This window comes from Setaria italica, chromosome I, assembly GCF_000263155.2.
Source record: "Setaria italica strain Yugu1 chromosome I, Setaria_italica_v2.0, whole genome shotgun sequence".
Taxonomy (NCBI): Eukaryota; Viridiplantae; Streptophyta; class Magnoliopsida; order Poales; family Poaceae; genus Setaria; species Setaria italica.
Window position 1 is genome coordinate 1348275 of NC_028450.1, and position 58308 is coordinate 1406582.

At 46.5% G+C, this 58308-nt stretch overlaps 4 protein-coding genes, 1 long non-coding RNA gene, 6 other non-coding genes and 1 pseudogene across 13 annotated transcripts; 8 read left to right on the top strand and 4 right to left on the bottom strand.

Moving 5' to 3' along the window:
• Positions 1 to 1821: 1821 nt before the first annotated feature.
• On the bottom strand, positions 1822 to 4446 carry LOC101775970 (probable inactive dual specificity protein phosphatase-like At4g18593). Of its 2 annotated transcripts, XM_004951249.3 has the most exons (5): positions 4214 to 4446; positions 3233 to 3334; positions 2960 to 3027; positions 2396 to 2876; positions 1822 to 2307 (listed from the first exon to the last, which is right to left on the bottom strand). In XM_004951249.3, exons 2-5 carry the CDS (start codon positions 3321 to 3323, stop codon positions 2153 to 2155), a joined length of 795 nt encoding a protein of 264 aa, XP_004951306.1. In that variant the 5' UTR covers positions 3324 to 3334; positions 4214 to 4446; the 3' UTR covers positions 1822 to 2152. The 2 variants fall into 2 exon arrangements, with proteins under 2 accessions (XP_004951306.1, XP_004951307.1); XM_004951250.3 differs by lacking the exon at positions 3233 to 3334 and having other exon boundaries at positions 4214 to 4441.
• A 382-nt stretch (positions 4447 to 4828) lies between these two features.
• Positions 4829 to 12759, bottom strand: LOC111255662. The gene is made up of 3 exons (XR_001163114.2): positions 12316 to 12759; positions 12110 to 12212; positions 4829 to 5280 (listed from the first exon to the last, which is right to left on the bottom strand). It is a non-coding gene; the product is annotated as an uncharacterized LOC111255662 (long non-coding RNA).
• Positions 6030 to 6101, top strand: TRNAQ-UUG. Its single transcript has one exon. It is a non-coding gene; the product is annotated as a tRNA-Gln (tRNA).
• On the top strand, positions 6955 to 7026 carry TRNAQ-UUG. The gene has a single exon. It is a non-coding gene; the product is annotated as a tRNA-Gln (tRNA).
• TRNAQ-UUG lies at positions 8046 to 8117 on the top strand. Its single transcript has one exon. It is a non-coding gene; the product is annotated as a tRNA-Gln (tRNA).
• Positions 9003 to 9074, top strand: TRNAQ-UUG. Its single transcript has one exon. It is a non-coding gene; the product is annotated as a tRNA-Gln (tRNA).
• On the top strand, positions 9985 to 10056 carry TRNAQ-UUG. Its single transcript has one exon. It is a non-coding gene; the product is annotated as a tRNA-Gln (tRNA).
• TRNAQ-UUG lies at positions 10965 to 11036 on the top strand. The gene has a single exon. It is a non-coding gene; the product is annotated as a tRNA-Gln (tRNA).
• Positions 12760 to 13149: 390 nt separating the features above from the next.
• On the top strand, positions 13150 to 15306 carry LOC101755053 (seed biotin-containing protein SBP65). Its single transcript, XM_004954524.3, has 2 exons — positions 13150 to 14777; positions 14867 to 15306. The coding sequence occupies exons 1-2, from the start codon at positions 13257 to 13259 to the stop codon at positions 15050 to 15052; spliced, it is 1707 nt and encodes a 568-aa protein (XP_004954581.1). The 5' UTR covers positions 13150 to 13256; the 3' UTR covers positions 15053 to 15306.
• A 6095-nt stretch (positions 15307 to 21401) lies between these two features.
• LOC101755460 (receptor-like protein kinase 5) lies at positions 21402 to 24629 on the top strand. Its single transcript, XM_004954525.2, has 2 exons — positions 21402 to 24047; positions 24158 to 24629. The coding sequence occupies exons 1-2, from the start codon at positions 21422 to 21424 to the stop codon at positions 24547 to 24549; spliced, it is 3018 nt and encodes a 1005-aa protein (XP_004954582.1). The 5' UTR covers positions 21402 to 21421; the 3' UTR covers positions 24550 to 24629.
• Positions 24630 to 34289: 9660 nt separating this feature from the next.
• LOC101776922 lies at positions 34290 to 37701 on the bottom strand (annotated as a pseudogene). The gene is made up of 5 exons (XR_214420.4): positions 37079 to 37701; positions 36772 to 36986; positions 36504 to 36652; positions 36142 to 36415; positions 34290 to 34840 (listed from the first exon to the last, which is right to left on the bottom strand). The product of XR_214420.4 is annotated as a GDSL esterase/lipase At5g45910-like (transcript).
• Positions 37702 to 41908: 4207 nt separating this feature from the next.
• LOC101777325 (transcription factor GTE4) lies at positions 41909 to 48828 on the bottom strand. The gene is made up of 5 exons (XM_004951251.4): positions 46872 to 48828; positions 46720 to 46777; positions 46520 to 46642; positions 46369 to 46431; positions 41909 to 42296 (listed from the first exon to the last, which is right to left on the bottom strand). The coding sequence occupies exons 1-4, from the start codon at positions 48666 to 48668 to the stop codon at positions 46376 to 46378; spliced, it is 2034 nt and encodes a 677-aa protein (XP_004951308.1). The 5' UTR covers positions 48669 to 48828; the 3' UTR covers positions 41909 to 42296; positions 46369 to 46375.
• Between the last annotated feature and the right edge of the window lie 9480 nt (positions 48829 to 58308).

A 58308-nucleotide genomic window follows, 5' to 3' on the forward strand; every position in this document is an offset into this window, starting at 1 on the left:
AGCTCGTGGCCGCCGCCAAGGTCCAGCGCGCGCAGGAGGCCGTCGTCTCCTCCCGCCCCTTCTCGGAGGCGCTCATGGAGGTCCTCTAAAACATGAACCAGGAGATCCAGACGAAGGACATCGACCTGCCGCTCACCTGCACCCGCCCCGTCAAGAAAGTGGCCCTCGTGGTCCTCACCCGCGAGCGCGGCCTCTATGGCAGCTTCAACAACAACGTGCTCAAAAGGCGGACACCCGCATCGATGAGCTCAAGCAGCTGGGCCTCGCGCGGCGGCGGTCCGACGGCGGAGTTCCGAGCGGAGGCGCAAGGGGGAAGTCGTTGGGGCAGCAGCCTCGGGAGGCGCGTAGCGGGCGTCTTGGGCTTCCACTAGGAGTAGCGGACGGGGTGGCCGTCCGCTTGGGAGAGGAAGCCTCGCAGTACCGCGGTGCGGGATTTTTTCCGCTATCGCTGTACCGGAGGACGGTTTGCAGTGTCCCGGTGCGGACAACCTTATCCCGCCCACCTCCCGTGCTCCTATGAGCCTGGCCCGGAAGAAACGAGCAATTCTCCGTATCTTTGGAGCTTGGCTGACGAGGGAATCTCGCGTCGTGCGGGACAGGCTTGAACACTGCTGTACCCATCCAATCACATGTTGCCTGCATGCCGAGAGCCTGGCTCAGCTGAAACCAGCCAACCAATCAGGCCCCAGGCGGTCTGACCAGTCCGGACCTGACAACCTGCAATCGGTCTGACGGGGTACGGACGGTCTGATCGGTCCAACCTACTTTTGAGTAGATTTGAGAAAGATTTGAGAAACCTACGCCATGTTTAGTTACTCCCAACTCCCAACTTTGACACTATGCAAAAAGAAGATTCCCCATCACATCAAACTTGCGGTACATGCATGGAGTACTAAATGTAGATGAAATTAAAAACTAATTGCACAGTTTTGTTGTACTTTGCGAGACGAATCTTTTGAGCCTAATTAGTCAATATTTGGACAATAATTCACAAATACAAACGAAACGCTACAGTGTGCTACAGTGCTGTAACAGTAATTTGGCACCTCCCAAATTCCCTAACTAAACAAGGCCCTACTTTGAGTAGATTTGAGAAAGATTTGAGAAATCTTTTGATGTATGTAGATTAATATTTGTAAAACGATTTCCTTGTGAGGTAAGATCTTCCCACCCTAGAAATATAAAGGGTCGCGGCTGATTGAGCCTAACACCCAATCGAACAAAATATTTAATTTACTTTTATCTCCAAACCCTAATTTTTTCTAACTTCTTGCTTTTCTCTTTCGTCTTGACAGCGGCTGAGGAAGTTCCGAGTGGCCTACTGATATCAGAGCAACCCTAAGCGCATCATCCCTGATGCCTGATGGGTCCCTCCCGGAAAGCGTCAACAGGGGGCATTGTGGATGTTACAGTGATTATTTTCCCTATTGATCTACATTTTGGCTTCTTATTGTTAGAAATATGTCTGTACAAAATCATTTCTACGTGCAGCCATTGTTTTTTCAGTATAGTCCATAGCAGCCATTTCTACTTTCTGTAGTGCAAGTTTTGAACGAAACGAAGGTGAATTTTGGCATCGCAAGACTATGGGAATGAACTGGCTCCAGTTTCATTCAAACATATAACTGCCTCGCATAAAAAAACAAACAGCCTTTGCTTTAAAGATATCCGTCATCCATATTATCATTCCTTTCAAGTCAGAGACGATATATTTATGCCGACAAACTGACAGCAGCATAACACGCATATGCTGCTAATTCGCTACAAAGTTGGAGCATTATAGAAAACTTCTATCAAGTTACCAGCAGATCAGAACCGTAGTTTTCATCTGAAGAAATTAGATCCACTCATGAAATCATGAGCCATAACTCATGAGATCTGATCATACCATACCCAAAAGACGGGGAAGTTCAAGAAAGTACTCTAGCAGTGCAGCTAAACCAATCCGTAAACTGAGGGTCCACCAAACATTTCCCAGTTTGTTTAGCTGTCGCAGCTTGGTGAAACGTAAGAGCTGATGCTCTAGATGAGATCAGCATTCTTTACAGCTGATAACTACTTAACCAGAGTGCCTAGCCGATACTATTTCCTAGCTACATATATATGTTGTAACATCACTGCTAAGGGATCAAAACTTTGCTTGATTGCGTGGTTACATTGAGCATTCGTCGATCTTGCTTTTGGTCAGCTGAAATGCTGGAATCACCCAGGCTCCGCAGCAGCACTGCATACCGGCCCAGTTGAATTGTCCAAGACGAGCTTTGCATCCCATGCAAAAGAGCTTATTCGCAACATATCCTTCTTCCACTGCAAATAGTATATACAGAAATATCAGAGGTTTATGACTAATGCTCTAAAAAGAAAGAGGTAAAACCATCATGTAAAAGAAACTGACCAGTTTGCATCCACTTCATCGGCTCCACATAGATGCAGGGACATTCAGGTTTTTTGTCATCATCATCCACAGACCGTTTGCCTCGGTTGAAGCACTTTCCACCCGCACCTACTTCATGGGTAACAACAAATTCTTGAGTTGCAAGCATTCTCCGACATTTTTTGCAGCGGTAGATAACACCTGGATCAGAAGTTCGTTTTTCTGGGTTGACATCAGATTCTGCAGATGTCTCCTGACATGTTTCTGTAGGCTTTTGATTAACCTCCAATCCTGCTTCCCGATCAGCTTTCTTGTCTGGGATGATATCAGTTTCCACCACTGTGTCCAGACATGTTTCCATTGGCTCTTCATTGACCTTGGATCCTGAAAGCTCATCAGTTTCCTTTTCTGGGTTAATATCGGTTTCCACAGGATTTTGATCCACCTTTGGTCCTGGCTTCTGTTGAATTACCGGTTCTGGTGCCTGACTGGTTTCCACCTCCTTCAAACCACATAATATCAGTTGTACGAAATTTACATGCTGACATGATACAACCATACGGTACATTATATAAATTAACTTACCATTTTGTTTAAACTTGAAATTAAAGCCTCCATAACCGTACTGAAAATCGATTGGATGTTGCTCACACCTGCAGTGTTCACAGACAGAAATAAGAGACCATGAATAGCACAGGTAACATTTAAAGCAAAAAAAGTTCCTTGCATACTGCAATTAGACAAAAAATTTAAGATGTAAGTATGTAACTGCTCACATATAATTCATGTATCCTCATATAGTTATGGAACCCTAATATTCAGCTACCCTTAGCACCATTTATTTGTTAAGGACATGACCTGTAGAAAATACATTCCATAACTTGCAGAAGCACAGTCCCTCTGTGACGTATGTGCACCATTGTTTTGTGATTGGACTGAAACTCGTCATGACATTGTGTGCTGCGACAACCCCATGAATGTTATATATCCTCTGAATAGTTTCTCTGAAGCAGTATTAAACACAATCCTAAGTTCCTAACAATTGAAGTCATGCAGCAATGCCAAGTACAGTACGTATTTTGACTAAAACCATGTACAAGAAACTTAGCAGTACCAAGGATTTTATCAGACTTTACGCCTCCGAGTAGACTGTAAATTATCTAGCAATAATGTCCATTTGGTTCAAAAGGTGTTTTTTTAAAAAAAAATGAACACACTGTATAATTCACAGCTACAGTCATCAGGCCTATGCAGCACAGATCATCTAAGACCAAAATGTCCAGTTGAATCATAGCGCAAATTATATCCTACATTTCCTTTGTACCACTAATTTCTGATAAACCAAAGAGCTTGTATACAAACCAACAAGCCATACCAACGATTCCTTCCAGTGGATTCAGAATGTCCCAATCAAGCAATCATGGAGCCTCCAACAGACTGAAGCACTGCAAGGTTCTAGGTCGGTTGTTCAGGATCTCCAAAGCTATCGAACCCCAAAACCTCACCTAAACCCAACCACAAGACGCAGGGCTGGGCATAGCGCGCGTCATGCCGGTATAAATTGAGCCCCAGAAAATATTCCACGAAATAATTTAGACCCGCACCCTGGATCCCAGTCCTTAGGGCATCAGCTGAGACCCACCGATTTCGCGCGCCCTAAATAAGATGATGAAGAAGCCTAATCGAACAGCCATGGATGGACGGAAACAAATTACGCTGCTAAATGATGCGCGCGCGGAAACCGGGTTGGACCGATTACTCTCACGGCAATTGAAACACCTCCCAGAAAAAACGCAATTAGACGGGGGGAAATCCGTCGAGCGAGTTAGGGTTCCTTACCAACGGTCCAAATCGATCGCAGGCGTGGATGGATTCGTCCACTCCGCGCCAACCCGAAACCGGTGGGGGCGGAGGAGGAGCACGGCGAGTCGACGACGACGACAGGAGTGCGACGGCTTCCTGGGACTTGGGAGTGGAGTGGATTGGAGGCTAGTTTATTAGGCGGCGCGGCGCGGGGAAGAGGACTTGAGGACGGCACGGACAGGAAACGTACGTGTACATGGCCGTATCCGACCTTTCTTCCATTTTGACAGACGCGAATTAGACGGAGATTAGATATTGTGTTTCCCAAAATAAAAGTTGTATCAATAATAATGGCATTTCACATATATTTTGATACAAATGTTATTTGATAACATATTCTAAGAGCATTGTCAAAGCTAATTCAAACACGTCCATAATATGCTACGTATAAAGAAAATAAGGTACTACGAATTCGCAAAAAGAAAAGCATTCTGGCGTGTAAAAATAATTGTATTACCTCAAATGCTACTGCAGTTTTGTAAATTTTTAGGACGTTTGACACTGATAACATGAATCCACAAGCCCAACAAGTGTTCTGGTGTGCACATTGCCGATCCATCAAGCGGGCGCAAAATACGTAACACTCGTATCTAGGAAAGTTTCTAGTTCTAGTTGATAAAAGGAGGTGATACAGTAAAATACAATGCCAAAACATAATTCGAACGTTCGGCACGGTATATACCATTTTCAGAATCTTTTAGACACATGGATATAAAGTCTAAAGAGTGAGGTAACAACTGTCCAGATACAAAATCAGCATCCTGTTCAAAGAGTTCGGATATAGCTGCTCAAAATGGGGGAGAAGATCAAGCTCCTCGTCTCGTGATACAGCTCGCTCTTTTCCTTGTCCTAAACACTTCTAGTCAGTACTCAGTAGTCACCAAAAGGGTCTCAATAACCGTTTTCAGATTGAATTCATTGTCCAATGACAAAACGAACTCGGGCACATGGTTCAGCTTATCGCACGTTACAATGCCAACACCAAAAGATGGAGTAGCCTGAGAGAGCATCAAGATGATTTTCGCCACTTGCCAAACCATATCCTTCAAAGATGAGAGAAAAACTTAGCATGTATCAAGATCACTGACAGACTGCTAGCAAAACTGAGGAAATTAACTAATGTTTCCAGGATGATCACAGTGGATGTTGTCTACAATCCATCAAGCGACGTTGAATGGTGCTATTTTCATGTCACCAATCAAACTAGTTTTCTATATATTACTGAATTGTAAACGAAGTTTGACACACCATGCATTTCTGAATGGAGGGAGTCTTTTGCAAATATGACTAACTCAACCCTAAGATATTGTATCACTTAATCAGTCCATCTAATTGACAAAGTTGCACATCATTAACAGTCCCGTAATCTTGAAAGACTCAAAAGTGGGATAAGAATCATGCATAGTAAAAACCAGTAGCATATTCTTGAAAGACTCAAGCCTAACATATAGCATAAGTTTTGATCTATCTTCTACAAAAGGTGAAAATGAACACAAAGCCCAACACGTTCATGCCAAAACATAACTGGCTTAATGCAAGACATGGCAAGGAATGATTTCAAGAATAAAACATTAAATTGGAGGGAAATTGCCCCTTCCATCAAATTCATTTCCTAAACATTGCTCGATAAAGCAGTAAAGTGCATCAGTTAAAATATAGAGTAGGTACTCCTTACACGGTTTTATTGGCAACTGATAGCTAAAGCAAAAAAAAAAGAAAAAAGAAAACAGAGAGAGGTGCTATGGAGATGTGCAGTGATAAATATATTATCTAGGGATAAAGCACACAAAATGGTTCCATGGTGTAGTGGTTATCACTCCAGACTTTGAATCTGGCAACCTGGGTTCGAATCCCGGTGGGACCTACCCTCTTTACATAAAAAGAGAATTTGTGACATGCCATTCAAAAGATTCAAACTTTTGGAAAAACCAAATTAGCTTTTCCTGGTTCACTTTAATACCATCCAAAAACTTTTCATCGTTTGCTCCAGAATTTAGTCCATTGCATGCTTAACATACCAGGGATAGAAAACGTAGTAGGAAACAGTGAGATGTAGATCGGCTAGCATTTGTGACTTTCCATCCTACAGGCGGGATTAAGACGGAGGCAACAGGAGTTCGCAAAAAATGGAACATGAGTAGGTTAGCTCGTTTGAAGAGAAACAACATAATCTGAGAGTGAGACAGAAGATAAGCGAGTTGGGTAACTCTGACAACAATGAATGGTGCTGTAATGCAAGTTCGACACACCACACATTTCTGAATGAATTGCAAATATGTCTCACTCAAGCCAAGATATTGCATTTCTTAATCAGTCCATTGACACAGTAGAACAAATTAACAAAATTGTGTCATTAACAGCCCCATAATGTTGACAGACTCAAAAGTAGGAAAGAATCTATAATAAATCCCAGTAGCATGACAAAAAAAAGGTGAAAACAGATGCAAGCACAAGTTCATGCCAAAACTCAACAGTCTGACTGCAGATATGGTATTGAATATATTAAAAAATAAATGTTGAATTGGAGAGGAATTAACCCTTCAGTCAAATTCACTTACTAAAAAGTGCTCAATAAAGCAGCGAGGTGCATTAGTTAAAATACAGATATTAGCTTATTGCTTCCATTTTATTGGGAAAGGCTAGCAGAAGAAAACAAAAATGGTTCTAGGGGGATGTCTTATGATAAATATATTACCTAGGGAGAAAACACACAAAATGGTTCCATGGTGTAGTGGTTATCACTCCAGACTTTGAATCTGGCAACCTGGGTTCGAATCCCGGTGGGACCTGCCCTTTTTAACATAAAGAGAATTTGTGAGGTGCCATTCAAAAGATCCAAACTTTTGAAAAAACTCAATTAGCTTTTCCAGGTTCATTTTAAAACCATTATCATACTTTTCATCATTTGCTCCAGTATTTAGTCCATTGCATGCTTAATGTACTTGGGATAGAGAATGTAGTAGGAAACAGCGAGATGTAGATTGGGCAAGGATTCATGGCCTTCCATCCTACAGGTGGGATTAAGATGAAGGTGACAGGAACTGCGCACAAAATAGAACATGAGTAGGACAGCTTGGCTGGAGACAAACAACATACTTGAGAGTGAAACACGAGATAAGCAAGTTGGGTACTCATGACAATGAATGGTGCTATTTTCATGTGACAAAAAAGATAATTTTCTACTCCCTCCGTTTCAAAATGTAGGTCGTTTTGGCTTTTCTAGATACATAGATTTTGCTATGTATCTAGACATAACCCTATATTTAGATGCATAGCAAAACCTATGTATCTAGAAAACCCAAAACGACCTAGATTTTGGAACAGAGGTAGTATATATTACTGATCTGTAATAGAAATTTGACACACCATGCCTTTCTGAATGAATTGCAAATATGTCTCCCTCAAGCCAAGATATTGCATTTCTTAATCAGTCCACTGACACAGTACAACTAATTAACAACATCATGTGTCATTAACAGCCCCCTAATCTTTATAGACTCAAATGTAGGAAAGGATCTATAATAAAACCCAGTAGCTGGCATAACCAAAATAAAGGTGAAAAAACATTCGGAATGCAGATATGGCATTGGATATTTTAAAAAAAATAAAATGTTGAATTGGAGAGTTATCCCTTCAGTCAAATTCACTTCCTAAAAAGTGCTCAAAAAACAGCAAGGTGCATTACTTAAAATACAGATATTAGCTTATTACTTTTTTTTGTGAAAGGCTAGCAGAAGAAAACAAAAATGGTTCTAGGAGGATGTGCTATGATAAATATATTACCTAGGGAAACAAAAAAACATAAAATGGTTCCATGGTGTAGTGGTTATCACTCCAGACTTTGAATCTGGCAACCTGGGTTCGAATCCCGGTGGGACCTGCCCTTTTTACATAAAAAGAGAATTTGTGACATGCCATTCAAAAGATCCAAACTTTTGGGAAAACTCAATTAGCTTTACCAGGATACTTTTCATCATTTGCTCCAGTATTTAGTCCATTGCATGCTTAACATACATGGGATACATAATGTAGTAGGAAACAGCAAGATGTAGATTGGCAAGGATTCATGGCCTTCCATCCTACAGGAGGGATTAAGATGGAGGTGACAAGAGTTGCACACAAAATGGAACACGAGCAGGACAGCTTGGCTGGAGACAAACAACATACTTGTGACTTGAGAGTGAAACACGGGATAAGCAAGTTGGGTAACTCTTATGACAATGAATGGTGCTATTTCCATATGACCAAAAAAATATATATATTACTGATCTGTAATGAAAATTTGACACACCATGCCTTTCTGAATGAATTGCAAATATGTCTCCCTCAAGCCAAGATATTGCAATTCTTAATCAGTTCATTGTCATGGTACAACCAAATGACAACGGCATGTGTCATTAACAGCCCCATAGTCTTGATAGACTCAAAAACAGGAAAGAATTATGGTAAAACCCAGTAGCTGGCATAGCACGAAAAAGGTGAAAATGGATGCAAGCAAAAGTTCATGCCAAAACTCAAGAGTCTGACTGCAGATCTGGCAATGAATGTTTTTTAAAGAAAAACATGTTGAATTGGAGAGGAAGTATCCATTCAGTCAAATTCACTTCCTAAACAGTGCTCAATAAAGCAGCAAGGTGCATCACTTAAAATACAGATATTAGCCTATTCCTTGCAATCTATTGGGAAAGGCTAGCAGAAGAAAACAAAAACGGTTCTAAGGGGTGTGCTATGATAAATATATTACTTAGGGAGAAAGAAATAAAATGGTTCCATGGTGTAGTGGTTATCACTCCAGACTTTGAATCTGGCAACCTGGGTTCGAATCCCGGTGGGACCTTCCCCTTTTTTACATAAAAAGAGAATTTGTGGTATGTCATTCAAAAGATCCAAACGTTTTGAAAACCCCAATTAGCTTTTCCAGGTTCACTTTAAAACCATTCAGAAACTTTTTATCATCTGCTCCAGTAATTAGTCCATTGCATGCTTAATGTATTTGGGATAGAGAACGTCATAGGAAACAGCTGAGACATAGATCAGCAAGGACTTGTGGCCTTCCATCCTACAGGCGGGATTAAGATGGGAGGTGACAGGAGTTGCGCACAAAATGGAACATGAGTAGGATAGCTTGGCAGGAGACAAACAACATACTTGAGAGTGAGACAGTAGATAAGCAGGTTGGATAACTCTCATGACAATGAATGGTGCTATTTCCATGTGACCGGGAAAGAATAATTTTCCATATATTACTGATCTGTAATGGAAGTTTGACACACCATGCCTTTCTGAATGAATTGCAAATATTTCTCACTAAAGCCAAGATATTGCATTTCTTAATCAGTTCGTTGGCATGGGACAGCTAGTTGATAAATTTGTGCATCATTAACAGCCCATAATCTTGATAGACTCAAAAGCAGGAAAGAATCAGGTATAGCAAACACAGTAGCCGGCATAACACGAAAAAGGTGAAAATGAATGCAAGCGGAAGTTCGAGCCAAAACCCAACAGTCTGACTGCAGATATGGCAATGAATGATTTTAAGAAACATGTTGAATTGGAGAGGAAGTATCCATTCAGTCAAATTTACTTCCTAAATAGTGCGCAATAAAGTAGTAAGGTGCATCAGTTAACATACAGATATTAGACTATTCCTTGCAATTTATTAGGAAAGGCTAGCAGAAGAAAACAAAAATGGTTCAAGTGGGACGTGCTATGATAAATATATTACCTAAGGAGAAAACGCATCAAATGGTTCCATGGTGTAGTGGTTATCACTCCAGACTTTGAATCTGGCAACCTGGGTTCGAATCCCGGTGGGACCTACCCTTTTTTTAACATAAAAAGAGAATTTGTGATATGCCATTCCAAAGATCCAAACTTTTGGAAAAATTAAATTAGCTTTTCCTGGTTCACTTTAATACCATTCAGAAACTTTCCATCGTTTGCTCCACTATTTCGTCCATTGCATGCTTAATGCGCTTGGGATAGATGACATAGTAGGAAACAGCAAGATCTAGATTGGCAAGGATTAGTGGCCTTCCATCCTACAGGCAGGATTAAGATGGAGGCGACAGGAGTTGCACACAAAATGAAACATGAGTAGGACAGCTTGGCTGGAGACAAACAACATACTTGAGAGTGAGGAAGGAGATAAGCAAGTTGGATAATTCTCACGACAATGAATGGTGCTATTTCCATGTGACCAATAAAAGTAGTTTACTATATATGACTGATATGTAATAGAAGTTTGCACCACCATGCATTTCTGAATGAATTGCAATTATGTCTCACCCATGCAAAGATATTGCATTTCTTAATCAGTTCATTGACATGGTACAAGTAATTGACAAAGTCGTGCGTCATTAACAACCCCATAATATTGATAAACTCAAAGCAGGAAAGAATCAGGTGTAGTAAAGCACAGTAGATGGCACGCATAATAAAATAATGGTGAAAATGGATGCAAGCACAAGTTCATGCCAAAACTCAACACTCTAACTGCAGATATGGCAATGAATGATTTAAAAAGGACAAAATGATGAATGGGAGAGAACCCTTCAGTAAAATTCACTTCCTAAATGGTACTCAACAAAGCAGCAAGGTGTTTCAGTTAAAATACAGAAATTAGCCTATTCTGTGAGATTTATTGGAAATGGCTAGCAGAATAAATAAAATGGCGCAAGAGATTTGTTATGATAAATATATTATCTTGGGAGAAAACACATAAAATGGTTCCATGGTGTAGTGGTTATCACTCCAGACTTTGAATCTGGTAACCTGGGTTCAAATCCCGGTGGGACCTACTTTCTTTTGACAAAAAGGGAATAGAGATATTTACTCAAAAAGTCCAACCTTTTGAAAAATACAATTATATTTATCTGGTTTGCTCCATTCCTTTAATCTATTGCATGTTTTATGAGCCCGGGGTAGGGAACGCACTAGGAAGGTGAGATGTAGATAAGCATGGTTTAATAGCCATGCCCCTTTCACCCTGCAACTGGGTTGGCATGGAGGGGATAGGATTGCGCACAATAAGGAACTGTAATAGGACAGCTTAGATGCAGAGAAATGGCATACATGTGACACACAGAGGGAGATAAAAAAGTTGGTTGATTCCTTTTGTTTTCTTCCTCTGCGAAAATCTCATCCCACTAATTACATATGGATCTAGCAAACTTAGCCAGGGAAAATACAAAGTAACAATATGATTGGTTCAAACTAAGCTGAATGAAAATATATAAAATGTCAATCCTACGCACCTAGATGTTGCTTCACACCCTGATAGAAAAAATCAATGCAGCAATGGGTACATCCAAAAGAGACAAGGTGCAGGACAGTGTCAAGGAACGCTGTTGTACAACACATCGTCACCAGCCTAAAGCCATAGGCTAGTCATTTGTGTTAGTGATTGTGGCCTCTGTTTTACAGATCATGTTGCATAGAACAATTATAATATTGTTACCAAGTTAGGCAGTTTTGAATAAATTGTTTTGAATAAATTCCTGGGAATTTACAAAGACAAAATTCCAAATTTTCAAGACTCTTAATCTGGTACCATGGCAAAGATTAGTTACTGGCAGTCAATTGAAAGAGAAAAGTTAGTTCCCTACAGATATGTTGAAGCATCTGCAAAAGATTGTCCCGGTAGATATTATACAGAGGTTTGTTTCATATATTCTGTTTTAGTATATGAGCAAGGTTTAAACAAAATAAAGGTCCCTACTGAGAGATCTAGGAGTCAATGAAGCAAACAGAGCATCTACACGAAATATATTGGCATGTGACACAAAAAAGAAGCTGCTGTAACAGGCATACAGGACATGCTAGAGCACAACAGCTATACTATCCAACAAGGCAACAAGCATCAGAAATTACCTAGCACATTGAATTTTGAGCAGGGCCCGAAGAACTAATAAGCTTGGCAGGCACACAGCAGAAAGCTAGAAACAGAGCATGGCACCGTCCATAATCCCGCAACCTGTGAACACGACAAATCCTATCAATGAGCCAACCCAGGTAGCACAACTTTATCGATCCTGAACGCTCAACTGCATATATCGTTAATAAAGCGAAACCCTCACAGGCAATCGGTTGGCAGATCAAACTGGACGCGGCAAGGGCCAACGGCCACCGGCTTGAGATGCGGCCGTAATGGGCGCCCGACCGGAGAGGTCATGGATGACCGCGTCGGCGGGGAGATCCACGCCGCAGGCTAGACGTCGTGGACGGCGGACAGCGGCCTCGGCGCAGAGGAGGACGCCGTGGGCAGGCACCGATCGGTTGTCCCCCTAAAGCGGCGGCGCCATTGGAAGCCGCAGACAGCGAGGCCGTGGAAGCCACGGCGCGCCTTCGTAAGAGAGGAGGCGGAGGCGGAGGCGGAGGCGGCATGGGGGGTGGTGAAGGGTGAGGGGAGGAGGACGCCGTCGCCCGGCGTAGGGTTTGGACTTTGAAGGAAGCGGCGACGATAGATACGGAGGAGGAGAACGAATGGCGGAGAAGAGCGGCCGCCGCCGGCGACGAGAGAGCTTCGTGGCCGTTTCGATCCGTCTTCCTGTCGGCCCAACAGGCCAACAGGCTCAACTACTGGGCCGGCCTCGGTTTGAGCCCACGGCATCTCCGCGCGGGCGAATCTGGAAGAGAGTCCACGCGTGCGATGGGATGGGGCTCGCACGGACTCTCATGTGTCGCGTCGTGTTCGTGTCCCGTCGCCGCCGCAAACGCTGCGTCGGCCGTGGTGAGCCGATGACGCAGCACGAGCTTCCTCGATCCCATCCACTCCGGTCGCACGTGTCAGCTCCTCCCGACACGCGTCCCGCTCCGGCGCCGCCACGGCAACGTCAACGTCAAACCCCGGCCGCCCACCGCCAATTTATAAGCCTCCCGCCGATCACGCTACAGCCCATCACCAAGCCAAAACCGCAAGCCACTACCAGCGATCAGGTCACACTACTACTATTACGCCCAATCCAACACAGCAACCACGCTCTGCTCTTAGCTCTCGCCGGCAAGCTCGCTCGCCGCAATGGCGTCGCAGCAACAGCCCAGGAAGCAGGCCACCAACCGGGCCCAGGAGGAGGTAGGAGGAGGCCAACAAGGCCAGGCGATGAACCTGGAGGAGATCGGCAAGTACCGCTCCGAGGCGCAGCAGCGGTCGGCCGACGCCATCCGCGCCGCCGAGGAGCGCTTCAACAAGGCCAACAACAATCAGGCGCCCAGCGCCGCCACCGTGGTCTCGTATCAGGAGACCACGAGGCAGCCCGCGGCGAAGCAGCAGGGTGAGAGCCACGGCCACGGCGTGGGACACGGCTCCGAGCCGCAGCAGTGGCTGGCGGAAACCGCCGCCGATGCCAGGGAGAGGTGCAACAAGGCAATGGGGACGAGCCCCGCCGCCGCGCACGGCGGCAAGGCGTCGCCGGCCGGCCACGCGCCGGCGGGCGCGGCGCCTCCGCACCAACAGGGAAGGAGGGAGCAGGAGGGCGGCGGTCAAGCCCGCGCCCACCTGACGCGGCAGGAGGAGATGCCTGACAGGAGGTCGGCCGCGGAAGCCGCGAGCGCCGCGGTGGAGAGGCACGACAGGGGCGGCGGGGAGGCCTCCGCGGGGCAGGGCGTTAAGGAGAAGGCCGCGCGCGCGGCCGGCGCCAAGGCGAAGGGCGCCGAGGCCAAGGACGCCGGCGCCCGGGGCGCGCAGGCCGCGGCGGGGAAGGCCCAGGAGGCCTCGGGGGCGGCGGCCGACCGCACCAAGCAGGCGGCCGCGACGGCGAAGGACGCCACGGCCGGCGCGGCCGGGACGACCGCCGAGTACGCGAGGCAGGCGGCGGCGAAGGCCAAGGACGTGACGCTGGGCACCAGGGAGACGGCGGCCGAGTACGCGAAGCAGGCCGCGGCAAAGGGCAAGGACGTGTCGGTGACCGCCGCCGGGACGGCGGCGGAGTACGCGAAGCAGGCGGCGGTGAAGGGCAAGGACGTGACGGTGAGCGCCGGCGGGACGGCGGCGGAGTACGCCAGGGCCGCGGCGGAGAAGGCGAAGGAGGCGGCGGTGGCTACCGCGAGGACGACGGCCGGGTACACGCAGCAGGCGGCGGCCAAGGCGACGGAGATGACGGCGGACACCGCGCGCAAGGTGGCGGAGTACGCCAGGGAGAAGGCGGAGCAGGGCAAGGAGCGCCAGGCGGAGGAGCCCCGCGAGGACGTGGCGTGGGAGGCGGCGGGCAAGGCCCGCCACATGACCGGGCAGCACGAGGACACGACCGGCGCCATGGCGCGCAGGGTGGGGGACACCGCTGGGCAAGCCAAGGACATGGTGAAGGACGTGACGGGATCCATGGCGCAGAAGGCGAGCGACACGGCGGGGCGCGCCAAGGACACGGCGATGGACGCGGCCGGCAGCGTGGCGCAGAGGTCGAGGGACACCGCTGCCGAGGCCGGGGACAAGACGAAGGACGCCACCTCACACGCGGAGCACAAGGCAGGGGAGGTTAAGGACAAAGCATCGGGGACCGGCAAGGCCGACGGCTGTGGCGGCGGTGTCACGACGAAGGCGAAGGTATGTGCGCGCCTGGCGTCCGGTCATGTGTGTTGGGGTGCCGTGTCTTTTGAAGTGTGTGCGTAGCTGACGGCTCAGTTGTGATGCAGGGCGGCGGCGGCGAGGACACGACGGTAGTGGGCGACGTCCTGGAAACGGTGGGCGCGATGGTGGTCGGGCTGGCGCAGCACACCAAGGGGCTCATCGCCGGCGAGGAGGAGCTCGTCCCCGTCGAAGGTGGCGAGGAGGGAAAGGTCACCGAGGCAAGGAAGGAGGAGAAGCGCAAGACCGCTTGATGATGCGATCGTTGCTCTGCTTCTAGGCTTTGCCGGCAAAGTTTGGGTTCGCCGTGTACTGGTTCCGCCTTCCGCGACACGTCCAGCTGCGTATAGTAGAATAACGTTGCCGGTGTACGTGCGTCGCCATCTCCTTTTAAACAAGGAGAGCTGCCAGAGAGCGGCCAATTATATTTGAAAAAGAATAAGGCAAACTCCGGTCGGTTGCCATGTCACAGTGTGATCCTGTGCATGCACGACGCTGTGATCGTGTCAACCTGCTATGTGCTCTTATGTACTCGTATAGTCCTATGTATTTGTACATGTTTGGATGCCGTCTCCGTTTTCTGCCTATGTGCTTTGGAGCCAGGTAGGAAAGCATAATAAGTTTTATTTCTTTCTTTTAAAATAAAAGTATAGATGCGTACACAGTTTCCTGCACATGCGTTTTAGGATAAGGCAGGAAGCCAGTATAAATTTTATTTTATTCTCAAAAAACATGGAATGTCTATTTATGTACAGTTTCCTGAACGTACGCTTTAGGATAAGGCAGGAAACCAGTATAATTTTTATTTTATTCTCAATGTCCAACTGTCGACAGAGAGGTAAAATTAGACTTTTAGAGGTAAAATTAGAAAATTTTTGTAGTATTATGAGGTTGTTCTGCAATGTTGTAGGTACTACCTTTGAAATATCGTAAAATAGCCTATACAACGGCAGAATTTTTTATTATTCCTTTCCTAAAAATCATGAAATATTTTGGAACACATAATAATGTTTGTAACGTCAGATGATATCATTTGGAATATAGAAAAATTTTGATTGATTTTTCTAAAAATATGTTCCTTTCCTAAAAATCATGAAATATTTTAAAACATCACATAATAACATCAGAGGACATCATTTGGAACATAGAAAAAATTTGATTGATTTTTTCTAAAAATATGTTAACAGATAGATGGTATTTCTCAACAAACATATATAGTTTTCTGGGTAGGAAACTATAACAACCTTTGCAAAACAGAATGGTATATGGATGCATATGTACAGTTTTCTACCTATGCGTTTTGGAACTAAGCTGGAGTTCAATGAGCAGGTCAGCTCATAATGGGCTAATGGGTTTTGGTTCCGGCTAATGGGCTTCAACGTGTTGAGTCATAATTGTAAGCAGGCTTTGTACAGTTGGTGAGCCCGCTACTCTTTCCAGCCAAGCTGGTCCAACATGCGAAGATAAGATCGTCTTCTACCTTGAGATCCATTCTTCATTTATACTGTCCAAAACTAGTGGGGCGAGGGGAGAGGTGGTTCGCAGGCAAGCCCCCTAATCCAACATTGCCCGCGTGGCTTGGTGACTACAGTTAGCGCGTCCGTTTGTGAACCGTAAGTGTACGGATCATCGTACCTTTTCTATTAGCATGTTCCATCTAAGATTTATCAATTCATGGATCGGCAACAAACTAGCTAAGGTTTCTATCTAGTCTAACGGATCAATCCTTACATGAAACGTTGATTGCATATGAGGGATAAACCTGATGTAAAGATGAATGATAAGAACACAGGTTGATCATATCCACAAATACATATAAGATAACACCACCAAGGGTAACAAGAGCCTATCGCCTTCTAGTTACAAATCTAGCCAATAAGCAAGCATATCATGCATCTTATCCAAAATAATCTCTAAACTACTACCTCCGGTTAACCTCTCGAAAACTCCCATCTTACACGAAAGCAGACACTGTCACGATCCCTCTATCAGCACATGCAGTTTAAGGGCACAACCACAAGTGAACGTGTCTAAGCATCATGAAAATGTCAACATATCAGATCTAATCTCCATGATTACATAAGGCATGCTATGTAGTTTAATTTAGAATTAGACTAAGGAACAAGCATATTCACGATAGATGAAAAGTATAAAAGGAGGCATTGAGTCGCTAACAGATCAGATGACATAAATAGCATTGCTCACATAATAGATGTATTAGATCATAACCTCCGAGTACATACCAGCTCCTGAACTCCACCATAGTACAACTGCCTGCGTAGGGAGGTCATGGCGGCTAGGGTTTGGCCTAAGTCATTTCCTAGATAACTTTGAAGACTTGCAGCGGCCATAAGCTCCCTTTGGTGAATGCCCTAGGTTTCACCAACTTCTGGTGGATGGATGCGCATGTCGATGGAGAATGGGCATATTTGGGGGCGAAGGGCACGTCGATCGGAGTCAAAAATGGGCCAGGCTCATCGGCCCAGGACCTAGGAGATTTCACCACCTTGCTGACCTCAAATGCCAAAACTTTATATGCGAAAGTTGTAGATCATTTTGAGCTATGCAGTTTAGATACCAAATTTGCTCCAATCGGAGTTCGGATGAGGGAGATATGCCTTGTGTAAGATCTGCTGCTTCCGCGACCCTTCTGACTTTCCAATCTTGAGGATCTTTCAGCTTGACCACGAGATTGACATGTCAAATCACCACATACTTCACCTCTAAGTCATCCGGAATGATGGTTCGTCGAATGTGGATGCATTAGGAGGATGAATTGGGCCAGCCCGATAGGCCTATGGGTCCTAGACCGATTGGCCTACCCTCTTTTAGGCTCCTCCGGTCCTCATCTTTCTCGTGTAGACTCCTTGTGTTGTCCAAAGTCCAGGTCCAAATCAAACCCGTACAAAAGCGCCACTTTATGTCGTATTTCTTGCCATTTTGCAATGTAGTGCAAAATATAACATATATACGAATATGGAGTTATTTCAGGTGCCAAGTGGCGGGTTAGTATAAGATTTAGTCCAAAAACACTAGTTAAATAGCACTAAAAACGTGGCAATAATGAGCGCCAACGGACCCTATTATTGTTAATTAAAGAGCATGAACCATGAGGAAACTTGTGTCTCTCCATTAAATAGTGGATGAACAAATTTATACAGCAGCCAAGTAGGTGATCATGGGAAAAAACATTAGTCCCTACAAGTTTTGGAAAAACAAATGAGAATCTCTTTTATCATAACTTGTGTACGTAGCAAGCCTATTTAGCATGAATTAGCCGTTGTCATGAGTTCAATGAACCAGTTTACTGATATTAATGCCATGAAAAGTATATATATTTGATAACAAAAGGGCCTCAAGTTCTTCATTAATCTCTATCTCTACCTAATATTAAAGTTTGGAACAAATCCTTCATGAGTTCTGCCACCTTAGTTTTGAAACCGTACAGAACCAGCACTTGCCGTGCAAAACCGAAACCAACCTGAACACTTCTGCCTCCGAGGAACTCTTGACGCGCAAAAAGACCAGCTGCGGCGGCTTCCTGTGCGCGAGGCAAGCGCTCCCAGCTCGTGGGCCTGCTGGGCCGCCTGGCTGCTGCTCGAGGCTTGTGCCGCGAGCTGATTTTCTCATCTAGTCTCCAAAAATATACGACATATCGAAAAAATAATCTCCAATATTATCTACTTGGGTCCTACTTTATATAATTTCAACATAATCACATATGCACCATTTATATGATTTCCCCTATATTTATTTTCAGCATACTTCAAAACAAACAAGCTCCTTTAGGGATCGAGGAAGAAGAACGAGAAGAAAATCAACAAGTTCTGCAGGATCAAAGAAATATAAAAAAAATCCAATGCATGATGCACATAAAGAGCTCGATGAAAGTCCAGCCTTTAGCACGAAGAAGACGACATCTCCGCCTATACACTGTCTCACCTCAAGGCCACCACGACGCTTGCTGTTTCCCACTCATATCCATTGCCATTTAAGGACATGCATGGGCTCGTCCACGTTGGAGGCCCCAAACAACCGAACACAACCCATGCGTAGTTCAGAGGACATGCACGAGGCTTGTGCCGCGAGCTGCCCTGTGTCCAACACATGCCACGCTCTAGCCTGCTAGTAACTATCATAAGCCAAGTCGATCCAAAAGGTTAGTACTTCACGTTCTCCTTGATTTCTTAGTTTTCCACATAGGATTTTATAATTATTTATATTTCGTACATATATTAGCCAAGGAAGTCACCCGTTAATAAGTACCATGTCAATGTCCAATATATGTTTCAGCCTTGGAGGAATTTCTGCTCAGTGGTAGCTGCGTGACATAATATTTTGTTTTGTAATCTATGACTCAGCATGTATAGTTTCAATTTGCAAGTTTCTATTGTGCAATAGCAGAACTTAATTAGTTGCATGAGTGCTTATGAGTTTCACGTAATTTGTGCTAATTTGGGCACGTACATTGCTCCATGTTGACCACCTCTATGTCACCTCATGATGCATTGCACGTAGAATTTTAGATGATGTAGCGAGGGAGAAGGAGGTGAGAGCAATATATAGATCATCTACATTAATTAAAATTTAGCACTATTAGATGGTGGATGTGCTATTGTACCTTATTAAATTTTTATGAGGGATGATGCAGGAGTATCTTCTTTCCTTCCATGGACTCACCATTTAAGGGATGTGGAACTATAAAGAGACAGCTAAAAGATAAAACATCGTAGCATTTGTCTGTTTAAGTCATCCATACATTGTGTGGAGGCTATAGGACAGCACCGTTAGAATTGCTCTTAGTCGTCAGATCCATTGGTAATTATAACAAGGAACGTGTCTGGGGCAAACCATCTATCCTATGCAACTTTGGAAACTATGAATTAAGGCAATAATCCAATGGATAGGGTTAGTGAGGGGATTTGTGGCCGGCGGGTGGGGGGACTTAAGTGCAAAATAATCATATCCATTGGATTAGCATCCAAGGTTGCACGGGGTAGATGGTTTGTACCAGATACGTTTCCTTATAACAAAATATTAAAGACAGCACATATTTATCAACCTATATATATAAACAAGCCCATGTGAATACACGGGTTGTCGGTTAGTACTAATAAATTAAAACTTGAAAACGGGACTAACAGTAATTTGGAACTTGAAAATGGGAATTACCAATGGAAGAACAATATGGCCAGTTTTCAGAACGGTGAAGATGCTTCCACTTTGCCAAAACCAAAAGAATCTGGTCCCAGGGCCGTTGTCCACGGCCAGTGGGCATCGGCCGTGTGCTGCACTGCACTCTCTGGCTCGTCAGGAAGTGATCTGGCATTAAGGGATCAAGCTGCTGGGGCTTTACAGGATGATGGCGTTTGTGAATCGACGAAATCACTGGGCAGAGCTAGCTGAACTGCTGAAGACTGGGCGAAGGTGGAGACGAAGACAGTGGAGCTTTCAAGCATCGTTTTACTTGACAATTCGCCGCTGCTTTACCTGCTGCTCTGCTATCATGGGATGCATCTTGCAGAAAAAAAAGATCAAGGATCAATGAATCTAGCAGGATAGGTTATCTTCTGGTATTACTGATCGTCTTTCCTCATTTGTAGTTTTCTGCCAAGAGGTAGTAGTGCTAAGTGTTCTGTGACCACAGGACACTCAGTGCAGACCCCTCTTGATCATGTACAGGACACTCTGCATGACGACTTCTCTATTTGCAGTCATCTTATCCTTCTTGTGCATAGCAGAGTTTCCCCTGTCATCATCGTCTCTCAGATCAACCGGGGAGACGGGAGACTTGGATCAAATGGCATCGTTTTGAGGGGACAGCTAGCTCCTTTGTCTAGAGGAGTTTACACGGTAAAACCAGCCACCTAGAGGATTTTCATGGTTGAAAACAACATGAAAAATCAGGGAACTTATCCTTACCTCCTCTCCTCACCAAAACAAAAGTTTTATACCTCTTACTACATTATTATTTATCTTGCAGTAACTCTATCAAAACTGTTAAAAAACTTATTGTAGAAATATCAAACACAATTACATAGGCCATACAACCTTTTCTTTTAATGTAGACTCTGGAACATAGAGACAAAACCAGTTACCCTCTTAAAACTAGCACAGCCTTTAGACTCTAGACGTCGGAAAAGTGCAAAGTTATCCTCGGTGAGTTGAGAAGGTCAGAAGGAATGCGGGGCCGGAGAATGGGGCAGGGAAAGTGAGGCTGGCACCAAGAAGTTGAGTAACAAAGGTGAGTTGGCAACGGTTCATTTCGATCAATCCTAGGCTTTTTGAATTTCTGGCAGTTGATATTTAGCATCCAGCAAGAACAATAATGCGAGGGCGAGTATCCTTAGTTATTTCGTAGAAATTTGTTCTTGATGTAACATGTAGATTCTCCTTCGCTTGTCCTTGTCAACTACTTAACTACAGAAAAAATGCACAGTAAAATTCTTGACCAATGACCCGTTTGAAAGGGTTGCCTCATTTGTCCAGCCGGAGCTAACACGGTAAGACAAGATAACAGCTACCACCCAGGTCCATGGTGTACTGCTCGTCACTACATTCGTCTATGAGCATCTAAGTCTTAAGTCCAAATGAAACACTGCTACAAGCTTCTCCAGTTCACAATGGCCAAGCTCAACCTTCTGCTTCTCACGCTACTCCTCACTCCCCTCTTCCTCACTTCCAGTTCTGATTCGGTGCGGCCCACCGACGCCGAGCTCCGACCTCTCTTGATCATCAAGAGGGATTGGGGCAACCCTACTGCACTCAGCTCATGGAAGAACACCAGTAGCAACACCACTGCCTCTAGTCCTTTCACTCACTGCGAATGGGCTGGGGTTACTTGCAACGACAACGGCCAAGTGACCGCCCTCTCCTTCCAAAATTTCAACATATCCAATCCAATCCCTGCCTCCATTTGCAGCCTCAAAAAACTAGCGTATCTAGACCTCTCCTACAACAACCTTGCCGGCGAGTTCCCGGCGGCAGCGCTCTACGGTTGCTCGGCACTTCACTACCTCGACCTGTCCAACAATCTCTTCTCCGGCGTCCTCCCAACTGACATCAACGGCAAACTGTCGATGCAGATGGAGCACCTCAACCTGTCAACCAATGGTTTCAGCGGTAGTGTGCCGTCGGCAATTGCCGGGTTCCCAAAGCTCAAGTCGTTGATTCTCGACACTAATAGCTTCAACGGGACCTATCCGGGCTCGGCCATCGGCAGCCTCACCGAGCTCGAGACGCTGACGCTAGCAAGCAACCCATTTTCACCAGGGCGTATCCCTCATGATTTCAGCAAGCTGAAGAATCTAAAGATGCTGTGGATGTCAGGGATGAACCTGACTGGTGTTATACCCTACGCTCTCTCAGCGCTCACTGAGCTTACTGTGTTGGCTTTGTATGAGAATAATCTTGAGGGCGCAATTCCGGCGTTTGTTTGGAAGCTTCAGAAGCTGGAGTTCGTGTACCTTTACGCCAACAGCTTCATGGGTGCAATTGGGCCAGAGTTCACTGCTGTCAACATGCAACAGCTTGACCTATCGGGGAACAGCCTCTCCGGAGTGATACCGGAGACCATCGGTAACATGAAGAACTTGACACTGCTCTGCTTATACAACAACTACTTCACCGGGTGGATTCCGTCGAACATCGGGCTGCTCCCCAACCTCGTAGACATCCGGCTATTCAACAACATGCTCTTGGGCACCCTCCCGCCAGAGCTCGGAAAGCACTCGCCACTCGGCAACCTTGAAGTGAGCAACAACTACCTCACCGGCGTGCTCGGGGAAACCCTGTGCTTCAACAAGAAGCTCTACAACATCGTGGCGTTCAACAACAACTTCTCCGGCGTGTTCCCGGCGATCCTGGGGGCGTGCGACACACTGGACAATATCATGCTGCAGAACAACAACTTCGTCGGTGAGTTCCCGGAGAAGATATGGTCGGCGTTGCCCAAGCTGACCAGCGTTATGATACAGAACAATAACTTGACGGGCTTTCTACCTAGTGCCCTGTCCCCTAAAATCACACGGATTGAAATGGGGAACAACAGATTCTTTGGCAACATACCAGAATCTGCAACCGGCCTGCGTTCGTTCGAAGCAGAGAAGAATTTGTTCTCCGGTGGGCTACCTGCGGACATGACAATGCTTGCCAACCTTACTGTTTTGAACCTTGCCGGGAACCAGATTAGTGGATCCATACCAACATCCATCGGAGCCCTTGAGAGGCTTAATTCCCTCAACCTCAGCAGCAACCAGATAACTGGAGAGATCCCGGCAGGAATCGGATTGCTCCCGGTGCTCATCGTCCTCGATCTCTACAACAACAAACTCAGTGGTAGCATCCCGGAGGACTTCAACAACAACCATTTCTCCTTCCTGAATCTCTCGTCTAATCAGCTCACCGGAGAGGTGCCAACCGCACTACAGAGCCCAAAGTACAACAACGTCTTCCTGGACAACCCTAGCTTGTGTGCGGAATCAAACTCTGGCCTACCCCTGCCCCCGTGCTCCCGTAATTCTTGGAGAAAGATCATCTTGTCAGTTGCAGCTCTCTTCAGCTTCATTGCAGTTTGTGTTGGGTGGAGCATCTACAGGCGCAAGAAAGACCGTAAGGATGTTACATCGTGGAAGATGACACCATTTCATGCTCTGGATTTCACCGACCACGACATACTCAGCAACATCAGGGAAGAGAACTTGATCGGCAGAGGTGGGTCAGGAAAAGTCTACCGCATCCATCTCGGCAGCCAGAAGGCAGCAGGGAAAAGCGCTGATGCGGCCGGTGGCCACTCAACAGTGGCCGTGAAGAAGATTGGGAACGCTGGCAAGCCGGACGGTGATATCGACAAGGAGTTCGAAGCGGAGGTGGCATCACTAGGTGGTCTCCGTCATGGCAACATCATCAACCTCCTCTGCTGCATCTCCGGCGACGACACGAAGCTGCTCATTTACGAGTACATGGAGAACGGGAGCCTGGACAGGTGGCTGCACCGGCGCCGCCGCAAGATTGGGCCGCCGCTGGGCTGGCCCACCAGGCTGAGCATCGCCATGGACGTCGCCAGGGGCCTCAGCTACCATGGCTTCACGAGGCCGGTCATCCACCGTGACGTCAAGTGCAGCAACATCTTGCTGGATCGCGAGTTTAGAGCCAAGATCGCCGATTTCGGGCTCGCCAGGATCCTTGCCAGGGCCGGCGAGTCGGAGCCGACGTCGAGCGTCTGCGGGACATTCGGTTACATTGCTCCAGGTCGTAGCATCTTTAGTTCCACACGACCAGAACGTTGATGAGAAGTTTTCCATGTTGTGAACACACAACCATGAGCTTATAACACGCCTGGACTTTGTGTTTGGGTGCAGAGTACGTGAGCAGGGCGAAGGTAAGCGAGAAGGTGGACGTGTACAGCTTCGGCGTGGTGCTGCTGGAGCTCGCCACCGGGCGGGGGCCACAGGACGGCGGCACGGAGTCCGGCAGCTGCCTGGCAAAATGGGCGTCGAAGAGGTGCGGGAACAGCAACCCATGCGTGGACCTGATCGACGGCGAGATCCGGGACCCGGCCTACCTGGACGACATGGTGGCCGTGTTCGAGCTCGGGGTCGTCTGCACCGGCGAGGACCCGTCGTCGAGGCCGCCGATGAACGAGGTCCTCAACCGGCTCATCCAGTGTGGCCGGAGTCAGATGACCCTTGACGATGACGACCACTATGCCAAAGACTTGTGTGGCGACGATTCTTTTGAGTTTATGGTATGACGTGGCCTTGTGATCTGGTACAGTAGCAATCAGAGGCACCTCAGGCCTTGCAAATTGCAATCGCTATCCAGCTTATTCGTTACGTACCATGAATTCTCAGGTCATCAGTCTAAGACGTCAAACCTTTGTTCCGGACCTCTCGGGTCCAGTGAGTGGAAGCACTAGGGGAAAGCTAAGAATTGCCGAGCGTTTTTTCTTTGCCGAGTATTTTTTTCGAACACTCGGCAAACAATCTCTTTGTCAAGTGCCAAGTTAAAAACACTCGACAAATAGGGGCTTTGCCGAGTGTTCGAAAAAAACACTCGGCAAACCCGGGGCTGCGGAGTGTCTAAGCTTACATTCGGTGAAGAGGGGGGTTGGCCGAGTGTCAAAAAAAACACTCGGCAAAAATATTTTTTTCCTCTTTTCACCTTAAAATTTTTTCTACTCCCCACATATAACATGTGGTACTCCATGTTAAAATTTGGTATATTTTTAGATTTATTTGCTATATTTATTTAATTAATTGCATTTCAAGAAAATTTTTGGTATAAGTCAAATTTGAACTGCAAGTGATTCAAATTATGGAACAAAATGAGTATAAAAATGATATTCATGTTATTTGGCCCAATTTGAGACCTGATCCATGAAATGAAAAGAAATTTCGAACATCTTGTTCAGGAAACACGACCATGAACGTGTGGCAGTAGTATTTTTAAATTGTAAAAAAAACAAGCAAAGTCTGAAAATCATGAGATTTGTCATGATGTGATGATATAATACGTGGAGGCTGTGGAAAAAAATTGAGAAGGTTTTGCACATTTCATCATGTACGATGATTACAAACCGAAGCATCTTAGAAGAAGAATAGTAACTTTGAGAAAGATTCGATAAGATTTAGAGTTGAAGTGATGTCGAGTTTGGTTTAACTACAAAACTTTTTGTATAGTCAATAGAGAACATATATATTTCACGTGAAAATTTGGTATTTTTTTGAAACTATTGGATATTTTTTAATTTTTTTAAAAAAAACTTTGCCGAGTGTCCTAGGTAATCCTTTACCGAGTGTCCACATAGGACACTCGGCGACTTTTTTTTTCCACGTACCGGGCCCGCCTCCCCTCACGCCGCCCCCCTCAAGGCACCCCCGCCCCCCCTGTGGCGGAACCACCTCGGATTACCTTGATTAAAGCACGGTTAAGTCGCCTGACACACGACACTCATGCCTTAGTCAAGTTAACTCGAAGTGCCGTCGGATTTCATCCGATTTAACCACTTAACAGGACCGAGTTTAGCAAAACTCACACGAAGGTGAGTGGTTCCAGAGAATACAACAGATCCACTGAGTTAAACAAGTTTGACAATTTAGTTCAACATCAAAACGAAAGTCAGAGTTTTACAGGATTCAAGAGCAGCGGAAAGGTAAAATAGCGGAAGCTAGCGCCGGGGTCGGATGTCCCTGATGAGGCCGATCAGGACATCAGTGATCCCTTTCCTCGACCGTCCAACCCAGAGGGAGCTAGGGCGGCCAAGTGCCAACAGGAGCAAACTCAGGAGCTGCGACTTCACCTGAAAAGAGAGCCACAAACAAGGCTGAGCTGCTAAGCTCAACAAGACTTAACCAACCGGTGGTAAAACTACTCCACCACGTCTAGACATGCAAGGCTCTTTGGCTGAGGGGTTTGTTTGCCAAAAGCGACTATGTTAGGTCCTTGCTTTCAAGTTTTAGCTCAAATTCTAAGTTCATTAACCAGTCTATGTTGGCATCTTACTCTAAGCAAACATAGATCCAACTTTATGTATATAAGCTCATCAACAAGACCATGTCATCATCAGACTCTTTCATTACTCAGTGTAGCATAGCGATCAAGCAGTCTCAAACTGTGAGAGGCAGACGAATCGATTCGAGTTTCTTAACAATGCATGGCGAACCTAATCTCACGACATCCGCGCACCACAAGGATCGCTTCCTGTGTCGGCCATCCCCATCAATTCCCAAGCACGTGTCAGGTCCAAACTTCCCTTGGCATGCAATGCTCCACAGTCCCAGCCTCTACCGTACTGTGACCGCACTTGCACCCACATGATGCACCATGGGAACCTCGTTCCAGGGACAGCAGGGGTATAAGCCACGCCCTAGTTCAATCAGGTACTAGGCTTCCCCATCCCATACTAGGTATGAGATTAGTACTTTCAAACACTTGATCACGAACACCACCACTGTCAGGCCTTAACAGATTCCATAGACAGACGGGGCGATCAACCGACCACCAAAAGAGTTAACCCAAACCCTGCCCCGTCCATCGTCCTTATAGTTGTAACAGAAGGAGAAACAACCAACTCCTATAACTCGCGAGTGACAGGGAATCACTCGACTTTTACCGATACCTATTTAAGCAGTGCAACTACTCGACCCAACAACTAGTGTTCAGATCAAAAGAACTATGTCATGCATCTAAGGTTGCAAACAACTCCTATACGTAAATGCACAAACATGAGAAAGAAGGCATGCGCAAGTTTGGGAAACTTTGGGGTTCATGCTCCGGGGCTTGCCTTCAAGCGGAGGGGAGGGGAACTGGTCTTCAGCTGGGGCGACTTCGGCTTCTGGAACTGGTAGCTCGGCTACAGCTCCGTCTTCTGGAACTGGGTGTAGCTCGTAGACACCATCAGCGAGGTGCAACTCTACACGAATGCAATGCAGGAGTTAGTGTTTAGACGGTTATTTCAACAACACTTGCAGCGAGGCTACAGAAAAGGTGGGGAAGTTTACTTTAGTTGGTGGAGAGCAAGATAAAAGGGTCGGATTGGAAGAAACTTATGATCGGACCCTTACTAGAGGAATAGCTGTGCTGGGGGTCCTCAGACTTAATGTAGAGAAGTCCCCGAAATCTTACACAGATACCTTCGGGTCAAGGAAAAAGATACAGCCGAGTCCTCGGGCGAGGCAGATAAGGGTCGGCTAACAGACAGGGTCGGGCGAGACGGAAAAGGGGTCGGGCGAACAGATAGGGTCGGGCGAACCGGTGAGGGGTCGGCAGCTTACCTTCGGTTTATAGGTGGAGCTTTGGGGTCGGGAAGGAGTAGACTTGGGCGGAAGATCTTAAGCACTAAGGCTTGGGTGGCGGCGATGTCCGGCGGTGCTCCGGCGGCGGCGGAGCTCCTTGCGAGCAACAAGGAAGCTCTAGCACAGCGCGGAGGAGCAGGTGGCTGGGTGGATTGCGAGGGGCGGGTGTTGAGCGGAGATGAGAGTTCCTCAAGAACTTAGGTGGCGGCGCTCGAGCACGAAATAGAGGAACAAGGCGGCGAGGCAACGATGGCGAAGGGAACTCCAGTAGGACTCTGGCATTCCCTTTTATAGCTGCGCGGAAGAGAGAGAGTTGGAGTAGCACGAAGACCGGAAGAAAAGGATGGAGTGCGCTGCCATGGTGGCGATTGAGCGGCGATGGACGGTGGAACAGGACTTCGGAGATAGCGTCCTCGGCTATTGGGCACGGGAGACAAGGCGGCGCAGGCGCGGTTTTGCCGGGGCTGAGATTTTGGCGGAGGCGGGCGTCTTCGAGCGGCGAATTTGATTGGTGTGACCGGGAGAACGGCACTACAAGCGAGGTTGCAATAGGTGAAAAGACAGGCGGGCTGCGGCTGCGCGGGCGAGCGCGAAACAGCGGTTTGCCGAGCACAGTTCTGGCAAGGCGGACAAGGAACTGTCGCGGCCGGAGTCGGGGTTGGCGATGGAGGAATCGTCGCGTAGCGCGTGGGCGGCGCGATTGTGGAGAGGCGGCGGAAAGGCCGGAAGGCATCGGGCCTTGCAGCCGGGGATCCGGTGAGATGATGATGGGCGCGAGCCGCGAGGCGGTTTGACGCAGCAGGCGGTAAAGCTCTGCCACAGCGGCGACGGAGCACCAAGGCGCGGCCGGCGAGGGCGCGAGCGAGATGAGGCGCTGCAGAAAGGGTTGCAGAGGGGCTTCCGCTGCGATTGGGGAGGAGGGCGCGGGAATCCATCCTGTCGCGGCCGGCGACTGGGCGAAGCGGCGGGCGGCGGAGAAGTTGAGCCACGCGGCGGGGGAGCTCTGAAGCGGTGCAGGCCGCTCGAGTGCGTCTGCCTCGGGAGATCCGGGGAAAAGATTGCGGGTCCACCCGTCAGTCTCGGTTTCTCCTCTTCTTAAGATTGAAAGGGACACTGTTGTTGAGACTTCAAAGGAACCGACGGGGTGGGTTGGGGTCTTCAGGGGTCGGGACCGGGAACTGGAGTGGAGCACTCCTGCTCGGGAAAAGCTGAGACAGAGGAATTTTGGACTCGGATTAAGATTAACTCGAATGATTTGACCAGGGTCGTTACACCCCCCCCTCCTCCTCCCCTCACGCCGCCCCTTCCCCCTCCCCCCGTCGGATGCCGCCTCCCTCCCGCCGGATGCCGCCTCCCTTCTCCCCTTCTCCCCCGGCGGAGGCCAGATCCGGGCGAGGATGGGAGGGCGGCCCTCCCTCCCCCGCCGGACGGGCCAGATCCGGGTGAGGATGGGAGGCGGCCCTCCCTCCCCCGGCAGCCGCCCCCTCCCCTTCTCTCCGGCGCCTCTCCCCTCCAGGTCGGATGCGGTGGCGGCTCCTCCCCTCAGCCGGATCCGGCGGCGGCTCCTTCCCTCCCGGCCGGATCCCCTCCCCTCGCGGCCGGATCCGGCGGCGACCGGTCGCCCCCTCCCCTTCAACTTGGCGACAGGTGGCGTGGTAGCAGGTGGCGGCGGGTGACCCCCTCCCCTTCTCCTCGGTGGGTGGCGGTGGGTGGCCGGGCGCCCCCTCCCCTTCTCCCCGGCGACGCGCGGCCCGCCCCTCCCCTTCTACCCGGCGGATGTGGCGGCGTGGTGGGCGGCGGCCGTGGCGAGGCGGTGTGGTGGGCGGCGGCCGTGGCGGCGGTGGTGGAGGCCGATGGGCGGTGGCCGTGGCGAGGTGGCGTGGTGGGCGGCGGCTGTGGCGAGGCGGCGGCGGTGGAGGCCGGTGGTGGTGGCCGGCAGTGGTGGCGGCCGGCGTTTTTGGTTTTTTTTATTTGTTTTCAAAAAATATGTTTGCCGAGTGTTTTTTGGGCACTCGGCGAAAACTTCACCGAGTGCCCGACATAAAACACTCGGCAAAGTTAACTTTGCCGACTTAAAATTTGCCGTGTGCCGTTTGCCGAGTGTTACACTCGGCAAATGTTTCGCCAAGTGCCCCCGGCACTCGGCAATTTTCCTGTGCCCCGTAATGAAGCCTGAAAAGCGATGATGTTGCCTCCAAATCTCCAATCAAACTACAAATGCGATCTCCCTCAGTCTACCCATGTAATAAGTATGTTTTGAGGGTAAATATTCACAAATCCACCCTTTAGTGCAATCGAAAGCTGAATTTCATCCATTAGATGCGAAACATGCAATCCAGATAAGATCCTAAAAACACAATATACTTTTACAATCAACCCCCCGCGATCCATATGTGACATTTAGTAGTGACACCCTGTTTGATATTACATTTGCACAAAAATCCCTCCTTTGTCTTCTCCTCCACACCTCCTTTGCCTTCTGCTCCACTCCTCCCAGTTCGTAGTAGGTGGCATACAATATTTGCAACTTGAAGTGTAGACGGATTGCAACTCAAACGATTGGTTGGATGCAACTCCAGTTACAAACTGTGGGGGTGGTATTTATTGAACTGAGCTAGGAATGTCCCAATTTAATGCGAGGCGGGTAATATATGTCCTACAGTATTTGCAACTTGGAGTGTAGACCGATTGCAACTTGAACCATTGGCTGGATACGACTCTAGTTACAACTACGAGTGTGGAATTTATTGCACTGAGTTAGGAATGTCCCAATTTAACGCGATGAGGAGTAGTAGGTGGCATGCAGTATTTGCAACTCGGTGTATAGACCGGTTGCAACTTGAACAATTATTTGGATACAACTTCAGTTGCAACTGCGGGTGGTATTTATTGCATCGAGTTAGAAATGTCCCTTTTCACACTAGAACGGCTTGGGTGTTAAATGCGAAATGTTCCATGTGGTGGCGGGGGGGTTAGATGCAAATTTTGCTGCAGGTCTCGGGAGGCTCATCCGGATCGCACATTTTAGAACTGACGGTCTGCAACTGGGTTTCCATGGAGGGTAGGTTTGCATTGAATATTTACCCATATTTTGATAGGAGAAGAATTTTTCAAATTAAGTTTTGACCATTAATTTCTTTTATTGAAGTATATTATCACTTACTAAAAAACACAAGTCTGTCTCAGAATTACTATGAGTAAAAACTTGTTGGTCCAATTTTTAGATAGACATGCATATAATCTGATTAACTGTCGGTCCAAACTTATGATTTGAATTTCATTATTTTTTTCAGAGTCAAGACACGTCTTGCATTGACAAAAGGAACTCCTACATGTGACGTTGAATTGTCAAGAACTCGACGTAATAATAGTATTATCGTTGCAAGAAATGAGTATCTGTTACAAATCTCACTCACTAGTCACTACTGCACAAAATTCTAATCCCGCCACTGCTTTGGTCTCTTCTTCGTTCTTCTCCCCGTCGTGGCCCGTGTTCTCACGATCCACAACACAAACTGCCCGGCCCAGCCCGTTTACAGACCCGTGGTTGAACACTTGAACTTCACTGAACCCAATGGAAGCCGGAAGTAAAAACTGAGCCAGGTAAGTTGAGCAACCTTAAAGAAAAAAGATGCATCGATCCAAGCCAAAAAAAAAAAAGCACTGCTTCGGAGGTGTGCCTGCGCGCGCGCGCGTGCGCCGGCCCGAAGCAGGCGTTTTGAATTTGACTGAAAGCGGCAGAGTACGTACGCAAGTTGCAGCCGGAAAAAATTGCCAAGTGGTGTAGCGCTTTCTTCCCGTTTTGGAAGTTGTGGAGTGTTGTTGCCGGAATGTGGGCTACTGCTCCATCGTCTCTACTTGCTCGCGATGTTTCTCGATCGTGTAACAAGTTTTGTAAACTATCCATGTGTGCTCACCCTTATAGCACGCATTATATACGCACTACGTAAAACACAACAAGAGGCTGAGTTGTACTCCCTCCGTTTTAAATTATAAGTCATTCCAACCTTCTTGGAGAGTCAAAGCATCTCAAGTTTGACCAAATTTATATAATAAAGTGCTAAAATTCATGATATCAAATATGTACCATTAGTTTCTTCATTAAATATAAAATGGTTTGACTCTCCAAGAAAGTTAGAATGACTTATAATTTGGAATGGAGGGAGTACTGTATATGAAAACGGCAAGCACATAGCACATGCTTGGTTGCTGGCCTTCAGTAGCCACGCGTCACAGATGTGGCGTCAAATACAACTGCGAAATGCTGTGGCAGCAAAGGTAAGTAAACAACCAAGTAGGGGCTTCGATTAGCGTGGCTGCCCATCAAACACTCAAGCCCATGACGCCATGCTAACTCAGAGATTTGACTTTGTTAGATCAATTGAACTCGGATGGCACACAAGTTACAATTTATAATGAATCTTCCTTCATTATTACTTCCGATTTTTCACTATATTAACTCAATGTAATCTTTGAGTTCGAGCCCTATAAAGTATTGATGCTCCAAGTATTACTGATATGTAGCTGTCCATTAGTAAAGAATAACATCAGGCTCAATTGATTGATAAACCATCTGTTTCAAATTGTAAATCGTTTTGGTTTTTTAAATACATATATAGTTATTGCTATGCATATAGATATAGGTTATGTCTAAATACATAGCAAAATCTATGTATTTAAAATAGCAAAATAACCTACATTTTATAATGAAGGGAGTACATATTATAAGATTGGCGAACCTAAGCATTTATACCACGGGACTATAAAAATGGATGTTCGTTAGGAAAACGAAAATGGTTTGTGTGGAGTATAATCTTAGTATTGATTTATTCTTTTTAAACAAAGATATCGAGAGCTTTGTCACACATATATTAATAAAAAGAGGAGAAGAGACATCGGCCTACTAGCTAGCCTCACCTGAATTTTATATCCTTAAATCTTTATCAATATTTTATTAAGAACTCTCATTCCTCTTACCTCTAGTCGTTCATCTGTCATACTGCCCGAGTAGTAATTAACGGAGTTGCATGTATCGACCAGTTCGACTTAAAATTTTAAATTAACAAGCACATGCTTCCTCTTTTTATCGGCCTCCGGAGACGGCTCTCATGACCGCTCTATGCCGTCAAGCTAGCCCATGCATTAGAGCGAGTTTCTTCGCTTCAACCCTCCTCACTGGCCACCCCGTGCCACCCAGCTGCTCAGCACCGTGACAGCTATTCTTATCCTGATCTTGTTTTTTCTTTCTCAACACAAGAAAACTGAAGCTTGTAAGTTGACTCATGACCTGTACGTACTGTACGTAGCACGCCGGTGCCTTGATGGCTTGATCCAAGTCAAAATTTTACATCTGGTTGCAGCAGATTTTTTTTTTTAGGATCATCTGGTTGGAGCAACTTGCACACAGATCTCTACAGTGCCAATATGGCAATATACTACACATTGCCGGTCCAGGGTGCAGAGCCCAACCATGTTGCTCCTGCAAGTTGCGGCTGGATAAACATTACACGTTTTGCTCTGTTGGACTGATCGTTTGTAAACTGTTGAACAGATTCACAGAGCCCAACCACGTTAAAAGATGCTCTTTTTTTTAAAAAAAAAATAGAATTTGAATCAAGGCATGTTGAATGTTGTGAAGCATCAAGTTGTGCAGCATCCCTTCTGGAATCTGGGCTACTAGTTCCTTTGTCTCTTCTCTGTTGCAATTTTTATCACAGATCTGGAAGGATTAATTTTGTTTTGTTTGAGCAAGTACAAATGCAGGGAAACTGGCTCTACTTGCTTCCTCATTGCCCTCTCAGTTTCACAGTATTGTCCTAGTCCACATAAAAGTCACACACTCACACTACAATTTGAACGATTTTTTGAACTAAATTTGAACGAATTTCGTTGATTGAAAAGTACAAACGCACTGCAAAGTGGCCGCCATGCTTGCTTCCTTAATACCCAAGAGAGTTCTTTACAACTCGCACATCAAAGCGAGTAGCTACGTATAGGATCACTTGAAAAAGCAAAAATAGGGCTCGTGGTCTGCTAACCCACATGCCAATGGGATAAACAACTCTTGCAACAGATCAGCTCCAGTTCATTGGTTTCAACTCTTAGGCCCCGTTTTCTTCCACTGACTTATTTTTAGCACCCATCACATCGAATGTTTAGATACTAATTAGGAGTATTAAACGTAAACTATTTATAAAACCCATTACATAAGACGAATCTAAACGGCGAGATGAATCTATTAAACCTAATTAGTCCATGATTTGACAATGTGTTGCTACAGTAAATATTTGCTAATGATAGATTAATTAGGCTCAATTAGGCTTAATAGATTCGTCTCGCCGTTTAGATTCCACTTATGTAATTGGTTTTGTAAATAGTCTACGTTTACTACTCCTAATTAGTATCTAAACATTCGATGTGACACGTGCTAAAAATAAGACACGGGAAGAAAACGCCCCCTTAAGTCTCAACTCCCACCTGCATGCACTATTCTCAAATCCTTCCATTCAGACCGTTGCCTTTTTTTTATCGCAGATTCTTCTCGGTGCCATGTTCACTACAAAGACAGTTGTTGGCACTATTCTAATTGTTTACAGCTAGAAATGGAACTTACATGCCTGTGTTAGTATGATTTCACACACAGCCCCATCCATCTCCGAACAACGATGCACACCATGTTCAGACAAAATGTGCAGTATAAGAATCGCAAAACCGGCACATCTTTAATCAGAGAATCAGAAGCTGCTCAAGCAGACAGTCTGTATCACATTTCCGGGACACAATATACATGATCATGTGTGCGTTACATTTTTCATATTTATACCCTCTGACAAATCAAGAAATGAGGCCTTTGACAGCCCCCCTATCCCACCTTTGTACCCCCACCGCAATGAATTCAATCAAATGGAGATGTACATGTATGCAAACATTGGAACTGTATGGAAGAACTACTTTCCCCGCTCCATTTCTTCAGTGCGCTACTTTGATACACTCTACAACAGGAGTGACGTGCTCACGATGACTGGATGATTGGTTGGTCTGCGAAAGGGCCATATAGCCAGCCTTTGGCGATATGGCGGTAGGCTGCCTCTGTCAAGTGAATGCCATCCCAGCTCCAGTGGGTTGTCGGATCAGCACAAGCGGTCGCACCAGGCTCACCACATTTGGCCGTGACATTGAAGTTGTAAGCAGCTCTCTCAGGAGTCGATGGAGCCCCACAACACGCCCTAGGCAGTTGCTTGGCAAAACCTGTACGAAAAAAAGTCATTAGGTCCCTGCGTAGATGTGCATTGAAATCAAAGGATTAATGCTTGAAGCAAAGGTGTCTTCTGTTTTAATCGACAATAACATCTGCCTCCTTTTTCTCTAGTAGTTGAGACAGGAAAACTGTCTCTGTCAGCACATTCATGCTAACTAAAGTAGTCCCCTATAGGGCAACAATGAAATGGAAGTTCAATAAATCAGGTACAGGTGATCTAGAGATGACACAGACATGGCATCGTTCTAGATCCTGATGGTTGCTATCCTCCTTTTTCCTGTTATTTTATTTTTTTAATTAAAAAACTACAAGGGTAAAGCAAAATGGAGGTTCGTTGTCAGCAAGGAAAGAAAGCAACAGCTACAAACAAAAGTGATCACCCAAAACGATGGCTCAGCTAACTGAGCAATTTCTAGATGTTTGTACTTGCCGCAACAAGGACTTGTTAAATTTGTAGTTCAGCTATGCTTAGAAAGCGGAGCAGCAAAAGTAAGCACACTAGGTGTTCACCATTTTATTTAATTGCAGCAGTGCATAGATACTTTTGACGTTATCAAATGTCTATCTTAACAACATGATAAGTAAAAATTTCCAATGAGATTTTAATACCAAAAGGCTGTGGCTTCCATTCATAGAATATGCATGCTTCTCGTAGTAGCTAGTGCAGCTCATAAAACAACATTGTAAAAGTATCAGTGGTAAAACGATCATGCGAAAAGGAACAAGGTTGCCATGACCATGAATTTTAACCAAATAAGAGAGCCACTACAGTGTAAGTTCTCATCCATAGTTAGACTGTCTTAAGGAAAATGTTGGGTCCTGGTACATATAGTGTAACCCATAGGCAAAACATCCTCCTGCAAGCCCCAAATGACCCATTCTGATGGAATCTCATTTTCATTGAAAAGGCCTCCGCTGACAACTATTAATGGGAAGCACTCAAAAGCTCAAACAAAAAGTGTACTAATAGTATTGGTAGCTTATAGCCCCTTTACAGACTAGATACAGGTTTCTAATGAGCAAGGTGTGAGCACCTTTGCTTTCAAGATACTCTGACTATTAAGCTGGTCTGACTGATTTTGAACCCAGGTTGTACTGACCATTCAAAACATCATTTGTATATTGTGCAATCTGCTACTAGAGAAGGTTACAGGCATCTATATCGAGATCCAAACCATCTAAGTATAATATGTTGTGTCTTCCAAGGTGAGCAGTAGGAAATAGTTAACTCAACACCTAAGCATCTAAGCAAAAAGTAAGCATAAACGAGATCAAGAATTTAAGAACTCACCAAACTTCTCAGGCCGAAGCATGAACTGGATAACTGGTGTGTAGTAATCACCATATATGATTCTCACATTGGGGTGCTTAGCCCGGAGCTTCTCAAGCATGGCCTTGAGATGTGCATTGTGCACCCAGGAGAATGTGTTGAACCGGCGGACGCACCCGCTGCGTTCACCATATCCATCTTTTGGCTCATCAAGCATGTTCAAGTACACCGGGAAGCAGCCGGTGGGCATGACACCAGGCACAATCAGATCCACCGCCCCCTCGGCAATTAGTGCCTGCACCACACACAAACAATTGCAGTCGGAACCACTTTCCCTCACAATCAACATTGAACAATACACAGCAAATGGAAGCGAGCTCTACCTCAATACCGTCGGAGATGCCCTGGATGACATCTGGCATGAACTTGTAGGCCTCCGTGATGCCCTTCCCTGCAAAGAGGGGTGCATTGTAGTCGTTGCCGCCGAACTCACCGACCACGAACAGTGCCTTGGCAAAAAACTTCTTGCATTCTGCACAAAGGGAAGCATCAATCAAACCGAGATTCACAGGAAATTTCTTAATTCCTCACATCACGCATCACAGGCGGTACAGCTAAGCTACAAAAGGTGAGATTTTTAGACTTCCTTACCCTGGGTGGAGTTGCAGAAGAAAGGCTTGAGCTCGCGGAACCACTCGATTTGGGTCATGAGCGCGCCGGAGTTCCAGATGACGTCGCCGAGCCCTTGGCGACGAAGTAAGGAGTGTCGAGCGCGGTGGCGCCGGTGATGGCGAAGTTGGCGCCGTGCGCGAAGCTGGCGTTCTTGGCCTTGGACGGCGGCAGCAGCGGCAGGCCGAACTCTTGCGCTGCAGGTAAGCAAAGCCCAAGGAAACCCGTCAGCCAAACCAAATCTGGGAGGAACCCCCGAACCCGAGGCAACCCGAGAAGCAGGCCGTACCGAGGTGGTCGATGACGAGGCGGCCGTCGGAGCAGCGGCCGGTGGCCTTGCCGAAGTAGGTCTGGCCGTAGGGCAGGCGCGCGGTGGCGAGGAATTCCGGCGTGCCGTTCTGGATAAGGTTGCCGGCGTCCGCCAGCGAGTCCCCGAAGTTGAAGAGCGCGTGGTACATCCCCTTGGCCGCCGCCTCCCTGGATTCCGCCGCGGCGCCGGCCGCCGCCGCCGCAAGAACCGCCGCCACCACCGCGAGCATCGCGCCCCTTCTCCCCATCGCCGCCCGGGTCCTGGGGCTCCCCTAGGCTCCTGGATCTCCGGCGGACGGAACGGAACGGGGAAGGTGGTGGAGGTGGAGTCGAGGAGGGGGGAGCAGCGGGGTGGGAGCTAGGTAGCTATCGGCGGTCGGGTGGGGGCTTCTTGTAGGAGAGGCGGGCGAGGAGGAGGAAAAGGGAGGGGTTGGTGGTGGTGGTGGCTGCCGCGGCGTTTTCTTGGGCGCCTGGCTTCCTCCCTCTCTCTGTGCTGGGGCTCTGCGTGTGGTGGCGTGGCTCACTCGGAGTTTGGCGGATTAATTTAGTTAGGCGTGGGGAGTTATTGTGGAGGTGTGGGAAATGGAAATGTGGGGGGAGATTGGAGAAGAAGCGAGGAGGAAGGTGACGGATGGATGAATGGGGAAGGAAGAAGAGGGGGTGGGGTGGTCCGTCGGTCGAGGAACAGCTAGCGGAACGTGAGCAGATTGGGGTAGTTTCGTAAGGAAAAAAGTGGACTACACGGTTTGACTTTGAGAGAGGTCCATTTTCCGGCCTAAAATCTAAATGCGTTGGACTTGGAGCGGCAACCTAACCGGACAAGGAAACAGCAGCCACCGTTTAGCATGCGTAGGGCTTATCTGCGAATGCAGCAATTTATAACAGAGGAAAGAAATAGGAATGGAAAAGAAAAACACAATGGCAATAAAAGCATACAAAAATATAATATTGGATTATTAGTAGAAGAAAATACTAGAGGAAACAGGAAAGAATTTGTCTATTCGAAGTCGCTACGCAAGCTAGCTAGTTAAAACTAAAAGCTAACTAGAGCTCCCTCAGAAATTGATGGTAATACTATATTATTATGGAATTCATAGTTTTCTTGTCCATTATTTATGTTTCCTTCGTTGCCTCATGGAAACCCTTGAAATGGTATGCAGATCTGGGGCCTGCTTCATTTATACTACATCTGTATTTTTACCACATAATTTCATCCTTTGGTCAGTGAGTTGGTTGTATTGGTTTTTGTTCTTTTATTTTAGTTTCTTATTCTAATAAAAATTTGGTAAATCTCTTGCTGTCGGTTAAAAAAAACCCAATCCTTTCTTCATAAACTTTGAGACTTTTTTTAATGTTTATTAGACTGCATATAAGTAATGACATGAAATTCTATTTTACAAATTGATCTATTTTCTCCGTTCCAAAATATAGCTAGGTTTAGATTTATCTTAAGTCAAATATTTACAACTTTGAACAATAATATCTCTAAAAATAATTTATTTCAAAAAATAGGAAAAGTTATACTCCATCCGTCCCAAATTATAGGTTGTTTTGACTTTTTTAGGTGCATATTGCTATGCACCTAGATATAATATATGTCTAGATGCATAATAATATCTATGAACCTAGAAAATCCAAAACGACCTATATAATTTGAAAAGGGGGAGTATATTATTGGTTGATTTCATAATGAATTTACTAACATCAGTTTATGTTGTCAATCTTTACAAAATTTTTGGTATTCGTAGGCAAAGTTGAAAAGGTTTGACTTATAATAAAACTAAACGTAGTTATATTTTTGAACAGAGGGAGTATTTACTCTACTAGCATGGAGAATGATGATTATGATTTAGGTTTGGTAGTTGTTGGAGTGCTAATGAAGTGAAAAATGGGAAGGAGGGTGGATTCGTATCGAGTGAGAGTGGCTAGCTAGCAAGTGAGGCTTCGGTGAATCGACTAATAGGTGAGAGACACGTGTGGGTGTGGAGGTGTGAAAATGAAGGGAAACGGTGGAAATGAAGGGGGCATGGTGGTACATTGATGGGGTGATCCCATCCAATCAAACATACTCTAGTTGTGAAAGAGTAAAAGAGACAAGAGGCTTCCATGGATCAAACAACCTTAGAGAGTCACTGACTTATTAAGCGATACAAGATACCTGGTTGATAGTTCTGGTCGATAGACCAATCCATTATCGAGTTCGGTTGCATTGTATTTGGCCAACACGTTATAATTGGTCAAGGTGCTCTGGTAACATTACACCTCGTTGTTACATTAGTCTGACAAATAACTTGTGCTTTCTGTTTCTCACTGAAAAGTAACACTGACCACAACACTATTTTTGTTTGCAATGGTCAAGTCTAATCATATTCAGTACTAGCCGGAAAAAAAAAAGGATACAAACACAACGTGCTACCAAACACGAAAACAACAGTTTCTTTTTGAAAACGAAAAGGAACCAAAGCTACTACAAAAAACAGTGACAGTTCATGAATAAATTTTTTAAAACACACAAGACTAGAAGAGTCAAGAGCAAGTTTTGTCGGTTGAAATTTTTTTGGTGAGGCGATTCTTTCCCAGCTATCATCCCACTCTCTCTACCATAACATGGGCCAGGCCACCGAGTCAGCAGCCACAGTACACTACCAAAAGAATTAGTCCCCATGTGAGAGATTATTTTTCATGTAATCCGAGCGTCCAAATCCTTCACAAAATCAATGAGTAGTAGTGGTTTGGTGAGGGGTCAGCAGCCAGCACCGAACCCGTCCAAACCGAGTTGGTCCAACCATAAAAAAGCCCCCGGAGAGTCAGTGGAGTGGTTTTTCTTCCTCCCAGAACATTGTTGTCAGGTCGTTAGCAAATGCACGTCGAGTTTCCTTTTCTTTTCTTTTTTGCCCAATTGGTGCTTCCATGTGCAGCGCTTGTTTCTTTTTCGTTTTTTCAAGATAAATAAAGCTAGTACAAAGCCTAATCTAGTAGTCATAATAATGGTGTTACACAGCAGCGGCGTGGTCAAATGATTGAGGCATGGAGCATGGCGGCTAAGGCAAATGCATGAATTTAAAAAATGATATGGCAGACTGAGACCGCAACCTTTTGGGAAACTCTGCATGTTGATACATGGCCATCGTATCCTCTATTATGTGGTACATGGATGGAAGGGGAACTTTGGAGTCTTTGGTAGCTAGCTTGGAAAGTTTCTCGGATTTTGCTTCTGTTCTAGTGTGTTTTGAAAGTGGAGCTCGACCTCTCTCTACAAACATAAAAAAAATAGATCAACCTAAAAGAAACTAGACGATTTTTTTATTAAGAAAAAGAAATAATCACCTAAATTTGAGCAAGAGGGGACTCGGACTTGAATGGTTAGAGTGCACAATCATACCTCCCATCCTAATCACCCTAACCTGGATGGTAGGAAGATAGGAAAAATTTGATGGCGAATCAATCCATAGTAAGTGGGAATTGGGTCACAAGCTTTAGGCTCTCTTTTAATGGAGGGAAAACAGAGGAATTTGCAAAGATTCAATTGTCATAGAAAATTTTTCCAACAAAAGAATTTGGAGCAACGGATTGAATCCATCGTACAAAGTGCTTTTTTTTAAAAAAAGAATGTGCTTTGAAATTCTTATGCAATGGACTCTTCGATGGGAGGGCCGTGTTCCGTGTTATACGGGAAGGCGAGCCCCAGCTCCTTGCTACTGGGCAAGAATCCGCACCGCAAATCCAGAGTACATGTGCAGACCTATCCACACCTTTGGACGGTTCTGCGTCATTTGCCTGCACATCTTTTTTTTCCTTTCGCATCATAATACCCGGCCCCGTTAACAGGTCACCAGAAGCTTCCTGCTTCCCCGCAGAATCCAAGGCCATGTGACAAGCTAGCATCTCCCGATGCTCGCAAAATGTAGCAGGGCAGCGCACTATCGATATTTGAATACCAATTATAAATATTAAACATAGGTAAATGATAAAAATAATTATATAAATAGAGCTAATTCGCGAGATGAATCTATTAAACCTAATTAATCTATGATTACCACACATGATGCTACAGTAAACATGTGTTACTCATGGATTAATTAGGCTTAATAAATTCGTCTCGTGAATTAACACTCATTTATGCAATTATTTTTATCATTAACCTATGTTTAATACTTCTAATTAGCATCGAACATCCCGACGTGTAATCCGAACTAAACGTTAACCCATGGATCTAAACATAAAAAGGGAAAAGGGGGGACGAATCGGGTTGGTTTGCTCGGACCGAAATAGAGCCTTGTCCCCAGCCTCTAAAGAGACCTTAAAATACAGGGAGAGCTACCTGTACTCTTCCTAAGATCAACCACCTGCCATCTTGGGCAGTTGGGCTTGGCAGCTGCAGGCTGCAGCCCAGCCTTTACGCATATTCATCACACCAGATGACCAAACAGTTCCTGCACACGCAAGTCGCCAGCCACCTCCTCGACGAACCAAAAGCAACAGCACAAGGGCGCAGGAGAATATTATCGGAAGGACGGGTAGCCATCACAAACGAATCCGATTCATAGGGCACCAACAGGTCATCATGACCAGGGATAGGAAGCCACTCGGCTACCCAACCAAAAAGCTGAACCATCATCACACATCATCTTCCAAGCAAAACACTCATCACTCCGGAGCATAAAACTGGACCATGATGCCAACATCAAGTGCATCAACATAAAATCAACCGGGATAAGATACCGAAATCACAGCACGTCAATCAGATGAACTAGGCGCTGAACATTACCTGGTATTGTACAGAAGATGGCGGCAGCGAAAAAGGCGAACAGGGTGGCAATATGGCTTGTCATCTTTTTTTTTTCCAGTTCACAAAGGAAGAAAACAATGGCTTGTCAATGCATACAGCAATCACAATCCTACATACTGCAATCGACACAGCTAAACACGATTAATGTACAGTCTACTGAGCCAACCAGGGGGCTCCTAGCAACAACACTGTGTACAGAGACAAGGAGTGTCAGCAACAAGCCCAGTCTTATTAGGCGGTACACCCCGGAACCTACAAGTTACTGCCTTCAGCGGGTGAATCCAGATACAATGCTACTTAAAATACAGGGGGTTTTCCTAAGCCAGACAAGGTAAACATGTACAATCTTACGGAGCCATTGTCATGTCAAATACAATTAGACAGTTACTGTCTACTCCAACTTCTGAACCTGCAAACCAAAACAAGGTAACCCACATTATAATAGGAATGACCTCAGGAAATTAGTAAAAACATTGCACAAAAAAGCTAAATAGATCATGTGAGGAAAAAAAAATCATTGCATAGAACATTAGCAATGATCCAACGATCCACCCTGTAAAATGTACAAGAAAATGACAGGGTGAACTTTGTTCCATTACAGCATTGGCCCTGAAAACATCTATATTCGTAGTCCACCTCTGGAGACACAATATATGGGTTGAGACAAACTGTCAAGATGTTGACACGAAATGTTAAGATGTGCAAGCACTTGCTCGGGTCTATGATAGACAACAATTGCCATATCTGTATGGAGTCACCCAGCTATCCCAGAAAAGATTTAGATCCTCAAATTGCTTATGACAATAATAATGTTATGCATTTCTATTACACTATGTAAGAAATGATGACATCAACTACACAAACATCCAAACATGTTTTGCTGAGAAAAACTGCTTATTCCATCTCCATAAACGACAAGCTATCCATGGAAACATACATCTTATTCAAATCACAATGTTGACACTTCAGAACCAACATGGCTAGCAGGTGTGCTTATCTTATTTGGCACTAGAAGGGATCAGCCATCTCCAAGTTAATTTGGCTAGTTTTGCGATTGATGCGTGTGTTGTGCAAGGGATCTAAGAGCAACTCCAACAGATTGAGAATCCCCTTTCCCTTTATTTCTGGTATAGGGGAATCCCCTTTCACAATTTGATGATACTGGGGAGAGGTACTCCAGCAGATCTCCTTTCCCCTTTCCCTTTCTATCTCCTCTGACATGTGGGGCCCACCCATCAGTGGGTCAATTGTTTCTTCTTGCTTCTCCCTCTTTCCCGTGCGTAGAAGGGCCGGTTGCCGTGGATGCCTAGCAACGAGGGTTGAGCGGCGCCCCCAGCGGCATGTGTGATGATGCGTGGTGGTGGCCCTCAGCCAGCGCGTCCTCCATTTGCTGCCCGTCTTAGCAGCCCCGGTGATTGAGGGAGGGGGTCGGCAGGCTGGCGAGCCAAGGCAGGGAGGGAGAAGCCATGGCGGGGCGCAATAGGGCGGGGCGGCGGCCCAGCCCGCCAGCGCGGCGGGATGCCGACATGCAGGACGGGGCGGCTGGCGCGAGGGACGGCACGGACATCTCACGGCGGGATGTGATGGCGGCGGGGGGCTGCCCAGTGGCGGCACGGGGCTGGCCCGGTGACGGCGCGGGAGGGTGCTTGGTGGTGGCGCGGGGATGGCTTCGGTGGCTCATCGGCCGCCGCGTGCCGCGCGGAGGCCGGGCGAGAAGAGGATTCGCATGGGCAAGAGATGACACGCAGGGAGAAAAAAGAGGAAAGGGGAGAGGGTGTTGAGTCCCCTTTCTAAAGGGGATTGGGAGATGATTTTGCTCAATTGAGAAAAAAATTATAGGGAAAGGGGATTGTTTTCTCAATCTGTTGGAGAGGGTTTTTTCTCTCCCAATCCCCCTTTATGTCAGATTATAGGGAAAGGGGATTGGTTTTCTCAATCTGTTGGAGTTGCTCTAATTACTACCTACTTGGCGGAATCTTTGTCAACTGCACTAGGGTTTTGAAGCTATGACCCCCCCCCCCCCCCAACACACACACAGAAAAGGCTAGCAAATCAAAAAATTACAAAGAGATCGTTTTTGGAGATGTCACCATAATATCAAACAGAACCTTAGTGGGCCATCCTTGCAAAATAGGCTCAGCCATCACAAAGAGTGTATATCCCACAAAAAGAAGGGATCTGAAAGGTCCATTTTTGTTAAAGCAAATCATGTTGCTCAATTCCTGAAAACAGGAAGAACCTCTCCTACAGATGTCTCAAGTCCCAAACAAAGAACAGTCACAAAAATCCATTTGCCAAGAAATTTCCTTACAACAACTAAATTAAGCAAGTTTTCACTTCTGAAAGATTTTATTTAAGAAAAATACACAAACCAAAAGTGCTCTGTTACACAGTATAATTGGTAACATCCCATAACATATTTTGTCCCTTAAACACAGTGCATTTGCCCATCCAGGAAGGTATACTATGACCGCATCCTAAAAACTAAATTAATACCTTCTGTAAAAGCATACAAAAGATGTCTAAACTCTAAGGTAATGCCAGCTCAGAGGCTTAGCCTGATATCAGCTACTTCGAATAAAAAGAGCCACTGGATGGTTCTCTAGAATGAGGATGATGCAGCTGCTTACATGTGTTTATCGTTTATTAATCTAATATAATAAGAGTCAACTGTTTTGTGCCTACTGCCAGGGTTATGGGTAAGGGGATACACTAACTCAATGATCTGTGGGTGAGGAGGCTCTTGATCTTGCTGTCAATACAAAGTTCTAAGCCAAGCCTACAAGAAACTAATACAGGCTGGGATGGAATCCATGGATGTATTCGGTAGGTATGATAATGGCAACAGAGCAAAGGTTTGCTAACAACAGGTAAAACAGGGAAACAACGCAAAACGTAACGCTTGAGACCACGTGGTGCAACAATGTTGCCATAAATATGACAAATTACCAATAAGGCATGCATATACCACTGGTCTTGAAAAAAAGGGATGCATCTGCCACGTTGGCCACAACACAATAACACAGCCTGGCTACTGGCTAGTAGCGCCAACTGCCAAGAGGGCAACCATGGTGCTTGCTCCCATGCTATGACCATAAAATAATCCCCAGCTTCTGTGCCAGGCTTATCAACTTTAGCAAGAAGCCTGCTAAATTGAACACTAACTTTCAAGCATTGTCTTGAAACTAGTGTAATGGAACCCAAAATTCATGGGCAAGACCTTACAGCCAAGGATATCATTCATCATTCATAAGTCAGTCACATTGGCCTTTATGGTGTACAAGGCTGAGGCTATATGTGAACAAACAGGGTATCATGGGCAGTCAGCTGGGTCTTATGAACGGATCTGCGGTATGGCAGGCCCATTAGGGTTAAGGGTCAAGATGGGATTGGATATCTTGCTTAGGCGCAAATATCTATATAAAGAGAGAACGAGATGTATCAATCAAAGGTAAGCAAGAAGTAAATCAATCTATTATCCCAATCCCCTTCTCTTACCCCTGTTCTTGTGGTGCGGCTGCCGCCTCCGGTGAGGACAAGTAAAGGGCAGTCGCACAAGGGCAGGGGTAAGGGAAGGCACTTGGGATAATAGATTGATTTACTTCTTGCTTGCCTGTGATTGATGCATCTCCTCTCTTTATATAAAGATGCTTAATTGAGCCTAAGCAAGATATCCTTTCATATCTCTACCCTTACCCTAATGGGCCTGCAATACCAGTGATCTGCCCATAAGGCCAGCCAACTGCCCATGAGGCCATGACACAGGGGTAGATGTAAAAGATAACGAAGCATCTGAAACAGTTTCCTATTCCATTGCTTGGCCATGAAAATACGGATCACCATCTAACAAAGTGGCCCTCAACAATTAAGGAAACTAACTTCCAGAAAACCTAACAAACATAAACTATCTTTTTAGGAACTTTTTCTGAATCAGGTGAACTGAATAAATGAGCTAATTCATTTTGGGGAAAAAATTATCCTTCCAATTAATAAACTTCACAGTCATATACACACAAGCATGAAATTTTAGGACACCAAGGTCTGTGTCAGGACTCAGCTTTTTTTAAAAAAAAAAAAAAATCTTCTTCACACCTCATGGTTCTCTCTATTATGGATCTAATTTCCTAATGCAATTTCATAACATAGTAATCCAGTACGACCTCATACTTAGTAGCACACAACAAATCATCCCTTCGACATCCCATGTAACCGAATAGCCGGGTAGAAAACTGTACAACTACCAGTAAAAGTTCTAGAACATGGCAATTAACCACAAATATTGCAACATGCATGCTAGTGACTATAAAGATTGTTTATTTGGCATGAAGTGTAAAAAATTCAAAAGCATAACATCTAAGAGTTCCCACACAACATAGCATGGATACTACTCGCCACTTTCCATATTATTTGCAACAAGTCTACTTCATGAAAGCTAAATATGTACAATGGTAACAGCATAAAATCTTCGTATTGAAACTCACCTATATCTCAAGAAGAATTGCCAGCATCAGATCCATCTGAAGAGGAGCTATCACTGTCTGAGTCTGAGAAAAGAATGGTAGATGATCAGGCTACTATGTTGTCCGTACATATAATTACTAGTAATGCAAGGGAAGTTGAGGGAAGTATTACCACTAGAAGATGATCCTGAATCACTGCTGGAGCTGCTTGAATTGCTTGAACTACTCGCGTTTTGTCTATTCTCATCATTTTGCTCTGGCACAGACGCTGCCAGTTGCTCGCCTGCCGTCGAATCTGTTTGCGACGAAAATTTTAAATTCATTCCCTTACTTGTAATGTGCTTCTAAGATGAAGTAGAAAATATAACCAACCTTTCTCCATTTGCTTCGGAGATTTTTCACCAACATTGGGTTCTTGGGTGACTTGGGTCTGCAAAGCATGAAACAATAGTTTTCAGTATTGATTATAGTTTTGCTTAAAAGAGTATTACAATTGCTAAAAGTGAATAGTGGAGTGCTCATACTGGTTGCGGTTGTTGCAGTTGTTGCGGTTGCTGTATAGAGTGCTGTGCACGCAACTCTGCATCTTGTCTGGCAAGCATTGCACGCTCAGCCTTTCTCTTTTGCTTACTCAGGTTCTTCTTGTAGTTAGCCACAAACCTGTCAAGCTCCCAAAGTGTCTCAGCATCCATGCTATCAATTTCAACCTCAATCTCATCATCATGCTGCCTGACTGATAGATTCTTATTCTTAATGACTTGTACAACGGCGTCAAGCTTCTCTGGAGGCAAATTCTGGAGGTTCTCGCTAAGCTTACGCTTCTCATCTATTGTCATGTCCCTCTTATTTGGATCCTTTGCCCTTGGTTTCTTCATCGATGGAGTCCGGGAATATGTGGGAGTATGACTGATTGGCCTTGAAGAGTCCAACGCCATCTGGCGTCTCATGGAATCTGACCTCTCTAGGAAGCGCAGGTCAATCGGTGGAGGTGGAAACTTCTTTGGCAATGGAGGACACGATGCGAGATAATTAACCTCAGCCTCAATCTCAGGCCACTGTGCCTCAAAGATTCCTGACAACTGCTCTGCCATGAAATGCACATCCTGTCCCTTGGGGTTATATGTCATTGCATTATGGAAAGTGAGCCGCACATCGTCCGCAAATTCCTTTGGGTTCCTGTACTGCCCATGGCTGAGCCGTGCCCTTATCGTGCCAAGATCCATCGGGTGCTTAATAATTGTGAAATAGTCATGCAAACCAAGAGCAACTGGATCGACAGGCTTGTTGAACACCCACCCAAACTTGTGCTTCATTAGTCGGCTCAGAAGAGATGAGGACTTCTTGAATGCATGAGAGTACAACCTCCGCTCAGCATCAAAGTCTGCGCCACGAGATTCTTGGGACCTGTGCTTCTTCTTGTGGTGCTTGGATTTCTTGCGCCCATGTGAATCTGAGGCCGGGATCCTATCCTTAGCGAGCAAAAACTCGGAGTTCTGGTACAATTGATTGGCCTTTGGCGTCCGTTTCTCCTTCTCAAAGGCTTCATTATGAACGACCGAAACGGTTAGCGGTCTGCGCGGGAGCAGCGAGCGGACAGGTGGAACCACAGGAGTGAGTTGCGCTGACATGTGTGTCACCATATCACCGGCGGAGAACTGCGGCTGCTGCGGATACCCAACGTCCACCACCTGGTGCTGCGGCACCACCACCAGGGGCAAAGACGCGGGCGCGGAAGCCTCCTGCTGCGCCAGGGTCTCGGCAGCCTCCTTGAGGCGCCTGGAGAGCACGCGCACCTGGTCGAGCTCCCCCGCCAGCCGCCGCCGCAGCTCGCTCCTCACCCTGCGCTTCCGTGCCTTCTCAGCCGCCCGGTCGTCGCCGTGGCCGTTGGGAACGCCGCCGCCGCCGCTGCTATCCCGGTCCTTCCCCGACGAGGGGTCCCCGGAAGCGGCACCGCGTCCCCCAGGCCTCGCTGGGGCGAGGGTCGAGGCAGCCGCGACCGGATCGGGCCGCGCAGCAGCTCCCCCGGCCTCCGCGCGGCGGATGGAGCGGCGAATCGAAGATAGGGTTTCGGAAAGGGGATTAGGGTTAGGGTCGGGGGCGGGGGCGGGAGCGGGAGCGGGAGCTGAGGAGGGGGCGGGGGCTGGTTCGGGAGGAGGAGGTTTAGGGTTTTTGCGGGGGTACTTGCGGGCGTAGACCTTGATCTCCGCGGGCCAGCGCCGCATGGCGGGAGCGGCGGGAGCAGCCGGCGCCTCCGCGGCCGGGGCGGGGCCCGGCGTCGGCTCCTCCCCGCCGTCGCCGTCGCCGGGAGGGTCCGACGCCATGCATAAACCCTAAATCCGGGCCCCGGGGCGGCGCCGGAGTGAGGAATTCGGAGGATTCTGCGCGGGGAAACCCTTTCTGTGGCTCCTGGCGGCGCCGATTTGATATTTTCCTGCGGCTATGGCGGTGGAATGGAGCGGGGCTGCAGGCTGGGGGTTGGTGGCGGCGTCGGACGCGTCTCTGCTTTTGTGGGGGAGGAGTGGAGGACTCGAGCTGAGGGGGTGTTTGGATACGAGGTGTTAAACTTTAACAGTGTCACATTAAATGTTCGGATGCTAATTAGGAGAACTAAATATGAGCTAATTATAAAACTAATTGCAGAACCCTATGCTAATTCGCGAGACGAATCTATTAAGCCTAATTAATCCATCATTAGCAAATGGTTACTGTAGCACCACATTGTCAAATCATGTACTAATTAGGCTTAATAGATTCGTCTCGCGAATTACACTCCATCTATGCAATTAGTTTTGTAATTAACCTATGTTTAATACTCCTAATTAGCATTCAAACATCCGATGTGACGGGTGTTAAACTTTAACACCGGTGAGCCAAACAGGCCCTAGCCGAAGAGGAAAGGGGTGAGTGAATGGGCAGGGGCGGCCGCTCGTGCAATCCTGGCCGTTAGAATCTGCCGTTGGATACCGGCTTTTTTTTTTTCTGGGAAGTTGTTGGATACCGGCTTTGACTCTGGTCTGGTGCTGTAGTGACTGACTCTGACAGGTCAGTGTATCTTCTTCAGCTCTGCTCTGCTCCTGTTGATTCCTCTCTTTGGATCCGCGGACAATTTTGGATCGCGGACTAATTTTTTATTCAAGTCAAGTCAGATTTCGAATACCAATTGGAAGAAACGAACGTAAACTAATTCTATATGCTAATTGCATAAGTCGTGATTAATTCGCGAAACGAATCTATTAAGCCCAATAAGTATTTACTGTAGCATCACATGGTCAAATCATGGACTGATTAGGCTTAATAGATTTGTCCCGTGAATTAGCCTTCATTTATGCAATTGATTTTGTAATTAACCTATATTTAATAGGGATAAAATTATCTGCGGCGGTGCCGCACCGTGCTTGGCGTGCGACACCACCCAGGATTTGGATGCGTGTCCGCTGCCCCAATCCAGAGTAGTCTCGCCCGTGTTTTGTCGAGCCGAACAGGTCGTAGAGTCTGCATGAGGAGAGCTGACGAGCCGCCTCTTTTCTGTGCCCGCATGAGGAGAGCTGAGCCCTGGGCAATCAGAGATCCACGCATCGTCCCACGGTTTCGCAAAGATCCACACACCATCCTCACCCTAGACGCCGGCCACGGCACCCCGCCCCCACGTCGCACGCCGGCGGTCAGGCCACGGCGGCGTTGGCTCGAGCTTCCAAGCCCCGCGCAGCTTCCAGGCCTCGCGCGACACCAGCAGGGAATTTTCTTCCACAGATTAAGGCCCCTTCGTAAAAAAACGGATTGAGCTGATGAAGGATTCTGCCGCTGGACAATCGAGTGCTGCTTCTAGGAACATGGTCCAGACAATTATGCCATCAATGCCCACAACCAACACAGACACCATCGCCATGATTTCCTCAACCCTCGTAGTCGAGGTACCAGCTGAGATCACAGCTCGTTGTGCTTCACCATCGAGATCATCATCGAGCCCCACCATTGAGCCAGTCATTGGTACGTCCATGCTCCCAGAGGTGACGGTGATGCCACCAAATTCAACCATACCAGCTTCAGGGATGCTAGAAGAAGTGGCACCTCAAGATCAGGTAGTTCAAAAGTAACAAAATGGAGTCTTGACATATCTTTCAATATTACAGTTTTATATTTTAATTACTGTTTCATTGGACTGCAGGAGGGTAGTAATCATGACCAATCTGCAGTTGTACCTCAAGTTGGAATGTCTTTCAAATCAAAGGATGATGCATATGAGATGTACAATGCATATGCCAAGACTATTGGTTTTAGTATAAGAAAGAGCACTACAAGGCATAGACCAAATAGAACTATATATCAAAAGCACATAGTTTGCAGCAATCAAGGACAACGAGGTAAACATTCATCACATGAGACTTCAAAAGAAAATGCTACTACAAGGACAAATTGCAATGCTTGGGTCCAGTTTAGTATAAGTCGAGAGGGCATTTGGATAGTTCAAAAGGTTGTATTTGACCACAATCACTATCTTGCTAGCCCAGATAAGGTAAACAAGCTGAGGTCTCAAAGAAATATTACAGAGGCAGACAAACAACTAATTACTCATATACGAGGAACTGGAATACAACCAGCCAAAGTGTATGAATTTTTTAAGCAGTGGTATGGAGGAGTTGAGAATGTACCTTTCTCGCAAATGAATTGCAATAATTTGATTGGTCATGAGCGGAAGAAGTATTTACTATCCAATCCAATGATGCACAAACACTACTAGAATATTTGAGGAATAAGCAATTAGAAGATTCTACATTTTTTTTATATTTGGGGCTGCACTACATATAATGAAACCATTGAATCATTTGTTTGGCTCTTTAAAATATTCCTAACAGCAATGTCCACCAAGCATCCTAGCACAATTTTCACGGATCAGTGTGCTGCCATGTCTGCTGCAATTAGAATTGTATTCCTTAACACGAGGTATCGTCTTTGTTTGTGGCATATTTTCCAAAATGCCGCTAAACACCTTAGTCATGTAATTGAGGACCATCCCCAGTTTCTTGCAGAATTTAAGAAATGTGTCTACCAAGAGAGTTCTGTGGCATACTTCGATGAGTTATGGCATAAATCATGCCATCCTTTGCAGCTCAACATATACCAGTTAAGAGAAACAGGGGGTTAGCTTATCAGATTTGTCCTCAAACTCCAAAGCATCTCACTCCCACATTTGACCAAGATCAAAGGACACAATCTCTTTGCCCAACTCTTCGTCCTCCTTCATGCCCTATGTGATACACTACTACAAGATGTCCTTGGCACTCAAAGAGGAAAGGGGCATGATCCTTTTAGGTAGGACAAGATGGAGGGGATTGACGCATACTTTTCGAATGAATTCCACATGGATTTTTATAGTTCCGTGGTGTTGCGCAAGAAGAACAAGCCCTCCATTGTTGCTATGAGGTATGTGGATTGGCCTTATTATATGAAAGATGATGATGCCACACTCAAGAGAGTGATTGCCAAGTGTAAGGAGTTTGGTTTTTATGAGCTTATGGGATTTAGATATAATTAGAATGCTGAAATATTTGGCCAATTTCATAGCTCATACTAGTTCCAAGCAAGCACAAACTCATTCATTGGACCACCATGGGCGAGCATTATTGCATTGATTACATGAGTTTCTCTCACCTTTTGGGACTTGGAACAAAGGATGAGAGGTATGATCCTATACATGTTGAGTTCAAAGTCACGTCCAAGGATGTCCCCTTCATGTTTTACAATCCAATGGTGGCTCTTAAGGGGAAGACAAACAACTTGGTTCCTTACTACTATGTGTTCAACCAATTCTTTAGGAACGCAGTTCATCCTAAGGGAGGAGATGCCACCGCGCTTCATTTCTATGCGGGAAATCTTTTGAACCGCATGGCTCCCAAAGGAAGACCCTTCTGTATCTTTGACTACATATGGAATGAGTTTCGTCGCGCCATGACAGATTCTAGGAAGAATCTTCCATATGCTCCATACATTATGTATATGATTGAGAAGGTCACAAAGATAACCTTTCCCAAGGATTGTGCCCATGAGCCGCTTCATATTCGTCCTCGTGATGGTGATGGTCCCCATTCTACAGTCACCTCTCGTCACTTTGCTGGATTATCTAGCCAAGCTCCACACCATGATAATGAGCCTCATGCTTCCTCTCCTCCTAGGCAGTCCTGCAGGCCAAGAGGTTCTATGATCAAGAGGGTGCTTAGGAGCATTTTCACCATGTGCAAGCATATGGCCCAAGAGGTAAATGAGAATAGGCATGACATCATTGAGCTCAAGGCCTCCCAAGGCCTTCCTGTTGATCCTTATCATGAGCTGCCGAACTTTGATAATCCTTTCGCTGAGTGGGACACCTTGGATGCTGTTGAAGCCAGTGCTGCTTCTCCTTCTCCTACCCCGCCTGCACCTGTTGGCTCTTCTCACCCTTGCCGCTCCACATGCGCTGCAACTGTTAAGGAAGAAGAAGAGGACAATGAGGAAGAGGATGATGATGATGACGAGGAGGAGGAGGACAACGACTACGACGACGAGGAGTAGCTGCTGCTGTTGTGATGGAGTTCATTTCCTTTTTGGCGCTTGATGCCAAAGGGGGAGTGAATATTTGGATGGGATGGTTTTACGTATCAAACTTTGTCTTTTATGGTGTGTAAGACTATGTGAGCATGAGAACTTGTAATGGGTATGCTTTGAATGTGTAGAACTGCTTTTTATCTAAGGATGATTGTGTACTAGTGTGAAATTTTTTTTGATGGATGTTATTTGAGTATGGCAAAATGTACGAAGATTTCGGACATTTCTCCGAAAAATTACATAACCTGTGGAGAATTCCGGAGATCTCTACAGAATCTCTGAACATTCTATCTTTTTTCTCTTTGATTATTTGTTGAAGTGCATATTCTGTCATATGCATCACAAAAACTTGTTTCACACCCTCTTAGCACCCTACTGCTACTAGGAACATGTGCATCTTTCATGTTTTGACATATACTGTGCCAAAAGACATTTAAAGGTCCTTTTGGAATTCAAATCCTTATGGCACAAATTAAGAGGGAGTTGCACATGTTCTTGCTTTATCCTTTATGTTTTTGATACATTATACTCTCATTTGTAAGACTTAAACATGTTGTCATCAATCACCAAAAAGGGGCAGATTGAAGAGTATCTTGGCCCCCTAAGTGGGTTTTGGTGGAGAAATGACGCGAGCTTAAGTGTCTAATGAAATTTCACGTGCATAAGTAGGTTCAAAAGGAATGATGGACATGGAGCACTTGTGATTGACTCCTCAAAAGGAAAATGAATAGATAAAGGGTATACCTTGAAGGCTAAATTTATTTTTGTTTGAATTTGAGTATAGGAATGCCGCACTATTAAGAGGGATGCCTAATCTCTGATCTCTACGTTGAAAAAGGTGTTCAAGATGACCTAACCAACCTATGATACACACCTTTGCACCTGCACATTACATGGGGATACTTAGAATGGTGCTAACTTGAGAGCTCCGGATTTTTTCGGAGATTCTTCTGGAATATTTCGGAGTTTGCAGAGTTTCCGGAAAGTATTCCGGAAAATCCTGAAAGTCCAGAGATCTCCGGAAATTGTTCCAGAAGAATCTAAGGGTTTTGGAGTTTCCGAAAAAAGTTCCAGAAAACACCAGAACCTAACCCCCAACGGCTAGTTTTGGGGTGAAGGGGTATAAATACCCCCTCACCCCCTCCCACAGTCTCCCTCTCGACCCAACATTGACCTGAGCTATTCAGAAACATTCAAAGCCCCTCTTTACTCCCCTCTTGGCCTTTAGGTGAAGATTTGGTGGGGGATTTAAGGAGGGATTCAAGGGAGAGAAAGAGAGAGTGCTAGTGAGCTAATTTCTCATCTCTTGAGCATCTTTTTCTTCATCAAGCCGGTGATTTTGCGTTTGTTACTCTTGGAGCTTCAAGCTCCTAGCCGGCTGCGTTTGTTACTCTTGGAGCTTCAAGCTCCTAGCCGGCTGGGTGTTGCCCATGGAGCATCCAAGGATTGTGGTTGCTTACAGTAAGTTTGTATTACCCCGACGATTGAGTAAGTCACTCTAGCTTGATCTTTGTGGTCGCTAGAGTGAGGGAAGTAGCTTAGGTGTGAAAAGCCCACCCTTCGTGGGTCCTCAATGGAGACGTAGGCTTCAACATGTGAAGCTAAACTCCGGTAAACAAATCCTTATGTCTCTTGTGCTTGTTGTTCTTAAATTTGTTCATATTCAAGCATAGAACATATTTCTAGGGTTTGTGCTCGATCTACTTTTCTAGCAAGTTTTCAGTTGTTCTATCTTGTGCCAAAGGCCTAGAATATCCTGTTGCTTAACTTATATTCGGCAATTTACATTTGAGCAAGTCTTTCATAAGGTCATAGTTCAAACTCTTGTTTCTTCGGAGAATCCGTACATTTTTCCGGAAATTCTGTAAGTTGCGGAGTTTCCAGAACAATCTCCGGAAACTCTGAAAGTCGCTGATAAAATTGTTCGAAGTTGTGAAATTTTTTAGGTTCGACTATTCACCCCCCCTCTAGTCGACATCCTAGATCCTTTCATGTAGTCTCGGAGGGTTTCACCCGACTTCTGTCTGCAGCTCTTCAAATCCCATGAGTTCCCAGGCTGAGTGTACGTGCCCTGGAAGTTGCCGATAAAGACGACTTTCAGGTTAGCCCAGTCCTGGATTCGGCCGTGTGGTAAGTACTCGAGCCAGGCCCTTGGGAAGTCGACCGGACAAAGTGGGACGTATTGAATGATGAAGTACTCATCTTCGGCCCCTCCTGCCCGACAGGTAGTCGGTAGTCCTCAAGCCATACTCCAAGGTTGGTATCCCTGGCGTACTTAGCAACGTGCGTTGGAGGTCGAAAGTGTGGAGGGAAGGGCGCGTTGCGAATCCTTCGCCCGAAGACCCAAGGTCTGGGTCCATCGGAGCTAGGGCTCCGGCCGTGCCAGTCGTCGTGGTGCGCCTTTTCCTTCTAGTCGAACTCGGGCTCCTTGGCGGTGCGCCACCGGGCATTGATCGTGTCACGCACGTCTCACTTCTTACCGATTCGGTCATGTACCTACACGGCCGGGGCGTGGTGACTCGTAGCGGGAGCGTGATCGCTCTTTCTCGGGCGTCAAGAGGCACCCAACTGAGTCAAGGCTCCGTCATTCCTGAAGCTGACGTGGCTTTGCCTGCTCCCTGACGCTTCGTGCCATCTCACGTGGGAGCTTTCAGCTTGCTATACGGCCGCTGTCTCCAGAAGCCCTTGCAGGTTACGATGGATCTGCTTGGCCACTGGGTCGATTGGTTCGGGGATGGAGCGGGGTATCTTGGCTGCAGTGGCCATGTTCTGATTTGCCCGTGTGAAGCGTGGTACATCCTCGGCTCCTTGAATGATCTTATGGTGGACTTGTCGGGCACTGGTTCGTGCGGCGTCTTCTCGCCGCCGTCGTTGGGGCTCCAGGTCCACCTATTCCCGCTCCAGCTACTGCCGTTCCGCCTCGATTCCGCTCGTTGGGCTTTCAGACACTCTGCCCACTCCTAGGCGTAGGCTTCGCCCTGCTCTGCCGTTAGCTTTTCTGGTGGAGTGTGTGTTGTGGCCTCCACGGCGATGGGGGTGTCTGTGAGGTATGCCATGTTGCACTCCCACGATGGGTGCTCGCTGCCATAGGGTCCCAGTTTTGAGCTCGAACCATCGCTAGTGTTGTCGTCGAGGAGATCGTGGACGGACACCGGAGCGTAGTCCATCATGCCGACGAATATGGGCACATGTGGGGTGCGGACGGTGGCTCCTCGTGACATCCACGAGTAGGCTTGGCCCACGTTCTTCAACGCGAAGGGGAAGCTAATCACGGCCTCACCGCTGTGCTCCTCCGTCCGCTCCGAGCCTTCTGCCGTCAGCTCGGAGAAGATGTTCACTAGCGCATAGAGGGTGGCCTCAATCTCCTCGAGGGGTGGGTTTGGCCTGATGTAGCTGTTGATGCGGTGGGTGATTGCGTTTGCTTCGACGTCGAGGAGGGTGTCGTTGGTGGCGGTGCTCGCGCCGGCGGTGTGCGGGGTCGCCAGGCCACCAAGCTCAAGGTCGCCATTTGCGTTGGCGATGAAGCTGAGGCTACCGAAATGCAGCACTTGTCCTCTCGCGGGTGGCGTGATGAGCTGTAGGTCATCCGTGGTGGTGGCGACAAAGTCCAAGCTCCCGAAGCGGACGCCACTCTCATGGACGAAGATGCGATCGTCGTGGGCGAGAGGGAAAGCTATCCGAAGAGGGATGATGATACACACAACAGGGCCCTACCTGACGCGCCAACTATCAACGTTTAGTACCGTCAACTAGTGAAGATTTGCCGCGTGAATCCTCGGATGGGTTAGCTTCTGAGAAATAGAGGTTTATACTGGTTCAGGCAACTTGCCCTATGTCCAATTCGTGATGTAGATTCTTTATTCCTGGGCTCGGGAACTCAAGTCTGTAGTAGGAGGTTACAAAGTGTGTGTGTGTGTGTGTTCTACTTGGGGTCGAATCCCCTTCTTGTCCCCCTATGCCCTTATATACAAGGCTCATAGGGAGGGTTACATCGTTAATCCTCGTGGATCCACTACGCAGTCGGGCGCCTCCCCTTGGCTGGCTGTGGTGGGTCCTGCCCTTCAGTCGTGGCTTCTCTCGGCTCTATCTCCATGAACACCTTCTGTGGGGGCCCATACCTAGACCACCTTGGATATGGAACCCGGCCCCTACACATATCCGGGGGCGGCGCCTGTCCCTGGTCACATCGCCTGACATCGTCATCATGGCGAATGGGGAATCGGCGTGCCTGACCGGGTACGGTCCGAGTCAACGCTACAATGTCGTTCTCGATTGTAGGTTTTTCATCCGGACGTGGTTGTCCTGCCTTCCTGGGCACGGAAAATGGTGCGCCCGACTGGTCGGCCTGCGCCCCCTTGCCTCGACCCACGCGGGCGCGTCTGCGGTCGTCCCATCAGGCAGACCTAGCTACGCATTGGAGCGATGATAGGCCTAGCTCATCATTATGCCTAGGCCTCTGTGGGATGTCTTGGGCCAGGTCATCGGCCTGTTCTTTTCGATGCCTGGGCCTCCACCTCAGGTACTGCTGGTCAGTCGGGTGATGATGGGGGTGGCCCCTTATCTAGTCTTGTTTGCTTTGACTCGTGGTCTTCCTTTGCTTAAATTAGCCGATGGTTTAGGGTATCCTTAATCTGGATATCCATTAGTTAGGGTTGGGGGTTTGAGTCCCAAGAAGTGCACTCTCTCGGGCTGGCGACAAAGTCGATGGGATGGCAAGATGGCGAGGTGGCATCGATAAGGCTAGGTCATAGTTAGGAACGTTGTTACTGCGACATTGTTTGAGGCAAGGCTAAGGGGGCGGCAACCCAGTGAGGTGGTAGTAGGGGAGGTGGAGGCGTGGTGGGTGGCCACGAAGGCGATGGCAGCTATGAGTATATAAGGGGTGCTGAGGTAGAGCCGGTGCACATGGAGCGTTGGAGGAAGACCAAGAAGATTACGAAGTGATGGTTCATGAGGTTAATCTACTCCAATTCTATATGATTGTTAATTTAGTGGTAACTTACACCTTCCAAATTCATGAATCACCATATAAAGACCATTCATAATCTTTTGAATGTCAATCCCCCTTAGATGAACCATATGGCCAGGAGACACTATGAATCATAATAGAAGGGCTTCCCCATCCATAAGCGAACGAGGACAGTGTGAGTATGTCTCCTAGGAGTCGAAGAAGGACACCCTGACCAAGGCTAGCTTTAGACCAAAAGTGCAACTGCCTAGGAACCGACTATGTAGGGGGCTAAAATAACCTATAGAAAGTTTGGCTCAACTTTGGGGGCGTTTGGTTCCCTTTGCTTATTTTTAAGCAAGTGTCACATCAATATTTAGATGCTAATTAGGAGTAGTAAACGTAGGCTATTTACAAAACCCATTACATAAGTG

Bases quoted from the DNA above. Each gene is read 5' to 3' on its own strand.
- LOC101775970 (XM_004951249.3), bottom strand. From the start codon at position 3,323: ATGACGAGTTTCAGTCCAATCACAAAACAATGGTGCACATACGTCACA. The intron at 3,028-3,232 runs GTCATGTCCTTA...TGAACACTGCAG, and splicing joins ATGGAATGTATTTTCTACAG to GTGTGAGCAACATCCAATCG. The intron at 2,877-2,959 runs GTAAGTTAATTT...TGTGGTTTGAAG, and splicing joins TTTCAAGTTTAAACAAAATG to GAGGTGGAAACCAGTCAGGC.
- LOC101755053 (XM_004954524.3), top strand. From the start codon at position 13,257: ATGGCGTCGCAGCAACAGCCCAGGAAGCAGGCCACCAACCGGGCCCAG. The intron at 14,778-14,866 runs GTATGTGCGCGC...GTTGTGATGCAG, and splicing joins GTGTCACGACGAAGGCGAAG to GGCGGCGGCGGCGAGGACAC.
- LOC101755460 (XM_004954525.2), top strand. From the start codon at position 21,422: ATGGCCAAGCTCAACCTTCTGCTTCTCACGCTACTCCTCACTCCCCTC. The intron at 24,048-24,157 runs GTCGTAGCATCT...GTTTGGGTGCAG, and splicing joins ATTCGGTTACATTGCTCCAG to AGTACGTGAGCAGGGCGAAG.
- LOC101777325 (XM_004951251.4), bottom strand. From the start codon at position 48,668: ATGGCGTCGGACCCTCCCGGCGACGGCGACGGCGGGGAGGAGCCGACG. The intron at 46,778-46,871 runs GTATGAGCACTC...CATGCTTTGCAG, and splicing joins AACTGCAACAACCGCAACCA to ACCCAAGTCACCCAAGAACC. The intron at 46,643-46,719 runs GTTGGTTATATT...CGTCGCAAACAG, and splicing joins TCCGAAGCAAATGGAGAAAG to ATTCGACGGCAGGCGAGCAA.